The 70,961-nt window shown below is 37.5% G+C and overlaps 6 protein-coding genes across 16 annotated transcripts; 2 read left to right on the forward strand and 4 right to left on the reverse strand.

Annotated features, from left to right (window-relative positions):
- The first annotated feature begins 6,906 nt into the window (after positions 1-6,906).
- On the forward strand, positions 6,907-8,673 carry LOC132278929 (AAA-ATPase At3g50940-like). Its single transcript, XM_059780838.1, has 2 exons — positions 6,907-8,052; positions 8,189-8,673. Exons 1-2 carry the CDS (start codon positions 7,084-7,086, stop codon positions 8,546-8,548), a joined length of 1,329 nt encoding a protein of 442 aa, XP_059636821.1. The 5' UTR covers positions 6,907-7,083; the 3' UTR covers positions 8,549-8,673.
- Positions 8,674-9,710: 1,037 nt separating this feature from the next.
- On the reverse strand, positions 9,711-24,436 carry LOC132276327 (bifunctional dihydrofolate reductase-thymidylate synthase-like). Of its 8 annotated transcripts, none has more exons than XM_059777703.1 (13): positions 24,200-24,436; positions 19,682-19,753; positions 19,439-19,584; positions 17,057-17,595; positions 16,583-16,982; positions 16,396-16,440; positions 16,048-16,113; positions 11,471-11,532; positions 11,310-11,384; positions 11,062-11,227; positions 10,822-10,945; positions 10,570-10,676; positions 9,711-10,022 (listed from the first exon to the last, which is right to left on the reverse strand). In XM_059777703.1, exons 3-13 carry the CDS (start codon positions 19,508-19,510, stop codon positions 9,912-9,914), a joined length of 1,767 nt encoding a protein of 588 aa, XP_059633686.1. In that variant the 5' UTR covers positions 19,511-19,584; positions 19,682-19,753; positions 24,200-24,436; the 3' UTR covers positions 9,711-9,911. The 8 variants fall into 8 exon arrangements, with proteins under 8 accessions (XP_059633686.1, XP_059633684.1, XP_059633688.1 ...); XM_059777701.1 differs by having other exon boundaries at positions 19,682-19,802; XM_059777705.1 differs by lacking the exon at positions 19,439-19,584 and having other exon boundaries at positions 19,650-19,802.
- A 5,925-nt stretch (positions 24,437-30,361) lies between these two features.
- On the reverse strand, positions 30,362-38,188 carry LOC132278891 (bifunctional nuclease 2-like). 2 transcript variants are annotated; one of them, XM_059780792.1, is made up of 11 exons: positions 37,789-38,188; positions 36,767-37,072; positions 35,545-35,715; positions 35,383-35,432; positions 35,212-35,268; positions 35,019-35,084; positions 34,853-34,927; positions 32,892-33,007; positions 32,395-32,486; positions 30,756-30,820; positions 30,362-30,612 (listed from the first exon to the last, which is right to left on the reverse strand). In XM_059780792.1, exons 2-10 carry the CDS (start codon positions 37,062-37,064, stop codon positions 30,768-30,770), a joined length of 978 nt encoding a protein of 325 aa, XP_059636775.1. In that variant the 5' UTR covers positions 37,065-37,072; positions 37,789-38,188; the 3' UTR covers positions 30,362-30,612; positions 30,756-30,767. The 2 variants fall into 2 exon arrangements, with proteins under 2 accessions (XP_059636775.1, XP_059636776.1); XM_059780793.1 differs by lacking the exon at positions 37,789-38,188 and adding an exon at positions 37,465-37,572.
- A 4,211-nt stretch (positions 38,189-42,399) lies between these two features.
- LOC132277826 (uncharacterized) lies at positions 42,400-44,425 on the forward strand. Its single transcript, XM_059779668.1, has 3 exons — positions 42,400-42,801; positions 42,921-43,692; positions 44,235-44,425. The coding sequence occupies exons 1-3, from the start codon at positions 42,400-42,402 to the stop codon at positions 44,423-44,425; spliced, it is 1,365 nt and encodes a 454-aa protein (XP_059635651.1).
- A 7,302-nt stretch (positions 44,426-51,727) lies between these two features.
- Positions 51,728-53,693, reverse strand: LOC132279636 (transcription factor bHLH110-like). Of its 3 annotated transcripts, XR_009471365.1 has the most exons (4): positions 53,382-53,693; positions 53,228-53,293; positions 52,465-52,519; positions 51,728-52,216 (listed from the first exon to the last, which is right to left on the reverse strand). XR_009471365.1 is itself a non-coding variant. In XM_059781661.1 (3 exons), exons 1-3 carry the CDS (start codon positions 53,318-53,320, stop codon positions 52,070-52,072), a joined length of 279 nt encoding a protein of 92 aa, XP_059637644.1. In that variant the 5' UTR covers positions 53,321-53,693; the 3' UTR covers positions 51,728-52,069. The 3 variants fall into 3 exon arrangements, 2 of the variants coding, with proteins under 2 accessions (XP_059637644.1, XP_059637646.1); XM_059781661.1 differs by having other exon boundaries at positions 51,728-52,200; positions 53,228-53,693; XM_059781663.1 differs by having other exon boundaries at positions 53,228-53,693.
- A 191-nt stretch (positions 53,694-53,884) lies between these two features.
- On the reverse strand, positions 53,885-55,425 carry LOC132277827 (uncharacterized). The gene is made up of 3 exons (XM_059779669.1): positions 54,943-55,425; positions 54,151-54,277; positions 53,885-54,000 (listed from the first exon to the last, which is right to left on the reverse strand). Exons 1-3 carry the CDS (start codon positions 55,423-55,425, stop codon positions 53,885-53,887), a joined length of 726 nt encoding a protein of 241 aa, XP_059635652.1.
- Between the last annotated feature and the right edge of the window lie 15,536 nt (positions 55,426-70,961).

The raw sequence follows: 70,961 nt of genomic DNA on the forward strand, positions 1-70,961 counted from the left end.
CCCCCCTTAGATCCGCCAGTGAGATTAGTAGCATATTACCCCCTTGGGGGGTTGATTGCACAAAGTCCTTTTCAGTCATTTTACAAAATGATTTTTTTATATATATATTTTAAAAAATGTCATTGTAAGGGCATTTTAGTTTAACTCTACTTTAAATATGTCGATAGGACATATTTGCACATATTTGATATATTAGGGGCGTTTTTTGCACGCGAGAGGTGTGATATGCACTGTAAGAATAGTACATGGGTAATTTTTGCACTTGACCCATAAAATATCTTTCAAAGGCTGTCTTAAAATGGTTGAAAAATTATGTTCCCAGAAGTCACACAAATTTTAGAGTAAAAGAGAGATTATATACATTTTTAGAAAACCTAAAAATGCTTGGAAACCAAGTTAATTTCGTGCATGTATAATCTTGCAAAAATCTAACCAAAAAGAGGAAACCAAAACAAACTAGGATTGAAAATTTCCTTTTGGTTTGCAGAGTGCAACAAGCTCCGTGGGGTGGAACTGGTTCCGCTTGGCCAGAGAAATTTATTCTAAAAAACATATTTTTGTAAAACACGTGCAAACCTAGTTTTGTGGGCAGGAACCGGTTCCGCAGTGGCAATGAGTTTTTCACAAACAAAGTATTTTGTATCCCAACAGTGCAATCAGTTTCATGGAGCGGAACCGGTTCCATCGTGGCAGTACAATTTTTATATGTAAGACGTTGAAATTTTGGTAAGTACATGTATGAGGATCTTTCTTAATATAAGTAAATAATAAACAAAATGGTGATATCTATAAACACAACTATGAAAAGGATGGAGAAGGAGGAGAAAATAGACTGGTTAGCGAGTACGTTGGTGGAGATAGCGAATGCGCTATCATGATCACCTTAATACTCTTTTTCTTGATGCTCTGCCTTTAATGCTTGTATTGAAGCTTCTATTTATAGCCTTAATACATCTTAGATATTTTACTCTATTGTCCTAGTCATGAATCATGGCTACTGAGGTAGTATGATGACCCTAGGACTCTAAAAGGTCATTTCCTCTTATCGAGCCCTGGAACCTGCTGGTTAGTCCTATCTATTGCATTAAATGCAATTTGTCATTTTTTATACCTGGCAATAACCAAGTTGATTGTGGCTATGTCAGAGCATTAAATGTGATGCGAAGCCTCTGCTTTATAGCGTGCATCCACCGTCTCACTAAACAGACTCGTTTAAAGAGTATGTTCTAGCTAGTTTTTCATCCACCAAACCAAATCCTTCTATAGATCCCTATGGGGAGAAGCTCCTAGAATCGAGAAGATCCCTATCAATATCTCGAGTTGCTTGTTTATGATTTGCTTTTCATAGTACCGCATGATGTGGTACTTTGGTTAGCGAGGAGTCTTGAAGTTCCTGGTAGTATAGAATAGTGTCGATGTTTGTTTAACTTTGATGATGGCGTCATTTAAAACTTCTTAAATGACCTAATACAACACTAAGGTTTGATTGGTCGTTGGTAAAAACCACTCGAGGCTTTTAAAAAACACAGCGCAACACTAGGGTTTGCTCGTTGGTGAGAACCATTCAAGGCTTTTTTAGGATTTTGATTGCTCATTGGTAAAAACCATTCAAGGCTTTTAAATGACCAAGCGCAATGCTAGGGTTTGATTGCTCATTGGTGAGAACCATTCAAAGTTTTTTTAGGATTTTGATTGCTCATTGGTGAGAACCATTCGAGACTTTTAAATGACCCAGCGCAACGCTAGGGTTTGCTTGCTCACTTGTGAGAACCATTCGAGGCTTTTAAATGACCCAGCGCAACGCTAGGGTTTGCTTGCTCACTGGTGAGAACCATTCGAGGCTTTTAAATGACCCAGCGCAACGCTAGGGTTTGTTTATGTAATGCCGAGGCCTTTTAAGTCTTTTTGTGAATATAAAATAGTTTCAAGGAATGCTTTAAAGTATAATGCCTAGTATTCTACACGTGGCATAGTTTAGTTGTGAGCCACTCATGCAGTGCCTAAACACCAAACTCAGTGGTGATAAAAATAACGTGATCTTACTAACATATCTTCTCTAATGTGATATTCTCAATTGAATCAAAATTGAACGCATGTTGATTGCACGTTTTCTTCTGTTTTCGTCATTGAAACTCAAAAATAAAATAAAAATTACAACTCGAACATCAAAATTTACCACTACGTGCTCATGTGAATGATGATGTGGTTCCGGCCCTAACAAAAAGTAGTCCATATTTTTAGTGTATAATTGTGTTTGAATTCTATTACATGTCTATAAGCCCCTGGATGGGATAAGAGGTCCCATAAAACTACTACTGATGTTTTCTATATTTGTAATGTATTAATTATGATTGAATTCTCTTACTTTTTATATTGGTTTAACTTTAAATTTCTTTTTCACTTTGTAATCTATTGACTCACTCACGCATTACTTGTCTGTACAATTAAAGCAATATCTTTTTCTGGCCAATCCCAATTGCCCTCCCCTCCTCCTGTCAAGGAATAATTCTCCTCTTTAAACATTGGTACACACCTACACAGTAATTATGATCAGATGATGGCTAATATCTTTTTCTGAAAAATGGAAACATATATGTGCATATATTAATGCAGCATGAGTATATTAATGCGGATAAGATACTTGTTTTACAAATTATTTCTCTATTTGGTTATGCTCGTTGGGCTTTCACGAAATTAGTAGTGCTGGTGTTGGGTCTTGCGAAATTAATCTTCAGAAAGTTAAAATAATAATAATAAATATTGAGAAGCGATATGATTAATTTGAGTTCCCTTCTTTCTTTTTATTATAAGAATTAATTGTTGACTTATGATTATGATTGATATTTTTAAGAAGACTCGGGACTTAATATCGCTATTATAACTTCAAATTAATCAATAAGTTAGTGGTATTACGTCTTACTTTTTAAAGGAAGGTCAGGAACATAGTTCACAATCGCGGTATCGGTTGTGGTATCAGTCGCGGTCACGATGTAATGGATTAGAACGAATATCGGTGTAAACCAGCGGATTTATAGAAGTGTGTAACGGCATCGGACCTTTTAAAAAAAAATTACGAATCCGGGTCTATCAGCGAACACAACGAACCATGGTCAGGGGTTGGAACCTCCATGAAAGCATATGTGTGAGTGAGTACCAATTAAGAAAAATAAAAAAACTTCATATTAGATTTTTTTATTTTATTTTTTATGTTCAGGTATCAGTGTCATAGACTTAATTACCATCACACATCTAGACAACATTTTACCTCCTCATTTACATTACATCTGGCTTTGGTACACTTTTAGGGTGATTACTTAATCTAAATGACGTTGGTAATGGATTGATGAGAGATTTATAGGTTTGTCTTAGTTAATTACTTACTTAAAAAATAAAATGATGCAAGGCTACTATATTTCTTGGAGGAGTGGCAACCAGTCCACGTTGTTAGAAAGATTCCTCTAAAAATAACTTGCTCAAATGTAAATTGATGTCTAAGGCTCGTAGGGAAGTTATGGTGAAATTGCAGTTACCGTGAAATCGGTGTTGCGAAATCGAATAAAGTTAAATGGATCAGTTGGGCTAACCTTTGTAAGTCCAAGGAAGATGGGTGACATTGGTTTTAAGAATGTCGAAGCTTTTAATTTAGACCTCCTAACTAAGATTGCATGGAGAATGGAAATAGGTGATCAGTCCCTGTTATTTAGGTCTTCTTTCAACAAGAAGATTTCAAAACTTCCAGTTTCGTGGATGCCCCGGATAGACCCAGTGCTTCGTGGGTATGGAAGAGCATCCTTTTAAGAGGAATAAAATAGCGTATTGGTGATTCTTCCTCAATTAATTGTTGGAAAGATAATTAGCTGCCTCTCAACAATTTGGGGCTTCGGTTTTCTTGGACAATGTAAGCAGCCCTTCACTTGCTAAAAGTCTCATTCTGAGGGAGTCCGTTCCTTCTCAAAAGTTGGGTTACCAATGGTGGAAGGTGATTGTAAGCCTGTCATGCAGCTGCAAGCTTCGTTGGAAGCTCAGGGTGGTGTTCTCGGATGTATCCTCTCTTCTCAAGGAATGTGTAGGTTTTTCCCTTGCTTGGATTATTGGAGTAGGAAATGCTGCGACTTATTTGACTAGTAAAAAGGCTCTTGAAACCGAATGCGGTGATTTAAAAATGGAACATTTGAGCCCAATGGTTGTTAATGCCTCTTCTTCCCATTTGTATCTTTTCTCGGTTTGAATGTTATGGTTTGTTCATTGGTGGCAAAAAAAAAAAAAAAAAAATCTAAATGTATTTAATTTTATATACTATACAGTTGGAAGTAAATCAGATTTAGCATACGCTTGAGAAATTATTGAATTGTCCAACTAGTGAGTGTAGGCACATGATTAGTTTTGAACATCCTAGTAATTGTTCAACTCCTTAATCTACTGGTTCCACGTCCATACATGTGTCAACCGGTGCAGTAGTAAATAAGCTATGCAATACATAATATGTTACATCACAATATGTGTATTGCATATGTAGAATATTACATTACAATGCAACACGCAACATCACGATATGCAACACCAATGCGACAACAATTTAATATTTATACAACATATTTACATTAAAGATATATAACTTATTACAACACCATTAAACTGAAAATTCTATACATATACTTAATTATTATATACTTCACACACACATATATATTGAAATTTTTTTTGAAAAAACTATACATAGGTAAAGTTAAGAGTCATAAATAACAAATTTATCAGTTTTAAAAGTTAATTTTCTATTTTGATTAGATTAAGCAAAATAATTACAAATACATCAATATTTATTGCTCAGGTCCAAAATATCCTCACACTCTTATTTCAAAATACTAAAATATCCTCCTTAAAATGATATAATTTCAATATAATAACATAGATAATTAAAAATTAGTTTGACTAGCAAATAATAATTCTCTATCACTTACCTTCGTTGTCAATCAGCCACTAAGGACCTAGATCACCCACCTCGCAGGTCTTCTAGGTCCTCCTCCCTCCCTCTCTCTCCACACACACATATAAATATAAATATGTAATATTTTTGTTCAGGAGTTTCAGATCTAGGACCCTGTAAGCTTTAGAAGTATGTTATAACTTATGAATTTAGGATTCTCGCAGAGGGTTATCAATTTGGCATCTCAAAATTTATTGTGATTTTTTATAATTGATTGAAGAAGGAACAACAACTAGATACCCCTTGACAACAAAAAAGAAAGGCAGGTGGATATTTCAATACATCATTACCTACTGCCGGGATATGAAATCCTTAATAAATTCCATTATAGTTTTGACATCTTCTAATATATTAACAATAATAATAACTTCTTTTAGGTAACAATTGAAAAATCTTCTATGTGATATATCATCACTGCCATAGTAAACTTGTGGAGCTTTCCTTTTACAATTCTTACCTTTTAGATCAATAAATATTGATGTATAATAAATATTGATGTACTGAAAATTCTATAAATATACTTAATTATTATATACTTGACACACATATATATAGAATTTTTTTTTGAGAAAACTATACAGAGGTAGAGTTTATGAGCCATAAATAACAAATTTATCAGTTTTAAAAGTTAATTTTCTATTTTGATTGGATTAAGCAAAATAATTACAAATACATCAATATTTATTGCTCAGGTCCAAAATATGCTCACACCCTTATTTCAAAATACTAAAATATCCTCCTTAAAATGATATAATTTTTATATAATAACATAGATAATTAAAAATTAGTTTGACTAGCAAATAATAATTCTCTATCACTTACCTTCGTTGTCAATCAGCCACTAACGTCTAGGGCATCACCCACCTCGTAGGTCTTCTAGGTCCTCCTCCCTCCCTCTCTCTCCACACACATATAAATATAAATATGTAATATTTTTGTTCAGGAGTTGCAGATCTAGGACCCTGTAGGCTTTAGATGTAGGCTTTAGAAGTATGTTATAGCTTATGAATTTAGGATTCTCGCAGAGGGTTATCAATTTGGCATCTCAAAATTTATTGTGATTTTTTATAATTGATTGAAGAAGGAACAGCAACTAGAGACCCCTTGACAATAAAAAAGGTAAGAATGAATTTAGGATTCTCGCAGAGGGTTATCAATTTAGCATCTCAAAATTTATTGTGATATTTTATAATTGATTGAAGAAGGAACAGCAACTAAAGACCCCTTGACAACAAAAAAAGAAAGGCAAGTGGATATTTCAATACTTCATTACCTACTGCCAATATATGAAATCCTTAATAAATCCATTATAGTTTTGACATCTTCTAATATATTAACAATAATAATAGTTTCTTTTAGGTAACAATTGAAAAGTCTTCTATGCGATATATCATCATTGTCATAGTAAGCTTGTAGAGCTTTCCTTTTGCAATTCTTACCTTTTAGATCAATTGACATCAATTCCAAAGGGCAATCCAATGCCGATGGACGACGAAGAAAAGAGATGGAGAATTTTTATTTGCTAGTTAAACTAATTTTTAATTATTTATTTAATATTTGAAATTAAATAATTTTAAGAAATATATTTTTGTATTTTGTAATAAGAGTGTGAGGACATCGGACCTTAGCAATAATTCCTGATGCATTTGCAATTATTTTGTTTAATTCAATCAATGTGAAAATTTAACTTTTAAAATTAATCAATTTGTTATTTAAAGCTCTTAATCCTCCTTATACGAAGTTTTTCCTATTTTATTTAAGTATATATATATATTATTTCATAGTTTCTCTTTATACTACGTTTTTTTCCTGTTTTTTTAAAGGTTTAGGTTTTTTGGTTACTTTTTGGGCTTGGGTTGGCTTCTCTCTAGAGGCCTACAACTAAACCTTATTTCATCGCAACTTTAAATCCCTCATGTAAGGCGGTCCGGAGGACGATCTGGTACGAGAAAGTTCCATCTCTCTCCAGAACCACCGTTTCTCGATAGTATCACAAAAGATCACCACCATTACCTATAATTTTCTTTCCACTTTCGCAGTAAAACACCACCAATTCTCACTTCCAACAACAACAACGTACCAGAAAGCAAAACCAAAACATGGGTTTCTCATGCGAATCCTTACCCTCCTCCCAAACAGTCCTCTCCGCCGCCGCTTCCCTCACCGCCACGGCGGTTCTCTTCCGAACCGTCACCAACGACTTCATCCCCGACAAAGTCCACACCTACTTCCTCTCCTCCCTAAAAAAACTCACCAACCGCTTGTCGTCCCAACTCACCGTCGTCATAGAAGAATTCGACGGCCTCACTGCAAACCACATGTTCCAAGCTGTCAATGTGTATTTAGGCACCAAGATTTCACCATTAACCCAAAGAATCAAAGTGAACAAGATCGAAAAATACGATGAACTCTCATTCTCTGTTGACAAAGATCAAGAGATAATCGATTGCTTCAAAGGCGTGACGTTCAAGTGGGTCCTACAATCCACAGCCGTCAAACACCCATCAAAAGATAGTCGCAGCTCAAATCCCAGATCGGAAATCAGACATTTTGAATTCAGTTTTCCCAGGAAACAAAAGGACTTGGTTCTAGAACCATACTTGAGGTATATACTACAGAAAGCCAAGGCAATAAAAGAAGAGAGAAAAGCTTTGAAGCTTCACACAGTGGACTACAATGGTACAGACTATTGGGGTTCTGTACTTCTCAATCATCCGGCAACATTCGATACAATGGCGATGGATACGGAGACGAAGAAGGAGCTGATTGAAGATCTTGAGAGGTTCATAAATGGGAAGGAGTATTATAGAAGAGTTGGGAGGGCTTGGAAGCGCGGGTATTTGTTGTATGGTCCGCCCGGTACAGGGAAGTCGAGTTTGGTTGCAGCCATGGCTAATTATTTGAAGTTTGATGTGTATGACTTGGACTTGAGGGAGGTTCAGTGCAATTCTGATCTGAGGAGGTTGTTGATCGGCACAACAAACCGGTCCATCCTGGTGATCGAAGACATTGACTGCAATGTTGGGTTGCAGAATCGAGAGTCTGGGGACGAAACTCAGGATGATAAGGTTCGTTTCTAACTAAATTTACTCAGCAACATAATGACTGTGTTTAAACAAAGGGCTGATTTAATACTTCTAATGCAACATAAGAACTGTTTAAAACTTTGAACTTACATGTGATTGTTGGTGACTGCTACGACAGATTACATTGTCCGGGTTACTCAACTTCATTGATGGATTGTGGTCGAGTTGTGGAGATGAGCGGATCATAGTGTTCACGACGAATCACAAAGACCGTCTTGATCCGGCATTGTTGCGACCGGGTCGGATGGATGTGCACCTCCACATGTCGTATTGCACCCCTAGTGGCTTCAGGATACTTGCACGTAATTATCTGGGTTTAGAGGAGCACCCGCTGTTTGGGGAGGTGGAGGAGCTGTTGGGGAAAGTTCAGGTAACACCCGCTGAAGTTGCAGGAGAGCTAATGAAGAAGAGTGACAATGCTGAAATTGCACTTCGAGGCGTTATCGAATACCTTCAAAGCAAGGAAAACGAAGCGTAACCAAGGCCACCACCGGGTAACATTTTAGAGGGGCACTAACTTGTAGGTTTCAGTTTTATTAGATTATGAAGGATTTTGAATTGATCGTATTGTTGTAAACTCTGGATAATTTTTTGGACTATATAGAGGACTTCGGTAATGAATAGTCTTTGCTCTCATCTCATCTCCAGTTCCTTTTGTAAATCTTTTGGATTTTCCAACTGTTAATAACCTCACCCGCGCCCACGGGTAGCAATACCCCAATATTGTATAGTCCCGACCAATTAGAACATCCCATTTCCTTTATTGGCTTCACTAACGGAAGACAATCCTATCTTGTCTACAAAAAGGTTGGGATGTGCAACATTGTGAACAAAACACCAGAGAGAATCCGGGTCCATTCAATAACGGTTACCCCGAGATACTCAATAACATCTGGATTGATTCACAGCTAGATACTTGATATAGCAAAAAATTCACACCCACACTACTCGACTTTAACCTCGACTTTCTACATCTGAGCTACTTACTTGAGCCCTAGAATGTAAGGCGAGTATAACAAGGTTTTGCATTCCATTTGTTTATCAAGATAGAGGCAGAGGAAATGAGAAAAACAAGTTACATGGATCTTTTTCAATGATGATCCAAACCTGATATAAACTAACAAGCTTTTGCTACCATTGTCCACTAATGGCCTAATGTAAAACAGATCCTTCAGAGAATAAATTGGATTATTTCACTTGATAAGGCCATTCTGTCACAACACGTCTTGATTTGACTGAAATTTTCTACAAGTAACCAAGAATGCCAGTGCAAGACATATAATTGAAGAGACTGTCGAACTAGGACTGTCCCAAACCAACCTCTAATTTGACATTCTAGACAGGAGACAAAGATTGCACCACGAAAGGGAGGTCTATCATATAATGCATATGAGGTAACCCCTTATAAAGCATTCACAAAGGCACACATACTAGATAAAGCAAAAGCAAACAGGTGCATGCACACGCATCTACCTAATATAACGCGGCGGCTAAAATTAATTTGGCCAATGGGGTCTTCATGCTCGTCAAATAGAGAAGGTTACTGCATCATACAAATGAGACTCAAGAAAACCAACTACAGGTTCCAGTTCATATCCTGATGTCACAACCTGCATAGACAAGCAGCAAGAACTACCTAGTTCTTTAAGCAAACAAAGCAATTTAATATTATAGCATTGGAACAGTTTATACAGAATTGACAGGACCAAATAAGACAAGAAACCCGAGAAAAAAAAATGATTATACACTGGATGGTCAATATTACCTCAAAAAACAGACAGTATCCATCATTAAAAGGAAGAAAAGCAGTCCAAGTTTTTCTTTATTATCATCCTAAAGCTCTATACCGCCATTTTCATTTCTATCTTCTGGTGAGGATCATAACCTATGAGTTTGAAATCAGAAGCCGCGAATGAATCGATGTCCTTCTTCTCTGAATTGATTCTCAAAATCTGTTTTGCAACAAGGGAAAAACAATTATGGAAGTTCAAGAAATGGGAAGGAAAGAAATAGCTGCTCCCGACAAATTATGGCAGGAAATTAGCTTGGACCCACACCCTAGCTTAGAATAAAAATTTCATGTACCATCATCATATTCGTTGAATCACATGGAGTCAATCTATTTAATAGTGATGTATTATTGAATTTGTTCAAGTACTAAATATTGTACAATCACGACCTTACTTGAACAGGAAATATATATATATATATATTGTACAATTACAAAGAAAAGTACAGAACATTGGTGATTTAATCTATATTAAGAAGCAAAACAGAACCACGTACTCTTGTCTGAAGACTTGAAAAAAGAAAAAATATATATATATTTAAACATTTCAACTTTAGGTCAATAACTCACATCCTTCTTTCTTTTTTCCAAAGGGCCTATGTGGTATGACTTCCACCTCCCTAGAAGGGGAGATCTAGGGTTCAAGCCCAAAGAGGGTAAAACGAATGTGTGCAATGCTTGCTTATCCTTCTTTATTTTATTATACTTACAGGAAAAGGTTTAGGTAGTTTCTGAAGCTGCTCTTGTAGAGGCCTGATATGGGTTCTATAAACATGAGCATCCCCAGTAACATGGATGAAATCCCCAGGAATAAGATCTGTGCAGGCAAAGTAGGTTAAATGACATTCTTCTCAAAGTTGCACAAATTAGATAACTACTATCAGATCAAGCTAGTGATTAGACCTAAGGAAACATTGAGGGTTTTTACAATTTCAAATTTTGCCTGTAAAATAAATGCTTACCGCAAACATGAGCTATCATGCATGTCAATAAAGCATAAGATGCAATGTTAAATGGCACGCCAAGACCCATGTCAGCTGAACGCTGATACATTTGACAAGATAACTCGCCATTGGCAACGTAGAACTGCAATATATTAATAAGTTAAAAAGTAGTAAATAAAAAAATAAAAATAATAATAACAATAATAAACAAAATGCAACAATAAAAAAGAGCTTCAAAAAAAATACACATGTTGCAACCTGTGCAAACATGTGGCAAGGCGGCAGAGCCATCAACTTCAGATCAGATGGATTCCAAGCTGAAAGAATAATCCGCCGGTCATCTGGCTTATTCTTGACCTTGTATATAACATCTAACAACTGGTCAAATCCTTGGCCCGTGTAGTCAGCATGCATGTTGATGTATCTGTTAAAAACAGCCCTTAGATGGGATCTCCAAAGGTGAAATATATATTTTGCTTCCATTAAGTCAACTTCTAACCACTAACCGGGCACCAAAGTGTCTCCACTGGAACCCATATATGGGTCCTAAGTCACCTTCTTCCCTGTCCGTCAAACCAATACTGAAAAAAAGATTACAGAGATGCATCAGATGGATGATGGATCCATGGGGTCAAAATAGACTTGATTCTGATAGCTAAGTAGTTGCCTGTCAAGGTAGTCCCTAGATGCATTGCCATCCCATATATGGACATCTTTGTCCTGTAGAACCTATTAGTAGCAAAAAAAATTACGATCAACTTTTACATTAATTAAAAATCAGCAATTTGTAAAAGACTTAAATATAGATATATATATATATATATATATATATATATAATATCCACTGTTAGATATTTAAAAGAATACATAAAAAGCAACTCCTGAAAACACAATATAATAAAAGCCTTCACTAAATGAGCAATTTTATAAAGCTTCAACCAAGAACTGAAACCTCCATCTGGAATAAATTAACACTATGTAAAAGGATGACCTTCCAAATCGCATAATTCTCAGAAGTGAGACTGCTTCAATAAGTAACTTCACCTTTTGTTCAACTTAAAACAGTAGGAACTTTTAATATACGCTTACTAAATAAAAATCTGCTCAGAGTTTTGGGTTTAATACAGATATTTTACCAACAATTTAATAAATTATAAGTGCAGTGCTTGGTGTATTGATCGTTTTTGGAAAGGGATTCTATGATTATACGAAAATCACCAAGACTCACAAGCCCCTAGTATCTTCTAGAATCTCACTTTGGTAAAATCTATCCCCCTTACATTGTAATATCTTATTAAAAATATTATTAATGAAAGTTCAATTAAAATTTTGAATTTGATCAAACTACAATAGCAAATGCATTATGCAAGTCAATATATGAACTTTGAACTCAGTTCAGCCAACTGAGATTCACATAGAAACCGGCTTCTAAAGCAAATTGAGTGAGTCATCCATTTTCACATTTTTTTAAATACAGATTGAGACACTTAAAATGAAAGTATATAGGAACAAATCAGTGGTACTTGCTCATTATCAAATATTGCATTGAAGAAAGTATCCAACAAATTCATACTCTAACCATTTCCTTTAACTTGGGGGGGTTCTAGAAAACTTAAGATTGCTAAAAGCCATTTTATTTTGGGAATCCTATTTTGTTGCTATGAACCTTGAAAGAGCAGTAGGGTAAAATATTATTTCTGTAACCCAACCCAAATAGTTAAATAGTTCCGAAGATGCTTAATAGAATTTATCAAGAAGGGTAAAATACTATAACTGAAACCCAACCCAAATAGTTAAATAGTTCAGAAGATGCATAATAGAATTGATCAAGCATTCATTTTGTATCTCATACACTTGCTCTTTCGGAATCAGATAAAGATGATGGTTAGTAGAGCTGATCAAGCACTCATTTTGTGTCTCATACACACAAATCATTGCCATAACCAACACAGAGAATCTCAAGTGGGGACAATATTTTCTAACCGACACAGAGAATCTCCACGGGACAATATTTTCTATTCTTGTTATAAATCAAAAGATAAGGGAAAAAAATAAAAATTACCCAATGTGGTGCCATGGCAGGTGTCACAGGGGTTGATTTTGAATACGAATCTCCTGGCCTGTGATGGCACTAAGCCAAAAATATAAACTTTTTTTCTCTGATTTCTGACTTAGCTCAGCCAACTCACACTTGCTGCCTAGGACACATAGCAAGTAAAACACTCTCACACACAATTATAGTTGCAAGAATATAAGGACAAGAACACCCACGAATTTACAGAAGTCCAAGGCGTCCAACTTTTTACTATTATTCACAAAACAGTACAAGGAAAGGCCTCAACTGCAGAAGCATACAAGAGTCTTTCACAACACTCTTCTCTATATCTCACAGCCTTTCTCTCTGTGTATCTCCCTCTCAGTATGTCCCTCACTCTTCTACAGAACCTGCATATTTATAGGCAAACTCACAAAACTGCCCACAACAGCCCACTAAAGTGGTGGATGACACCCCCCTCCACCTAAGGTCGTGCTAACACAATCTTAGAGTGTCAACACTACATTTGCAGTTGATAAGCTCAACAGCTAGCTTGCTGGCATACCCAACACGTCATCTGTGCACAAGAGGTTGCTCATCATCTGCCACATATCTATATAAGTTGTATAACTTTATATATCAACATAATGGAGTAAAGATGACCCCAACCACCTGCGTGTTGTCACCTCAGACTTGTGCCACGTGCATAGGAGGTTACTCAGCACATCCCCACTCCCCATAATATATGCACATGAGTGGAAAGTGCTAGTAACCGCCCCCAACCGACTGAGCCCACCTAGCCATTTTCTATAACCATGAGCCATGTTTGAGTCCCCTGAGCCACCCTTGCATGTTGAGCCTCGTCTACGCCCACTCCCTTGTGCCCGTGTCCCTGACTTGACTATGCCGCACGTCCATGACTTTTGATCCATGCTTTTAAGCAACATCTGAGTCAATCTTGTGAACCTTGCTCGTGCCAAGCCCACTGATATAAACCAAGCCAACCCATGCTCATGAGTTATCCCGCGCCTTGGTCTATTGGGGCATAGCGTTAAGCCATGCCCACACTTCGGTCCATCCGAGCCACAACCTTGCTCAAGGCAAGTTAGCACAATCCAAGGACCCACACATGCTGGTTTTCCAAACCATGCACAAGACTTAGGACTTACTGGTGCATGTGCGCGCACCCGTGGGCATGGCGCGCACACCATGTGTGCGCCCACAACATGCTCACGCGTGCGCGACCATGGGCATGGCGCGCACACCACGTGTGCACCACAACATGCCCACGCGCACGCGCACGCGCCCGCGCCCGTGAGCATGGCCCGTCCTTGGTGTCGCCGACGCGCCACCAAGTGTCTCCTTCTCGAGCCACCACCTTCAGGTGGTGCGTGCTATGCCTAAGCATGTTGGCTAAGCTCCCAATGCGCGTTACATGCAAGGCGTGCCATGGCCTTACTGAGGGGCATGGGTGCTGAGGAGTGCTTCCCTACATTTGAATAAGGGAAAACCGCCGCTCTGACAGGAGTAAACATTACATATGTTTGAGTAATAATGGGCAAAATTAACTCTGGACCTCTAAAGCCAAATCTGTCTTCACCAATAAACTTCTTAGGCTTCAAGGAAGCTCCCCTAACTTTTCCAATCCCAAACTTCAAACTTCATTTTTCAGCATATTTACGAAAATGCCCCTGTGCACGATGACAACACCCCATGGCTGTCAGGGGGCTTATCAAAGTCCGAACCCTGTAACAGCAGGCTCCTAGGGACGTAGGACTTGAAATAGACACTACCTTTGATATTTCACAAAGTGCCTGCTCTGAGACTCGAACTTGCACCAGTGGCACCGATACTCAAGCACAACTGTTGAGCCAAGCAATGCCTCTCAAAAGATAAAATAAATAAATAAATAACCCTCTACAGTAGGTGAGAATCCCATCATCAACAGCAATATGGTGGCACGATTTAAATAACTATTGATAAGTATAAATTAAACAAAAACACAAGGAAAGCCCAATTTGTTACAGTTCTTTTGAAAAATACCCTTTTCTCTCCTTTTTCTATAAATATTCAAACATCAATTTCATAGCATCTAGATTACCATCTTATAATTTTATTAAATTAAATTTATGGTAAAGAATATAATTAAAGTGCATTACCTTGAAGGCATGCCATACATCGAAAATGAAAAGTGTAAATAGTCCAGGTAAATTCTATAAGAGGCTAAGAGCAAGCAATAGCCAGAGTAAAAAAAAAAAAGCAGCAGCATCTCAGTAAAAGTTGAGCTTTAGCCAACACTAAACACCAATTAATGAGGAATTTCAAGAGGAAATCTATGTGGGGAGCCCCACTAGCTCCAATAACTCCAGAACATGGTACATTTAAAGAAGATATGCATGTCAATGCTTTGCTCAATTGAGAAATACAAGGCCTTCCGAGATGGATGAATTAGGAGGATGAAGAAGAGAACATATCATGACTTGATTAAACCAAAAGGCGATAAATATCCTATATCTAAATCATAATCACTCCACCTGCTGAAAAGTATTTAAAACCACACCTAGAGTGTAACATGTCCAGATTCCAGACTGAATACAATCATGACTTGAACATGCCTGGACGCATGTAATAGCTACGGCTTTAACTAAACTTTACAATTTTAAGTTATTGGGCATCACAAATGGTCATGAAAAAATCTTATTTCTATTTTATATATATAAATATGTTGTGTGTGTGTGTGGCGAGGAGGGGGGGGTTGCCTAATTAGGTATCATATTAGGAAACTACTTTAGTTTTCATGACATAGGCAATGATGATTGATGAAGACCAAAGGAAAAAAGAAAAGGCTTCAATCAATGACCTAGATCAATTCCCTATAATGATCCTACAAAACATCTTTCAGAACTCCATAATGATCTTGAATTTTGCTACTCCTATTTTGCATGACCCTATATGGGTCCTCTACATTCTGGAATACTCCACATAACCCTAAACAGTTATAGAAGGATCTCTAAACAAATAGACTCGAACATCCATGCAGACACCATGAAGTGTCCCGTAAGCCCATGTGTGGCGCCTGCGTGGCCTAGCATTCACTTAATTTGGGCGCATCGTGACAATACATTGGATTTCATCATTTCAACCTTTTTTGTCATTACATTAAGAAGGAAAATAATGAATATGGAAACTATGGCAGTCATGAAGTATACCTTTGCATTTGTTGAGCCACTAATGAACCACAGAAGTTCTTCAACAACACCTCGCCAAAAAACTCTCTGTATAATAGAAATGTCATCAATGACACCTTAGACACTATAGATGAAAGGACATTACCATTCCATACACAGCTGCAAGAAGCATTTAATGACAAGCAAATACATAAAAGGCATACTAATCTAGAAGACCAATATGACATAATATTGTGATAATAATAGATAAATCATTGTAACTCCATATCAAGTATTAACATAAGAACAACAAGAATTATGTTTGCTCCAGGACATATGATGTGAAACAACATATTAAAATTGCAAAGAAGTTTAATAAAGAATAGATACCTTAGTTGTAAGAAGCGGAAAAGATTTGCGCAGATTAAACCGCATCTGTTAATTATACAATATTTATAAGTGACATATAAAAATGCTCATAATATTGCACTGCATGAACACAGGGAAACATGTGAAACAATGGTGATTAAAAAAAAAAATTCACAAGGTGAACATAATAAACCTATGTTTTCGATACCTGGCAACCAAATCTTGAAAGGGTACCAGTCCCTGTCCTGTCATCTTTCTGGGCACCACTTGAGATGATATCTTGAATCAGCCTCAGATACATATACTCATCATGCCTCTGAAAAATCATCTCGGGCAGGAAGTTAAAACTCTCAACCTCGAGCTTATTTGAATCTGAACTACCATTACACTTTACCCCACCGTTAGAAATTACAGATTCAGTTGCAGAACTCCTCACACGAACATAGGTCACAAAACAATAACGAATATTGGTTTCCACCAATGGGAAAGATGAGTACCATGGCTGAAACACAGAGATGTCAACAGGAGGAATAAATGTATCACATTCAATACTGGTCTCAATCTCAGTCATGTGGATTGCATCACATCCTGGAGCATTCAGTGCTTCCCTGTGCCAAAAATCATCAGTGCCTTTCAATATTCAACAGTTTGTAGATAATTAATGCAGCAACAGGATCGTTACCTTAATATCTGGCCACCTCCTATAACAAACACCTTCTCTATTGAAAAACAATAAGGAGATTCTGCTAATAATTCCAAAGCAGATGGCATGCTCCCACATATGACAACATTCTCGGCAGTAGCAATGTCAAAACTCCCAGAACGAGTCAACACAACATTGAGGCGACCAGGTAGAGGTCGATGCTCAAGCGGAATACTTTCCCATGTTTTCCTCCCCATTACAACTGCATTCTTCTTCCCAGGGTCGGATGTAGTCTTTGTTATCTCCTTGAAAAATTTAAGATCAGAAGGCAACCTCCATGGTAGCTTCCCATCTTTTCCGATGCCCATATCACGAGTTGCAGCCACCACAACTTGGTAGGTCCTCCGGACATCAGGCTGCTTGCTCGCATCACCATTTGAAAGGCTCACAAGGGAGTCCCCTCCCATAGTTGAGTATATTCGGTGCTTTGCAATAACGTAAAAAACTCCAAATAAATGCGAGTATACTGACACTGAACAGGTTCTGAGAAGGCTACTTCTGCAAGAGCTCAATAGAACCTAAAAGTGATAATGTTATAAGATTATTATCCTCTAATTCAGGCAATTAGAAAACAACATCTATAAAGGCCTATAAGTATCATCAAACCTGGGGTATGTAATTTGCTATAAGTTATTAGAAGGCAGTCCGTTATTGTATTTTCTATCAAGTCATTAGGATAACTTTATGAATTTAATTAAAGAGGTTCAACTAAGAAAACTTTTGGCAAAAGTACCCAAAAAAAATAATAAAATAATAAAATAATAAAAAATAAAAAAGGCCCTGAACCACTTTATAGTTTCGGGATGTCCCCCTGTACTATTTTTTGGAGCAAATCAGTACCTAAACTATTAATAGGTTGCATATTGTCCCCCTGAAGGTCACCGGAGACTACTTTCCGACTGTCAGAGGGGCACGTGACTTGATTTTTGCATTTAATGGCCAAAATGCCCTTGCATATGACCATTTTACCCCCTTCCTTACAAGAACCCATTTGCTACCTGTTTACTTGCAACATTCATATTCCCTCTCTCTCCAACCAAAGCTCTCCTCTCCAACAGGCAACTGGTGAGCTTTGATTTATTATACATGTATATTCATATGTGTGTGTGTTTGTGTGTATATATATATATATAAATTAAACAGAGTAAACACAAAATGATACTAATGAAACAGACTAAAGTGTGTTAAAAAAGGCAATGTTGGATTGAATAGAGAAGAAAGAAAGAGGACCTCTTTTTCATTGTACATTGGGATTTGAACGAGAACCATCCGGTAAGCTCTAAATTACCCAATTCAATATCATCTTTTATGGGCTCCCATTTGTAACGAGTCTCTGGTTTTCGACCAAACAGCTTCACAACAACAATCACAATGCCCATATAGACCCTCTCAATGATTAAAATCACAGATGTTATTAAGCACAACACAATGGCCAGTCGAAGAAGAGGGACTATCAATGGTGCTTTGACCTGACCCCAAATCAACATAATCTGATTTGTTATGTCATCTTGAGAACCCATAAAAGAATCCGGAAGAAGCTTTACAAAGGAAAGTTTCTCCATTTATGTGCACTTTGCAGTTGAAAAACAGTGTGAGCAATAAAACAAGAGTTTCTATATATATATATATATATATGTATGTATGTATAAACTATAGATCTGTATGTATATAAAACTATAGATCTGTATGTATACATAGGTCACATTTGGCTAAACAGTAAGAATATCTTTTTCTTTTGGTTTTGCTCTTGTGTTACGCAAAACAATGGTGGTAGAGCTGGAATGGCTCAAAACCTCCACTGAATTGCAGAGACACACAAGATGGTTTAGCACACCCTTTTCAGATGTTAATCTGTTAAACCAACAAAATTGAAAAACAGAGCATTGTACATATAACCCTAATAATGTTAATAACATTTCACACAAAGCTCTTAAAATGCTCTGTTTTTCTTCTTTCTACCCAAAAATGCTTTGTATCTTCACACAGATGCACACACAAGTGCTTGAATAAATGTCGGAACAGAGGAAGAGAGAGAAACAGATACTCTTACTTATTCAAAAAAATAAATAATGGAAGAGAGAGCAACAGAGGAGAAACCAATAAGATTGAAAAACAGAGAAACCAACAATTGAAGAGAAAACAAACCCAAGAAACGAAGTGTCTCACCCACAATCAAAGTGTCTCTCTCTCTAAACCAACTGTTGTACACTTCTGATAGTGGTTTTGGGTTAAAAAAAAAAATGTTTAAGTTAACTTCGTTGAGGGCATTATTGGTATTTTGCACCTATGATATTTTATACATTTTACAATAAATTAATAAGCGGGGTTAGATTAGTAATTTGGAAAGTAGTTTCCAGTGACCTTCAGGGGGTAGTATGCAACTTTTTCATAGTTTAGGTACTGACTTGCTCCAAAAAATAGTACGGGGGGCATCTTGCAACTATATAATAGTTCAGGGGTTTTTCCAGAACTGATTCCTTCTCTTTGTTTTTACAACAATGCTTTACCTGCAACAACGGACTGTTATGTTAGAATCATTCCCTAGATAAAAGCATGTGGAAAGACATTATACTTGATGCATGGCGTATATAATTCTTTAGAAACCTTGCAAAAAGGTATGTTCCTTGACCACGATCACGCGTTAATGTCTGCCAAGAGCTACTCAGACTCCCTCATCTATGCCAAAAGCAATAAGACCATTCACGATGAAACACAAACAATGAATCTGAAAGAAATAAATAAACAAACAAATAGAAGTGTCAAATGCAATGCTCAACCATAAGGCAATTAAGACGATAGCCTAAGGCCACCAATAGGAGAAGAGACCCATCTCTCATTATATTAGTTATATACAGTATTCCTGTTAAGCCTCCAATTAAGGCGGTCGCCTAAGGCCCCCAATAAGAGAAAAGTTGCATATCTCATTATATTAGTTATATATTTCTTTGAATGAATTAATTTTGCTTCCTATTGTATTAATTACCAAATAAACACAATTGCTCTCGTATGGGTAAATGCAAGTTTCTTTTATATATAAATATAATATATACTAGTATAATATTACTTAATGAATTATTTATGTTTCATGCATTATTTTAATTACCATATGAGTAATTCTTTGAAGAGAGCTTCCTTACCATGAGCTCTCCATTTTAACCAATGAATTGAAAGATATGCTCTTCTCGTGAGGGAGCTCTCTTGAGAGCATTAGTCTTACCAAAGAAATACAACTGCTCTCCTATTGGTCAATACGAGTTTTTTTAAGTGCTTGTTATATATAAATATATATATATATTAATGAATTAATTATGGTTCGTGTACTGTATTAATTACCAAAGAAATACAATTGCTCTCCTATTGGTCAATCCAAGTTTATTTTATATTAGTTATATATAAATATTAATGAATTATTTATGCTTCGCATATTGTATTAATTACCGAATAAATACAATTATTGTCAATACAAGTTTCTTTTATAGTAGTGTTATATAATATGTGTGTGTGTGTGTGTTAATGGATTATTTATGCTTTGTGTATTGTATTAATTACTAAATAAATACAACTGCTCTTCTATTGGTCGTTTCTTTTATTTTTATCTTATAATTATCTCTTTTTGTTTCCTCGACAATTTCACACCTTTTGCATATCGGTACTCGTTCAAAATTTTGTATTTTGTAATCAATTAACTCTCTTCCACGTAAATTTTAGCACAATTAAATCACTATCTATTAAGTTGAAAAACAAAAATCAAATTTTTATATTTCTTTGAGCTTACTACAAGTTAAGTAGAAAGAATAATTCTAAATATATATTAGTACTATATTAATATAACCAATGTTAAAAAACCTTATTTAAAGTTTGCTTTAGGCCTCAAACTGCATCAAGCCAGCCCCAAGTAAAGTGATAAAGCATGACATTTACTACTCATAATAAAGCTAAATTTTATTTATTTTTTTAATAAGTAAGATTGTATTGAAAAGGCATCAAAAGGGAAACACATCCCTCACAAGCTACATAAGGCCAAATAGGGCCTTTAAACTCTCAGGCTTCATTTGGATTGAGTGAATTGGAGGGATTTGGAAAGAAAAGAAAAGAAAGGATAATCTCAATTGTGTTTGGATAGTCTTTAGTGGAGAGAAAAGAAAGGATTGGGAGAGATTTGGATGGATAGGTATCCCTCTAAATCCCTCGTATGTTATCCTCCCAAAAATGAGAAGATTTGGAGTGAGAGGATAGTGGATTAAGTAGTATATTCATAATCTTGAAACTACCTCAATAATTAGAAGAACAATTTTGTTATGTCATTCATGTCGCATACTCTACCTCTATTAGTTCCAACTTTTGACCTCTTCACCTCATTTCAGTTTGGCCCGAAAAACTTTGAGATCTCCTGAGTTGTACCCGGAACAACAACTGAGTTTGTCAACTAGTATTTCCTGAGTTACATGTTCCTATTAAGAAGAAAAGAAAACAAAAAAGTATATTTATTTTATAACTTACAACCACCATTAGATTATAGTATGGTATGGTTGTTACCATATTATATCAGTCTGTGAGAGAATGCCTAAAATCCACCTTATGAGAGATTATTGTTATCTAGATGTTTTATCTCTCTTGTCGGTGGGTCAAGGTTGCTATATCGAACCTTGTTGTTTATCTTTAGTTTTTGGGCAGTAAAACATTTCCTTACCTATTAAAAAAAATAATAATAATTAAAAATGTTGAAACAAATCATTAATAAAGGTTTATAATTCTTTGAAACAAGAACCATGTATTTATAAGAACATCTAATTTTGCACAACATTAGTGCTGCAAGGTTCATGTTAATTAGTAGTAATTTATATATGAATCAAACTAATTTATTTATTTAAAAAATTGTTGATGCAAAAATTTTAAATTTTTGAAAATTTTGGATTTACATATATATTCTATGTTGTAGCAAGCTAGAAGTAAACCGCTAATAGTAGTAGTACTTATGGTAAAGCAATTCTGTGGGAATGAAAATCCCTTGAAGTTATGTATACGTTTTCTGTCCGAAGATTAAAGCACAAGCTTGAGTGTGACTGATTAGGATACCCATTCACTCCCACCTCCTTTACATTCTCAAAAGTGAGATCTTCACATTTTCCTGTGTATATACTTAGTAAATTGACTCAATCTAGTCACTTGATTAATGGTCGACTCTTTTATACAAAAATAATAATAATAATAATAAATAAATAAATAGAATGGGACCTCAATGATCCACCTCCTGTTGAGGTGGGAGGTGGGCTAACCATTGTGTTTTGATCCTAACGTTTTCGGCAAGCTAGAGAGCATGGTTAGTCTTAGGATAAATAATTAAATATAAAAGGGTATAATAGTACTTTTGTTGTTATCCTTTATTTTCAATCCAACTTTTCTCCAAACAAGAATATTATCATTTCCTCTCTTCCGTCATAATTTATCCAAACATGAATAGATGTTATTACTATCCTTTCTTTTCTTTTCTTTTCTTCTCTCTCATAATGAATGATATCCTTTCTTTTCTTTTCTTTTCTCTCCTGTTTATCCAAACGAACCCTCAAAGAATCTAAAAAATCAACTATCTCCTCCATGGATTTACAATTTCCATAGAACCAAACAAAAAAGAGTGCTAACAAAAAAGAAGTTCAAACACCAATAGGGTTTTCCTTTCCATCAAAGGATCCCCCCTTTCTTAGTGCTTTAGAAGCAATAAATGACAAAACACAGAGATCATTAAGTAATTCTCACAGAGGTCTACCTAACTGAACTCTTATCACAAAGCAACCTGTTTAAGAACCATGAAACAAAAAGTAAAGAAAAAATACCAAATAATATTATGCTGATGAAACATAAGGAACTAAAATTTTGTTAGACTTGATAATGTGCCATAGAATATATTCAAGTGCCAAAACAATCATAATGAAAGGATTTTTCTCTCTTTTTGTTTTGTACTGTAGAGGATGAGAAGTCATAAGTTTTTAAAATACAATTGGAATTGAATGAAGGGGTATAGTAATGGAAAGTCTAAAATTCCAATTCAGTTCTATAAAGGTCAACTTATAATAGATTGTCTAGAACAGGAGTGGAACTATCCGGGCGACTTGTATAAAGTATGCTCTCAATTATTAGAATACGAAATTAGGAGTGTTTTAGACCATTAGCCATTACACTTTAGAGCCTGTATTCCTAGGAATTTGACAGTACCACTTATTAACAAGTTCACTACAGGAACTAAATTCTAGGGCATGGGGCACCATTTTGGAAGATTGTATGTGGGCCTTGAAAAGCTACTCTTAGAACAATCTCTGCGAAAATTGATATATTTACCCTCCATCTCAGTGGACATCTCCAAGTCAACATTAAAATCCACATGTCATAATCTATTCTATGCTCTTGCTTGTTTTATCTAGTTCATTTTCTATGTTCCCACTCAAAAGTGTAGATCTGTATAACAAATAAGATGGAACAATCATAATTGGAGAGTCCTACAGAAATCAACAAAGGACAAAGAATTTACTTGTGGTGATATCTCTAATAATCCTCATTATGTTTAAAAGAAATAATAGTAATCTTTCAAGAACCCCAAAAGATAACTAACCCAACCCCAACCCAGACCCTAAAATTTTAAAAAAAGAAGAAAATTTGAAAATTAAAAGAAACAGAACTTACATTTGGAAAATCCATTAATGGGATCAAAAGAGATCATCGAACATAAACAACCAAACATGCATGTTAAAAGAGTAGGAAGCATATATCAGAAGAAAGAGGCATTTAGAAAAAGTAATCAGAACTTCAAGTGAAATCCAAAATTACTTAAATTAACAGATAAATTACTTAAATTAACAGATAAATCGGTAAACAACACAAAATATTCCACGAATTAAGTTAGAATCAAGAGTGCAAGAGTTCCTGCAACGAGGTGAAGCAGAGCTAAACTGAAATTACGACATGAAATCAGAGTAGTAGGCAAATGCAGACTCAAAAACTCTTCAAAACAAAGAAATAATAAAATGCTTTCTAAAACATTGAGCATTTTCTAGGATTTTACTTAATTTTCTCTCGTTCACCCAAGAACCAAACAGGAAGTCACAAAGATAGAATTTATTATATACAGACCTTAAAAATAACGCAGTCTCTTTAATTTCTGCTTCGCGAACTTGGCCACTTTCCACACAAGAAGAGAGTGAGAGTTAGGATAGTTTTATAGGGACTGAAATTGCTCTCTCTCTCTTACTCTTCCTCTTTCCTCTCCTGTTTTTGGATGGAAAAGACAGCGAAGGGAAATGGAGAGAGGAGGGGTTTTAAAAAGGAGAGAAAACTCGTAGAATATCCAAGAGCGCATTTGACGGGGAGTGCCGTCAATTGTTTATAAATGGGGAACAATAGTTGTTACTTTACCGCAATGCCCAAACCCCTTCCTAAATTTACAAATAAGCCCATGTCGTCGGCTGTTCCCCCTATCTCTTGTGTGGTGCCGAATCAAGCCGACTTTTACCCTGTTTAGGCTTCCAACATTTTTTTTTTATTTTTTTTATTTTTAGAATACGTGTATTCAAGTCAAAAGTATAATTCGAAAGCGAGATCTCAAGGACTTACTTCCTGAATCCCTACCAACAAATTGTTTAGGCTTCAACTTGATAATCAAACTTATAATTCATGAATTGAGGGATTCACCACAAATACATTAAGAAAAATATATATATATATATATATATATATATATATATATAATTGTATGAGCAATATAATGTAATTTTTATATTAGTAAAATTGTTACATAAGTAACGTGAATTGTTACATAAACAATGTAATGGCGGGTTAAGTGCAAAAAATCCCTCTCGATGTAGTGCAAAATAGTCCTTGTGTAATGTAAAATTACTAAAATACCCATAGACTATTAATTTGGTACAAATGGCTCCTAGAAAATTAAAATGACGATAATACCCTCGTTTCAGTATAATAAATTAATAAGTATAAATACAAGCCATATAAAGTGACCTTTTTGTTCAATTTGTGTAGAATTTTGTTTGTTTGGGATAAGAAAAAAATAAATCTCGTTTTGTGCAACAATAGGATAAGCTAAACCAAATAACCCCAAAATCGGATGTAATAAAACCAAAACCAATCACTCCCACACTATATAATACACCTTTGACTTTTCTTTCCTTTCCATTAAAAAATAATAATAATAATAAAATAATAAATAATAATAATAATAATAATAAATCATTAAAACATTTTTCTAGTAATACCATCGCCTCTACCCACCTCTTCCCCACCCTGGCCGCCTCCACCTAGGACTGCAACTCGGATGGGTTTGAGGTATAACTTGAGCCTAACACATCATATGAAATGTTAAACCCAAGCCCAACCCTAACCCTATTCTCAACGTTAACTACTCAATCTGAGCTCAACCCATTCTTCTACTTTTAAATTCGGGCTTAAATTTCATGTTAAAATTTCGAGGGTTAATTTGGGTTACTTATATGGCTAATCTTCACACCGAAAATTTAATATGATCTTGAATTAGTTTTAGATTAAATTACTCTTAAATAAGAAAAAATTCAAAAACTTTTTGTAGATTTTTAATAAATTACAAACAAATTTTAAAAAAATTAAGTCTCCTAAATACTAATATATAATAAGTTAAGATTTAACAAAGGAAGTTGAAAAGAAAAAAAAGTAGTCATAGTTTAAATATTATATATAATGTATTTTAAATTTAAAATATATATGAAAATAATATTATAATTTGGGTTCAGGTTGGCTTGGGTTGCTAGCACTCCAACCTAAGTCCAGACCTAATTCAATTTGGGTTGAGAGTTTTCAATCCAAGCCCAACCCTAATTATAAAAATGATTGCCCAAGCCCGAGAAAAATCAGGCTGGGCTCAGATTGGGTTCGGGTTTCCCAACCCAAGTTGCACCCTTACCTCTACCCACATTCTCCCACCATAGCCATCGCCATTGCCACCACCTCCTACCATAGTTACTATCACAACCATCTCTCTCATCTTTCATACACATCAAATCCCATCAACAATATATCCAAATCAACTTGAAAAAGTCATAGAAAGAAGAATCGAAGAAGACGAAGTCGATTCTCCATTATCGGCAAATCGGACATTGATTGAACGGTGGTAAGTTATGCTTCCATGTCCTTTCCCGATGAATTCGAAATGTCATCTTTGAGACCCATAACTAAGCTTTCAGAGTTGAGCTTTGTTAAGTCATCGGACTGAGCATTGAGCTTACGGGGAGGAAGTGTCGCAATTCCTGTGATTATTAGATAAGGAGAAATTAAACTTTGTAACTAAATCAGCGATGGGCAAGGAGTCTGGTGGCGATCCAACACACTTCAGGCTCTGATGACCATGATTATATCAGACGAAGGATTCACAATTCCGGTAACAAAAATCAACGATTTTGACAATAGTGAGGTTGTGACTATGTAATTCCGGTGGTGGGTTTTGTTGACCATAAGGGTTCATCCAAAGACAATCTAAACGTTTTGATGATAACAAAGCATTAATGGTGTTTAAGAACTAATGTTTACATTGAGTGTTATAGATATTTCACATTCAAAGAATGACCTCAATGAAGCTATAAAGATCATTCCAAGTATTCCATTATTCAATATCACATCAAGTAAAGTAATGGATACAAAGAAGACATGAAGTTGCAAAGAACCAAAATGCAAAGTCCATCCAAAGACAGCTTGTACTACAATGAGCAAGCAAACAACTCAAAGAAAGGAAGAAAGCAAGAGTACCTCAAAGCTTAAATGATCATGGACAAAGCATGAAAAAAGGGTAGATAGGATGGTGAGTGTTTAGGATTTAATTTCAAAGTATTTATGAATCCATTTAATATTCATCTCTATAGGATCATGCATATCACCATTATCATTCTTACGTTCTTATATCCATTAGCAATATAATATACACTTCATTCATATATATAATTGACGTATGAAGTCATTGCTAAAGAATGAGTTAGTTCGAGCTTACTTAAGCTTTGAAAGGACTCAACACTTGTGCTAGAATGCTAGGTCCATACACATCAATTACATGATTCATTTTGGTCTCTAGAAAGTAAAGGTTAAGGCTTAGAATTTAATTATTTATCTATAAAGCCTTTGTTACCATGCCTTTGTAAAGGTCATTAGGACCCTAGTATGTACCTCGTGAAACTGTGTTTTTGGTCAAGTATGAAAAATGGCTAACTGTGAAAAATGAATTTTTGAAATACTGATTATTTCAAAATAATTTTTCCCGGTAAGTACTCCTTATACTTCAAATAGCCTAAACTGATTTTATCAGAATTTATGACCAAGTCTACATAAGGATTTTTTTTTACCAAAACTATCAGAAATTCAAATTTGTACTAAAACTGAATTTTTAAATTTTGATTTAGTTGGATTTCAATTTTCTTATATTTTTTATTGAATCCAAATGGAATGTACTTCCTTATTTACATTGTAAATTTAAAGTAAATACTGTAAAAACATTTACTTAAATATTTTCAATGAAAATAAGGTATGCAAACAGTCTGGCAGAAGTCTAAACTGAAAACAAAACTGTCAAGACAAATTTTTTGTTTGTCAGCCGACTGGTGATAATGCCCAGTTTGTGGCAACCGGCCGATAGCAAAATAGAGAGTTCGGATTCTGAGAGTCATTGTTTCGACCAACCGAAGTGGACTGTCAGCCGACCAACAAGGCACTTTAAGCTGACCGAAAGTGTACCATCAGCCGACCGATACTGAGACAAATTTGAAATAATGGCTAGTTTGACCATGGAACCTTATGGGACTTTACTATATTGCCCCCAAACGAATTTATTCTTCACTAGGGCTATAAATACACAATGCTTGGACATTGTGGGCATACAAGAGAGCCAACACTTGAGAGACCTCATTAGGCATCAAAAGTGAGCTTTTGTTCTCACGTTTTTCTCTTCATCTCTCTCATTCATTTATATACTATACTTGAGAGATTCAACCAATGATTCAAAGAGCTTTTGTTCTATTCTATACTTGAGAGATCCTATTGAGTTCATAAGAGCTTTTATTCTTCACTTATATCATTCTCTCTCATTCATATCATTCATACAGTTTAAGCTTCACTTATATTCATCAATACTCTAGTTGTGAGCTAAAATTTGTACATCCATCTTTGAGAGATTTCTTGTACTTCATTGTTCTTATTACTATCTATTGTAAGGGTTGGTTTAACCCACCGGATTGGTGTGATCCAAAAGAAGACTAAGGGAAGGTTGTTCTCTTAGCAAGATAAAATAAGGAGTTGCTTTATGTAAATGTTTGCTCTCCACCCGTAAGGAGAAGCCATAGTGAATTGGGAAGTCTCAAGAGGGGTCTTGAGCCGAGGAGTAGGAGCTTCCAAACCTCGCAAAAATCGCCGTGTTATAGTTTGCAATTTCTCTTCATTTATTTCTCTTAAAACTGTGCTATTTAATTGCTTATTTCATATCTTTATAATTGCACAATTGTGTTAAGTACTTTGCTTGAAATTATTTTTCTATATTATGAAAATTGTCCATTGTTTATTATTGACTCTATTCACCCCCCTCTAGAGTCAATTCTTGGGTAACAGGTTTGGTTTTTGTTCTTCGGATTGAGACTTAGGTTCTCTATGATTATGTTGCAATAGCAGTTAGGGTGTTGATGGTGTGATATGTAATCCGGTGACTGTTACAATTTTTGGTTTAGATTTAGTGAGATGGGTTAGGAATTTTTGCTTGTTACAGATGCTGAAAGGATGGTTTTGTTTTTTACGGCAATGGTGGTGGTTATGGTGTCGAGGTTTCAGTGGTGAGTAGAGAGAGAAAGAAAGAAATGGTGGGCGGTGTTGGTGGCAGTGGCAACGACGATGGGTGATGGTGGGTTTGGGTTGTCATGGATTAGGGCAGGTATAACTATGGTGATGGTGGTTGTGGTGGTGTGCAGCCATAGTGGAGTTGGCAACCACCCACTTCTTCTTCTTCCCCTCTTCCCCATTCTCTCTCTCTCCCTCTCTCTCTCTCTCTCTCTCTCTATATATATATATATATATATATATATATATATATATATTATGTGTATATATTTTGTGTAAAGACTTCTTTAGGGGCAAAATAGTAACAAAAAGGGTAAAATCGGATTTTCATATTTATTTTTTTGTCAAAAAGTGGTTAGAGGGACTCATTTGCACATTTTTTTAATTTTATGGACTAAAATGCACATTTTATAAAATGAGGGACTATTTGTGCACAAAAGTGGTCAGAGATATCTGAATTCATTAGTTTATATACTCTCTCTATCCCACAAAGAGTGTCATGTTTTGTGGGTCACAGATCCCAATACATGACACTCTTTCTGTGAGTCACAATTCTTAATACATGACACTCTTTCTGGGACAGAGAGAGTACTAATATTCAAGTGCAGTTTAAACAGTATTCCTCAAACCTGAGGGATTAGTTTTGCTCGTGTAACCAATTCGGATTTGATCTCGAACTCATTCCCAAACTCAAACTTAATATTAAGATTGATAATTGAAGTAACATTTTAGAAGGGTTAGAAGCAATTTTTAGTGAAATTGATTTCGTTTTTTTTTGGGGTAGAAGCAATTTTTAGTGAAATTGATATCGTTTTTTGATCGTGTAAACAGAATATGAGGGTCGAATCTTTTACAGTGCTCCAATGCATTCAAGTGGAGTATCAGATGTGCAGCAGATAATCTTCCAACTTTTTAAGTGGGTGTAAAAATTCCACAAACAACTCATCTTTTTGAATGTAAAATCACACTCAGCTTGAAAGTACTTGAGAAAACTGTCAAATTCCATGTGAATGGGGATCTAAATTTCCTTGAATTTCATCAAAAGAACAATTCAGATAAGTTTGATTATGACCACATATACCATCCTGTTCCTCAATTTTGATTGAAAAGATGCTCTTTGACCGCCATTCGAACGATGAATATAAAATTCGGTTACTCTTGTCCTATTATTATTAGTATTATTATTACCACCACACGTGGCTATTGTGTACCAATTGAATTTTCAAATGAAGGGTTATAACAATATAATTCATTTCAAAAGTAGCATTTCCCCACTTTTAATATATCCATGGGTAAAATTAATACAGCTTTGGAGAAAATATAATACGCCGCCATATGAAGGACAATGTAGCTGTGCATCTAACAGTTTATAACAAGGTTAAACAATATAAGTAGTGTTTAGGAATTAGCAATGAAATCAAAGTGCAAATAACTCAGGAAACGAATACAAAGAAATTGCTCTTGAACCGAACCGAATAGGATGAGAATAATCCACGGAACATATATGCAGAAATGAGCAAGTTTCACATGTTCAACATCACATTAACAATGTTTGTACATCTATACAGATATTCACGACTAAATACATACAAGCTGATAGACACCATTTGATTACTGTAAGTCCAGGCAGATATCATCATCTTCATGGCCTTGTCCAATTGTCTCTATATACAAATTTTATCCTCTAGGAACATCTGAAAATGAATATGGAATTGTCAATTTGATTGGAAAAGGAGCGTGCATGCGTGAGCCCGAGAGAGCGAGAGAATGTAGCCATGATGCAACTCCAAGTTAATCAAGAGTAACAATGACAACCGGAGAGATGACACGGGTATACCTGCTATGTCTGCTATGTCCAGTTCCTCTGCGACCGAAATTGAGTTAGTTTGTCCCTCCACTGAGCTGTACACCATAGAACTCGAATGTTAACGAGGACTAATCAAATTGGGCTGCAAAAGGTGCACAACTACCAGGGGAAAAAAAGAGGAATGAAAGAAAAAGAAGGGAAAAAAATCAGAATATCATAAACCAGCTTCCTAGATTTTCCCCCGTAATCCAACAATACCAGGTCATTCTCAAGCCAGAAAGATTTATTTTTGAACTGCCCAAATGTTAATATATCATTTTGAATGCACAAGAGAGTTGTGGAATATAAAGAAATGACTGAAATCCCAAACTGCCATTAAGTTGAATAAAGGTAAAGGTTGGGAAAACAAAAAGACTGTTCAAATATTATGAAGACAATTACCATAATTTTGCTTAATAGGAGAGGTGGCGTAAAACCTCTAAAAAACCATCTCTCACAATTTTTTCTACTCTCTTCTTCCTCTCTTCTCATCTAACCCTAGAAATACACTCTCACAAACTTCAACTTTGTAAAAGAACCACAAAACAAATCCTAAAACACATACAGCAATTGTGCATCAAACTAGTAATGTTTAATCTATATGCTCCAGCTTGAGAAGTGTTAGAGGTGGTGTAGGAACCCTAAAACCATCAAAAACTCTCATAGGTTTTTGCCCTCTCTTCTTCTTCTTCGCTTCTCATCAAACCCTAGTAGAATGCTCAATTTCCAAGGATTGTCATGTCCCAAAGATGAATGGAGAAAATTTGAAGAATCAATAGCTTGGAGCAACTTCAAAATCAATTGAAGACTAAAAACTTCACGAGGTGCACCACAGAGGTTGAGTACCCTGATGTGACAATATATTGGTTTTATTAAGTTAACGGAAGAAGAAAAAGGTGGTCAAAAACGTGGAAATGAAATGTTTCAGGTTGAATAATTTGGAATGAACCGCAAAATGTATGTTCCATAGAGTTCACCAACTTAGCAGGACAACTAGAAGAGGAAATCTAACATAATTTAATTCGATATCACGATGTCTAAGGACACTATATTCTTCATTGGCCCTATATTTATTGAAAACAATCATGTAAAGAAGCAAGATCCTTATCTACACCATTAATAGTACAGATCTTTCTTGTTTCATTGATTTTGTCCAGATCATCCTCCTTCCAAATGAGTACGTTAATTGCAAGAATAAAATACGTGATAGATTTATGAGATCCAATGTTGGTGGAGCTCATCCTCCTTTTCTTCCAAATGAGTACTTTAATTGCAAGAACAAAATATGTTATAGGAAATTATGAAAAAAATATGTATATGTTATAGGATTTATAGATCCAATGTTGGAGCTCATTCTCCTGATCATGAAACCAGTGTTAAGGATGATTTTTGTAAGTTGAAATGTCTCCAATCCCAACAGTTGATGCAATATGCACATCTCCCTAAAATCACATGACATCAATTGTTGGTTTGCAAGTTTCTTAATTTCACGGCCAGACCACAATTTCTACCTTCTTATTCAAATAACACATAAAAGCAAAAAAAGGAATAAGTGGTTTCCATCATTTATAGTACTTTGTTCTAAATGTGGACAAAACAAACAGATGTCAACCTCAAGGGAAAAAAATACCTGCATCTTTGTAGCGTTCCTCAAGAGCAGCAATCAGCATATTGTGCACAAGATCAAATTCCTTTGTCAAAAGGCATGGCTGGCCACTAGGGCTGAAACCATAACAGCTTACATTAGAACCACCTCTTACCAGTACAAAGGCATATTTTAAACACAAAGATACTAAATCTTCTTGCATTGTTAATATGGTTGTAACACGAAATTCCCTAGATTTACATCGTAAGATCTTTTAACCATTATCTAAATCTATCACAAAATATAACAATAGTGCGAATGACACTAATTGTCAAATCCTATCATTTATGGGTCAGCATAGACAAGTCACAATACCATTCCTATAAATCCCATCCAACAGTATGAGCACAGTCTGTCTGAAAGTACAAAGCATCATCCAAACTACAGCTCCCTAACACAATAAAATTCCTGCATGTATCTAATACATAGACTGGCCCCCAATCAAAGGAAATATGGCAATTAGTAAGGAATTTAATATCTACCGGTCAAGTTCCGTGAATAGTAAGCCATCTGAAGAAGAAGACTGCATGAACTTTGTAGATTCAATGACTCGCATCCCATCGCTATATGCCAAGTACCTGTTCACTTGTATTGGCACCTGCAGAAAAGATTTTTTGGGGGTTGAGGAAGCTTCTGTCAGTTAATGAAAATCATGCGTAAGCATGCAAGACCTAATTTTAACCCATGCAAAATTCCTACTTTTAAGCTTGCAAATTTTGAGTACGAAAATCATGAGTAAGCGTGCAAGACCTAATTTTAACCCATGCAAAATTCCTACTTTTAAGCTTGCAAATTTTGAGTGCATTTTCTCTTTGTTTCAATTTTTTTTTTTTTTTCCTAGTTGGTATTCACACACACATGCCTCCACCGAGACTTAAACCCCTAACCTCCCTTTGAAAAGTAGAAGTCTGATATCGCTAGGCGACTGGCCTATTGGTAGCATTAAAATTCTATAAAGCACTTTAACTCCAGTGTGGATACCCGCATAAGGAGATACACACACATTATGTTCACAATCAGTGTCTTTGGACAATAGGCAGCACAAAAGAAAATTATAAAAATAATTAGGAACATTGTGTTGATTTACTACCTCTGCCCAATTTGAATTAATGGCTGAACCAAGTTCAAATTTTGAGCAGTAGGAGGCTGTTTTTGCCGACATTTCCTGTTTATCCACTATTTTACTTGCCTACTTTTATTATCCATTTTCAAGATGAAACTTATAATCAATTGTTTCCTTCTTTCCCACTTCTTTCCACTCAAACCCAAATGCCAGTATAGAGTTTAGAGATTTACCCATAATCAGTCCCTTATTGCCACAATAGGAAGAGACGTCCTACTCCCAATTGTGTATACCAATGTAAATTTGAATTTGTGAAATCAACTCACAATCACAAGCAACTTAGTTATTGTTATTCAAATAAGCATACACTTACCAGGATTTCCTAAAACTTCAATTCCAATGGTAAAGCCAAAATATCATACAAAAACATTATGCCAAGGTATATGCAAAAGGTAAGGCAATAACATCCCTGTTCGCCTCTGTTTTCTATTTTTGTTGCTGTATGTGCGCATGTAGGGGCTATAAGACATTATGCCAAGGTAAATGCAAAAGGAAAGGCACTAACAAGCTTGGCCTCCGCTTTCTATTTTTGTTTGTGTATGTGTGCATATAGAGGTTATCTTTTAGGGGCTGGGTGGCAACATTCTATCTTCCTACCACCAATCAAGAACAGTTGGGTCCATCCAGTGGGTTCAAATTTACTTTCCTTATTCTGTGTTAATATAATAATCTCCTCAGAACGTTCAGTAATAAAACACAATACCATTTCTATTTTCCTGTGCCGTTTTGGGCCTTCTGGCTCAGGAAATTTAAAATCAGCCATTCAGGACAAGCTAGTCACCATTGTGATCTATACAGTTGACATGCATCAGATAATTTTCATTTTCTTTTATTTATCCTCCTCTCCCTCTTCCAACTGGTTCATTTTGCAACAAGCTGACATACTGCTGATTTCCCTCCGAGTTCTGGAATTATCCCGCCAAAGGACCATGTTTAACAGCCCTTACTTTTAGCAGACATTATTACTTAATCAATAGTTTTGCATTTTATTTTTAATGATTTGATTGCCAGAAACATTTTTATCTCATAAGATTTGGAGAAGTAGCTGCAATATCTAAAATTACGCACAATCCAACCTTTGCAATGGCAAAATTATTGCAAGAATTATTTTATTTTATTTTTTTCCTAGTTGGTAACTCACACACTTGTCTCTTCTGAGACTTGAACCCCTAACCTCCCTTTGGGTGGTAAGAGGTTGACACCGCTAGGCCACTGCCCGTTGGTATTATTGAAGTGGCTAAAGTAGCTGATTCCTTTGAGAAAAATAGAACTACAGAAGATAAGAGCAAACAATTTACACTAACAACATAGCAATAGTACCTTGCATCTTACTGCAATGTTAATGGCATCTGAAGGTCGAAGATCAAAGCTGACACACTCTTTTTCATTTCCCAACTGCGATCACGATCACCACAATTTCAGTAAAGTTTGTAAAATTTAATCTTAAGTCGGTAAAATGAAATACGAGGATATAATAGGTATATACCTTTGTGAGGTACAACTGAGCAAAATATGCCTCGTGCACTCTCTTGGTGACTCGAACAACTTTCACCTGTAAAAGAGGAAAACAAGTATATCAGAGTGGAAGTTGAAAGGGAAGGACTGTTAAGGTATTGAACACCATGTGGCATTCACTAGTTGTGACCCATGAGAGCTGAAAGAATCAAAAAAGAACTTACCGTATAGCCCATCTTGTCAATCATCTCCTTCACCACTTGATACATAGTGGGCCTAGCCTGAAAAATAGTCACCGATATATCTTTAAGCACAAGAATTTGAGATAAAAATCAAGACGTTGCCTAAGTTAAATTTGACAGCTTAATCAGCCAAAATAGGGGTGAAGGACATACTATTTGAACATTGCGCACGGCTGCCATAAGCAACATGCTTGGCATTTCCACTGCAATTAAATGCAAACCATACTTGAATATAGAAAAAGTTAAAGAGTATAATTTTTTTTCTGAAAGAACATCGCTCAAATTTTAGAAAGATAATATTCCTTATGCACATACAAACAATTATTGGGAGGAGAAGACCGGTTCCATCTTCCATCTTTAGAACAATTGCGGGATGCGGAGTGTAATCTGGAAGATGCGCACCCTGAGGGTTGTTATGGACACATCTTAAATGCCTACCATCCCTCATTTTTATCATGAAACCATCTGGGCCACTCTTCACCTCAACTATATGGAACAACCAGATAACACAAACATCAGTCAGAGTCACACTCATTGCTACTCAGAATAAAGTTAAGCATTGTGATGTATGCAGCCCAACTGTACACTTCTTAGAACTATAGAACTTGGGAGTAAAACAAATCCCACTATGAAATATATCAATGATAATATTATAATAGGATTAAAGAGTCCATAAATATGAAAATATAATGCAAGTACAAGGACCAAGACCCAAAATATAATAAAGTTTCTTTTTGTTCCTAATTTCCCATTTTAACGACAGTTTTTTTGTTTTCTGAAATGGATTAAAGTACAAATAGTGCAGAAATTTGGTTGCAAAATTTGCCTCTGGAACCAATATTCAAAGAATATACTAGTGTTACTTGTGTTCAGAGGACATCAAACAGATGATTTCTATATTTACTATTTTGGCAAAATGCACAATGACTAACATACCATATTCCCAACAGTTTCATTAATAGAAACAATGTTACCAATTTGTCGTTTAGTTGTACGAAAGCAACACAAGTGCGCCCCTGGCCTGGGCAGTGAGGGCTCTCAGCGACCAATATACAAAGAATATACTAGTGAACGTCAAAAGATGATTTCCATATTTACTATTCTGGCAAAATGCACAATGACTAACATACCATATTCCCAACAGTTTTCATTCATAGAAACAATGTTTCCAGTTTGTCATTTAGTTGTATGAAAGCAATGCAAGTGCGCCCCTGATAATTGTGTCGTCGTGCCTGAGCGGTGAGGTCTCTCAGCGATGTTTTCAGTTTGTTGTTTAGTTGCACGAAAGCAAAGCAAGTGCGCCCCTGATAATTGCGTCGTTATGCCTGGGCTGCGAGGGCTCTCAGCGATCTTTTCAGTTTGTCATTTAGTTGTACGAAAGCATACCGCCAATACTCCGGATATATTTGAATATTTTGAATGTTTTCTTTAACATAAATATCATAAAGTGCATTTCACAGCCAAATATGCCAAAAGATGAAGTACAATTTTATGAAATTTAACAAAATAAGTAAGTGTTCAATCAAAATTAGCATACCAGCTTCAACAACACTGGAATTCACATAATCTTCATCACTTTCATTAAAATTCTCTGCCATGCTACCATTACCATCAGATGATGAACTGAAGCTGCACTGCACTGTCTTGCACTTCCGCATTCGCAGTTGATGGCACACATTATTGATCCTATTACTGTTGATCCCTTTGAATCCCCAGAATCCACTTCTAAGAATGCTAACCTTCGTCAAGGGCCAATTGACAGGAAGGGTATAAAATCCATTTTGTTTTCCACGCACAGTGGGGCAAATAACTGCTGGTCCTTGTAGAGAACACATCTCACCTCCTTTATGATTCATGAGAAAAGAAAATAATTATGATCACAGAAAAATTCTATCCCAATCATATGCAAACTTAAATAAATTTAAACTATCTATCAACAAAATTTTAATCAAGCTCATTCAATACATATAATTACGATAACAGTAAGTAAATACATATGCATATACACACACACACACATATATATAAGATGGGTCAATCTATCTATAAGAAAGAATCTAATAATTAACCAAACTACCAATACACTACTGAGTGCCAAGGAAGTAACATGCAAGTATGCGATTAATGAAGTTCTATATATATCTGTAAATTTTCATGATCACAAGAAACAGATCATTATTGAGGAAATATAACCAAATTATATATGTATCTACAGCTTAAGACAATCACACAGACCCTCTCTTTTGTGCTCTAACCTCCCGATCTTCTTATGCCATCTCTTTCAAAATACCTGATTAATAAATAAAAATTGACCCACCAACTCCACCAGGGTTGTTTTTTTTTTTTCAGGTGATATCGAAGACAAAAGACCCGCAATCAGCAAGAGTAGTTCGATAAATAAGAATTATTTTTGTTAAACATTTAGGAAATATATATTTCATTTATCACTCAATTAAGTCATACTCCAACTGAAACCATGCTAATGACTGTTCAATCCAGAGATTCAGAATATATATATATATATATATATATATATATAGAAACGAGATTTAATCACACCTGAAAGGCCCTCTGAACCCCAACAAACTCCGAAAAATCACCGATCGTAGCTAAAGACAGAAAAAAAACAATAGATTTTCCGACTTTTTTCTAGTAATTTTCTCGAGAATCGAAAATTCCGGCAAATTAAGCTCAGATTTACGGCGAGGAAGATATTGATTGAAATTGAAGCTGAGATAGAAGAAACTCAAATGAAATTATCAGATCAAGTTAAGAAAAGATTGATCGGCGTCGAATTTGCCCTAAAGTTGAACCGATCAAAGGAAAAAATAAAAAAATAAAAAAAAGTGATTTCGAACAGAGAGAGAGACTTAAATTGTTGTTAACAGACAAGGAATATGATAGAGGAGGAGAAAGAAGTGAGAAGATAAGAGATTTTTTTTGCTTAGAGGGGGAGAGATATATTGAAGACTGAACCAATTGTTCAGATTATACAGGGAAATGATTTTTTTTTACTGAAATGGCACGTATAACCCTACTAAAACACATAATGGCACAGAAAACATCATTTCATTTTATTATTATAATTTTTTTAGGGTGCCCATATTCCCACTCCAAATTTTTACAATTGCACTACACTTTTATTTTATCTTTAAATAAATAACAAAAAAGTTCCTAAACTAATTAATAGATCATCTCTTATTTTATTATATCCAAACTACCTTTTGCATTATAAACTTTTTTTTTTTTCTTTTGAAAATTTATACTTAATTATTTGAAATTATTTTAACGACTTAAAATACCCAAATAAATCATTAAAAGGAAAGGACCATTACTGTTCCATTTTTTTCTTAAATCCTAGTATTAAATTTGGTATTATTTATAGTTTTTACTTTTCATGTATGGATAATAATCAAACATGGACTTATGAATCATAATAATCCAGAAATTGCACTCCCAGCTTTTAAAATAGAAATATGTGAATTTATATATGTTTTCATGAATAAGAAAATATTTGTTGCATAAAATTATTAAGAAAATGTTATATTAAGAAAACTTTTAAAATAGAAATTTGGTTGGCATTATTTTCTTAAGAAAAAGTAATGATAGGTTTTTCGACCTCAATTTTCAACTCCTCCTCCTCATACAATGTGGTTGGAAATGAGTCGAAAAGATAGAAAAGCTTACGAGATTTTTTTTAAAAGTTTCAACATGATCCAATCACGTTGTATTCGGAGAAAGAGTTGGCAATTGAGGTCGAAAGACCTATCATTTCTTTTTAAGAAATATTATTTTCTCACTAAAAAAATAGTTTTTATTTTTTGAGAATTAAAAATTAAAAAATTGTACAATAATTATGCTTGGTTTAGTTTTCTAAAAATTCAATTATAATAAAAAAATTATTTTTAAATGATTATCTTTTGCCATTCTCAAAAAACTGGTTTATGTGTACGCTGAGTTCTTCAGAATTATTTTGTATTATAAATTACTTACGCAGATGCACGATTTTAGATGATTGTTCTTGCATCTTTTTCTCTATTTTATTGAAAATTATTTTCTTAAGAAATAAAATGAAAAGGTATAGGTTTCTCATCACAATTAATTGAAAAAAAATCCATGAGTAAGAAATTTTAAGATTTTTCTAATTTAATTATCAATAAAAAAGGATAATATTAATTTTTCTCTTTTATATAATAAACGTCCTCAACAATCAACATATTTACTATTTTCATTTTGTTTCTCTTACCTTTATATATAATAAGAAATGTTTGTTTTTCAATTAATCTTGACCAACTTAAAAAAAGAAAAAAGAAGTGAAATTCACTTTAGGTGAGAGAATTCAGTTTTTTATTTAGCTACAATGTTGAAGGGCATTTGTGACTTTGGACGGGAATGGATATAGAGGAGAGGGCGTTAAGTTTGGATGACATCAGTATTAAGTACGCGACAGACTGCATTGCCGGCGTCCGACGAAATCAAAATGCCCAGACAAATGCCACGTGTATTTTGATTCACGAGGAGTTGTAGATAAGGCTTTGATATCAATTCTAATTTCTAGCCCACCAACAATAAATAGCAATAAAATAAGTAAAGTATTCAAACACAGTTTACAAGGAAATTTCTTTAATTCGTCTCCGAGTGATACTGGAACCCACCATGTTAAAAATCAAAATACAATTAAATAATTCGTTTGACATGTATTATAATATTATTTTTTTATATTAATATTTAATTTTAAAATCATATTATACATAATAATATGATCTGTTTTGATATTGTAATGAATAAACTAAAATAATTTTTTGAATTTCTAAAATAAAAAAAAAAATTCCTTACCAAACATGATTTTGAATTCTACCCCATCACATGCCACCCATTTATTTTTTTACTCTTACACTAAGCAAACCCTTTATTCTTCTTAGATTAAAATTTAAAAGTTTCAATTATTACAAATTTTTTTTAAAAAAATTATTTTTCCATTTAAATTAACTTTTTTAATCATTAAAAAACTTATAGTGTTTTCATAGCAACTCTAAATTTTATTTTAACTATTAAATAATTAATCTATTTAAAAATATATTTAAATTAATTTGAAAAAAATGAAAAAAAAAAAAAAAGAAAGAAGAAGATTAGTATTACCAACCGGATATTGGTACAGGTGGTGCAACCTCTCTGTCCTACAATGAAAAGATTTAAGTAAGGACAAAATTGTGTGGATTTACGTGTGCTGTTTACCAAAATGATATTGTAATAAAAAAAAACTCTTATATAAAAATAAAATTGGCTATAACTATTTAATATAAAATAAAAAATGGTAAAGTTGAATTTAGAATTAATACGGAAAGAGTAGTGCTATTCCTTCTAAGAAATAAAAGTCACACAAGCGCGCAAAGAGTGCACTGGCGTATTCGAATCCTACATACAGAATGTGTATATGTGTGTAAATAACAAGTACGAATATAAAATTTAATGTGTTTGAAATTTGAATTAAAGTGAGAGAGTGAATGACCTGTTCAATTGAAATGAATAATTAGCAATGTCATATTTACGTTTAATTCTATCATTTTTCATTCTATGAAAACTTAATGATTTTATTTTAATTGATAGAACTTCTCCATCAATAAAGCAAAAGGCAGGACTTATTGCTAACTTTCTAAAATATTTATTTAAAATAGTTAAGTTAGATTACGATTGATACAAACCTTACATCTAGTTATTCATAAAACACAACAATCACATAAAAGAAAAAATAATAATAAACAATTGAGAATGCTTACATTTTATTATTGAGAAAAATTAAAATTGGCCTCCCAAATTTTTAAAAAATACTTATTTTTGTCACTTATTTATAATTATTAAAGATATTTTGCAAAAGAAATTACTTGTTTTTCTCAAAGTCTAACGAATCTTTTTTTTGTTTTGTTTTTTGGGAAGATTATTATTGCAATCTTGCTATAACATATGAGTACTCTTCATATCTTTCATACAATATTCAGTTTTATTATTATATAGTACTCTATATATATATACATGTGCGTACACTGCACACACATACACACATATATATTTTTTTATGAATTAAAAATAAAAAATATATATATATTTTAATTTGACAACTTCATTTATCAACTGTTATATGTTCTTTTCTTCAATTTTTTTTTTTTTTTTTTTTTTTTTTACATATCATTTATAGACACGTTAACGAATAAAAAAAGTCTAAAAAACAGTAAAAAAAATTTTGTTTCAATTTTTCTTTTTTAAAAAAATTCAATTTTATACTAGAAGTTTGGTCTCTCCCAACTTTATATTTTTGGCTCCACCCTTGTTATCAATCCGTTCTTTGAGGTTGAAAAAATTGTGTATTTTTAATAAGGGTGCACAAAAGAACCGTGGAACCGTAAGAACCGAATCGAACCGTGAGCTTCGATTTCGGTTCTCATAGTTTCGGTTCCGATTCCGGTTTTGATTCCAAAAATATGGAACTATGGCTTACGGTTCCAGTTTCGGTTCCAGATCCATGAGAACAGTTGAGAACCGAAACTGTTATATATATAGTTATATATTTAATTGTATATATTACTACTAATTACTGACATACATAACTTGGTTACTCCACTTCCAACAATCAGTCACTTATCACGTGGTCATCTGACTCATCTTGTCCTTTTGTTTTGTAAAGTTGCATATGTAAGAGCAAGTGGTGTGGGCAACACAAGTTATATATCTATTTTTTAAAAAGTAAAATGCCACGTAAGCTAAAAAGTAATAGTATGGTACTTTACTTTTTTTTATGCATATGTTCCATGGTGTGGAACCCAATTATCTCATCCTCTATTTATTATTTTATTAATTTAATTTTAAAATAAAATAAAAAATTCAAATTTGAATTTAATAATTTTTTGTCTTCTTCTTAACGGCTATATTCCCAATGGCTATATTCCCCATGGCTATATTTCAATTTTTATATAAACCACTCTTCTATCTTCTTTCAATTATGAAATCCACTTCTTTGCATTCTCAAGTACATTATTTGTTCTTTCAATTTCTATATAAACCACTCATTCTATTTTTTTTCAATTCTATCTTCTTTCAATTATCAAGTCCACTTCTTTGCATTCTCAAGCCCATTCTCTATTCTTTGAGTCTTCATATTTCTTATACAAAAAAACAATGGCTTCATCGTCACGAGATGTACCCGTCTCTGAGTCTATTTCTCCATTGAATTCGTCAGATTCAGATGGGGAAGATATTTTTGAAATCCATCGAAAAAGGATGAACGATGTGAGCAGATTATTATCGCCTGATAAGGTGCGGGCATTCTTTCAACCTCGTAAGAGAAAGTATATTAAACGTGATCGAGAGGAGGCAGCACAACGGCTACTCCGAGATTACTTTGTTGAAAATCCGATTTATCCACCAAACATATTTCGTAGAAGGTTTCGGATGCGACGAGAGTTGTTTCTTCGCATTTTGAATGGTGTTACAACATATGACGAATGGTTCATCCAGAAACCCGATGCCCTCGGTCGTATGGGGTTCACTCCTATACAGAAGATGACTGCTGCAATCCGTGTACTCGTATATATAATTTCGGCTGATCTTTGTGACGAGTATATAAAGATTTCTGAGCGCATTGCGATCGAAAGCTTGAAGAGGTTTGTGATGCTATAATTGCTGTGTATGCGAAGCAGTACCAACGCTCACCAAATGCAGATGACATTGCACGTCTGCTTCGAGAAGGGGAAGAGAGAGGTTTTCCAGGTATGCTTGGCTTTATAGATTGTATGCATTGGGAATGGAAGAACTACTCCACAGCATGGCATGGCATGCACACGGGAAGAAGTCATAAGCCTACCCTCATATTGGAGGCTGTTGCATCGAAAAATCTGTGGATCTGGCATGCTTTCTTTGGTATGGCTGGTTCACATAATGACTTGAATGTTCTCGATCATTCCCCAGTATTCAAAAGCATGATCAATGGTTCAATGCCTCCAGTTAATTACGTGGTAAATGGGCATCGGCATACAATGAGGTATTACCTATTTGATGGTATATATCCTAAGTGGGCAACTTTGATGCAGACCATCCCGCACCCAACAACAGTCAAAGAGAAATTATTTGCTAACAAACAAGAAACTGTTAGGAAGGATGTAGAACGGGCGTTCGGCGTGTTGCAGATGAGGTGGGCTATAACGCATCAACCGGTACTTTATTGGAATACAGAAGATCTAAACAAGATAATGAGAACGTGTATCATGTTACACAATATGATCATTGAAGACGAGGGCGAACACATTTTGCAATGGATAACTTCGACAGATGACTCAATCTCCCTTCCACATTACGTTCGAAACCCATCAATGTTGGCGGCACACATTTCCTCTCGCTTTAGTAGGATTCGCAATAGATCAGACAATGCTGATCTTAGGAGAGATCTCATGGAACATTTGTGGAATCAATTTGGTAATGAAGATGTTTAAATTTGTTGTAATTGAATAAAATGTAATTTTCATATTGCTGTTGAATAAAAAATATTTTTAAAAATATTTGTTTCGATTAGATTTGTTAAAAAATTTAAATAAACTATTATTTAAAGAAATATCTATTACATATATAAATAAAAATTACATTACACAGAGATAGAAAAAGAAAGAAAAAAAAATGTAATTTGTTTTTTTCCGTTGAAGCTGCCTTTTGTTTTATTTTCGTTGAAGCTGCCTTTTGCTTTAAACAAAGAAAAAAAAAAGTGGAGTATTGTCTAAATGGTTCTCTGTCTGTGGAGCATGATGTAGAGTGTGGTTGTAGGGCCCACAATAAAGTTGGTTAAATTCTTTCAGCATACCGTTCCATTCTCTTTCTATACTGACACCTCTCTCTCTATTTTGGATAGCGCCCCAGATGCTCTAAAGTTGTAAACATGACAAAGGAAAGGAAGTTAACCTAAACCTAACATATGAAAAAGGAAAATAAGGCGTTGGCGGCTACGTTTTGGGTTTTTGCTTTAGTTATAGACGGAGACGTCGGTGAGAAAGGCACGGCAGGGGCTTTGAAGCATGTTATTGGCGACGACGAAGATGGTGGTGGCGCGGGTTTTTGGGGATTTATTGTAGGAGTCGCCGAAGAGGCGGCCGAAGTCAGCGACGTAGCCGATGAGGACGACGGCGATGGCAGATTAACCACAGACGATGACGATTAGGGCACGGCAATGACAGACGACGACGACGGCGATGAGAGATTTATTATAGGAGTCTCTCAAGTTGCAGAGTCGAAGCCTTATTAAATATTAATGGCTTGCTTCCCAGTTTTTCTTGTTTTTCAAATGGTGCACTGGATATCCATGGAATTGGATTATCAATTGACTTATTCCAGACCATTATTGAATGACTACGGGCTGCTTGTTACTACTCCCGACTACAGATTAACAACTTTCTCTCTCTCTCTCTCTCTCTCTCTCTACACACACACACACACACACACACACATACACACACAACAGGAGAAAAGTATATAGTTAGGAACCGGAACCGATACTAATACGATTTTGGTTTAGGTTTCGGTTTCATTTTTAAGGAATCAGTGTAAACGGTTCTGATTCCGATTTAGATCAAAACAGTAAGGAATCGAAACCAAAACCGAACCAATTCCAACCAAAACAGCAAGGAATCGAAACCAAAACCGTGATCACTCCTAATTTTTAACATAGAAATGACATAAAGATATACGAAAACTATGCAAGTCTAATGTTGTTCAAGTTGAAAACTAACCGACTAAAAAAACAAAAAAGTGATATATAAAAAATATAAGGAGAAAATTTTAATATCATGACGTGTACTTTTTTTAAGTATGATATACTGCGCTGTAAAATGTAAACTAAATGTAATGAGTTGAAAAGTAAATGTTAGACAAGAAGATCTAGACTCGAATATATATATATATATATATATATATATATATATATATATAAAGATATACAAAAACAACAATCGTGATAGGAGAAAATATTTATATGTAAGTCTAATATTTATGTAAGTCTAATCGTGATAGGAGAAAATATATATATATATATATAGAAATCGTATTTCTTACGTTGCACACCCAGATCATTGAAATGGAGGGAAGTAATTGGTCTGTTGTTTAGAAACTATGCTGATTGGTAGTATTTTATTTTATTTTATTTTTAAGATAATTTCACTGACACTTCCTGAGGTTTAGCCAAATACCAGTCTAAAACATCTTTCGAAAATAATTGTTACTCATATTACAAACATTTGTTCCGTTCTTCACTCACACCCTAAAAGTTAGTTGACAAGTGTGTCAGATCACTTTTTACATGTAAAAAGACATTCTTACCCTTTGACTTTGGTTTGACCCATTTAATTATTTCTTTAATGATTGAAATGACATATTTACCCTCATTCAGATACTTAAATTACCTTCCATTATTTTAATGACATTTTTGCCCTTCTCTAACCTTCAAAGATCATCATTGTTCTTAGTTCCGGCGACCATCCCTAATCCAGTCCCAGCAAGAGCTTGTTAGATTCTATAGCTCAACCTTCACCATGGAAATTGCTGACTAAAACCTGTTACGGCGAGGAAGGAAGACGGTCCAGAGACCCATTGTTCCGAGCTTGACCACATGCCTCTCGCAGCGCCGCAGGACGGAAGCCACATTGTCTGAGCATGTTATTTGAGCATTATCGGTTGAGTTTTTACCGTTCACTGCTGTTGCCGAGAATGGGTCTTGTTTTCCCTGTGCTATTTTCCGGTTATATTTCTCTCACTATGTTTTGGTATCAATAACCAATGGTGGTAATAATTAATTGGAAGCAAAATGCCTAATTATTACAGTTGAGAGAGAGAGAGTATGGTAATGAACATGATAAATTAATCACTGAATCAATTTACTATTACTATGAACATGATAAATTAATTCCTGGATATTGATAATTGAGAATGACTATGTTGAGACTGAATTTTACTATTAATATGGGTATTGTTGAGATAGACTCTTGGATTCCAATGACATGCAGTGTAACACCAAATCATGTCCAAAATAATCAGTATTGGATCTCCATCCCCTTGAGATATTGAAATTAATATATATATATATATATATATATATAAGAAAACAAATCATTAATTAGCTAGATGTTATGAAGGTTCATGATATATGGATATAAAGAGAAATAGAGAGAGAGAGACAGCGTGTGCATTCGAGATGGTTTGATCGCGTTGGCCAAAATTCGAGATGGGAAGGGGCAGTTCTCAAATTTCAATTACATACTGAAACAAAAGGATTTCAATTACATACATTTATATATCAATAATATATAGATAAACATACATACATGTAACGATCTATTTCAAATGGAGATGACTGAAACAAAGGGATTTCAACAAATTAAACAAACAAATGCAAAAAAAAAAAAAAAAAAAAAAAAAAAATACACCCTAATTTTGGATGAGAAAGTGGAAGGAAATAATGTTGGGCATCAAAGTGGGGCAGGCGGTGATGTTGCAAACCTCGCCGGCGAGGAAGGTGTCAAGCCAGCGGCAGAGGTTCAAGCACTTTGCATTGTTCATCAAACCCATAACCCATAACCTGCTGTTGATTAAATCGAAGCTCTCTGTATTCGCCGGAAATGGTGGATCTAAATGAAGCTCGCTAGTGGAGAAGATAGTTAGTTTGGATGGAAGATGGTTTTGAGTTTGTGATAGTATGAAGTTTGGACTCTAGAATTACGACTCTGAAACTAGCTAGGGTTTCATGGTTTTGTTAATCCGTGGGTCGCATCTGTAGAGAAGAAAAAGAGTGGTTTTGATAGACAGAAAAAAGAGAGACAGACAGAAGCGTCCTTAAGGAGAGAGAACGTCCGATACAAATAAAGATAGTGGAGAGAGAAATAATGTGTTTGTGTATTGGCGGGAGAGTAGGTAGGTGAGAGTTTAATGAGGGGTGTAAGAGTCATTTATATTATCTGATATTTTGTATTAAATGTGATTAAAAAATTAGGGACAAACATGTCTTTTCTCACGTTTTTAATGGAGACAGCAACAGAAAAGTGAAATTGGATATAACTGATAATTATTTTCGAAAGATGTTTTACACTAATATTTGCCTAAACCTTAGGGAGTGTCAGTGAAATTAAACCCCCCCCCCCCCCCCCCCCTCTTTTTTTTAAACAACACAAGAACTGAAACAGAAAAACTATACCATAAAAGAAGCATCAGAAAATAGCGCCCTTGAGACATTCGAAAGGACAGAAGGCCAGTGCAGCAAAAGCCCCAAGACCTTTGGAGCAGACTTGCAAGCTTCATGAGCAGAAGAATTCCCCTCTTGAGGGATACATTGCAACATGATATTCTCACTTTGGCGAAGCAACCTCCGGCAATATTCCACAATGACACCCATGGACATCTCCAGCGGATAGAGATGCATGGCAGATTTGCAGTCGCCCTCAATAATAACATTGAACAAATTCTAATCCAAACATGCCTTAAGAGCCATACACAACGTAAACCTTCAGCCACTATAGCAAAAGGAACATGGGAGAAATAAATTGAATCAATTCTGTGCAACACACCCTTGTGATCACGTATAACCAGAGCCCATAGCTTTCCTTAGTCTTTGGGTTAAAAGATGCATCAATATTTATCTTAGTGACACCTTCAGGAGGAGGGAGCCAAGAAAAACAAGAGGCGATACCAGAAGTGGGTTGGGGAGATAAAAGGTGCACATAACTTTTAGCTGCCCTATGTTCAGAAAAATCTCGTAAGGCATAATCTAGAATTACTTTGGGATCAATCTTAGTTGAATGAAACCCCCAAGTATTTCTACTTTTCCATATATGCCAACAAATAAAAGCGACAAGACCCCCGCATTCAGGAAGAACACCACTCTCCTTCCAAATTTCCACCGGTGAGCACCATCGTCTGGGCCAAGGAATAGAACCAGAATTGCTAAAATCCAACAGAAGAGGACTCAATTTCCATACAATTTAAGAATAAGGACAAAGCCACAACAAATGATCCACTGATTTAGCATCAAGGTAACATCTCGTACATACCGAATTTTCCACCATCCTTCTAGCTTTCAAGTTGGTATTCACAGAAATCTTCTCATATAAACACTGCCACAAGAAGAATTGAACTTTCCTAACAGCCAAAATCTTCCAAACATCCTTCTACATGTTCATGAAATGAGAGGAATAACTACATTCAGTTTCTGGGGGAACACGTGTTTGCTTAGCGGCATTACATCCCTTTATGTACCGTAAAGCCACAAAATACGCACTCTTGACAGAGAAAACCCCTGACTTCGTCCAACCCCAAAACTTCCTATCTTTCGCCTGTCCAAACTGACGGGGACTTGCAAAATTTTCCCTCTATCACGGAGATTGAAAATAGTGTTGATAACATCCATCTTCCAACAATGAGTCGGCGCATCAATCAACTCAGACACCTTTTAGATTAATAACCCATTTCTCTTAGAAGAGATTTTAGAAGGAGCATTACCCGGTAACCAAGGGTCAGACCAAATATTAACAGACTGTCCGTCACCAATTCTACACTTTTAAACCCAAATTGATTATGGGTTTGGTGGCATTAAGATTCTCCTTTTACAATCAGATTACAGAAAAGTACCGTGTCTGAAATACATTTGTTTGAGAGTATTAACCAACAAAGAATTGTCCCCAATCTCTAAACGCCATGCCATTTTCGAAAGTAAGGCCAGATTAAAGGCTTTTAGGTTTCGGAAACCCAAACCACCATCGACCTTTTTCTCACATAGAGTATCCCATTTGATCCACTTCATTTTCGTGGAACTCAATTTCCTTCCCCACCAAAAATTAATCAAATTACTTTTAAACTTTGAAATCACTGACAGGGGGAGTTTAAAGCATCGCATGGAGTGATTTGGAAGCGCAGAAATTACTGACTTCACCAAGACTTCTCTACCTGCTTTGGACATTAAATTGCTCTTTAGGGTCTTCACTTTGGATGAGACTTGATCCATCAGAAAATTGAAGAAGGAAAATTTGGACTGCCAAAAATAGATGGGAGTCCCAAATATTTATTAATCCACCTTCCATTTCGGATTTCAAGAGTTCTACGAATTTGATCCTTCACATTACAATTTGTTTGGGAACTGAAAAATAAACTCCACTTTACAAAATTGACAAGTTGACCGGTCAGAGACCTATACCTCGAGAGAATGGCCTTCAGGTGCATGGCTTAAATGATATTAGCTTTACAGAACAATACAACATCATCAGTGAAAAATAAATGGCTAATGGGTCTGCAACCCCACCCAAGCGACACACCATGAATATGTTTCTTTTTTTTTTTTTTTTGCCGCTTCCTTAATCAGAAGAGATAATCCTTTCGTACAAAAAAGAAACAAATAAGGCGATAACGGATCTCCTTGGCGAAGCCCTCTAGACTAAAAGAACAGTGCCCCACTTTCACCATTAATAGAAATTGAATACGAAATTGTGATGACACATTCCATAATTACCTTAACCCAGCAACTTTAGAATCCCAATTTTCGGAGCATGTGGTCCAAAAAATCCCATTCCACACGATCATATGCTTTTGACATTGCCAGCTTCATGGCGAAAGATTTGTAAATTCGTCTCTTAGTTTTCAAGACGTGTAAGACTTCATGAGCTAAAACAACATTATCATGGATAAGACGATTGGGGACGAACACCGACTGATTTTCTGTAATTAAACCTGGCAACAAAATTTTCAATCTATTGGCTAAAACTTTCGAGAACAACTTGTAGATGACATTGCATAAAACAATAGGCCTATAATGAGAAATCTTGGTTGGAGTTCGAATTTTTGGAATGAGGCTCAGTTTGGTTTGATTAAGTGCCTTCAAAATGTGACCTCCTGCAAGGAAAGAATTAAAACCTTCAACTAACTCCTCTTTGACTAAATGCCAATTGGATTGGTAGAACAATGGGGTGATCCCATCCGGACCAGGGGCTTTGTACGGACCCATGGCTAAAGGGGTCTGAAAAAGTTATGTTTCAGAAGCTGGAGCGAGGATACTCTAATTCATCTCTAACGTGACCTTAAGCGGAACAAGGTCCCAAAACACGTTATCAACCGTAGAACCTGAGGCTGTAAATAAGTCCATATAATACGACTCCACTACCCTTCGAACCTCCGACCTAGAATCTCGCCATTGACCATTTGCGTCTTCCAAGCCCATAATCAAGTTCTTCCTGAATCGGAGTTCAGCTTTACAATGGAAAAATCGGGTGTTTCTATCACCGTGGTGAAGCCATTCAATCTGAGACTTTTGTTTCCAAAATAATTCCTCTACTCGCCAAGCTTCCCCGAGTTCTGTTTCCAATATGAAAATCTCAGCATTCTGATGCCCATCAACACAATCCTTCAGCTCTCTAATCTTGCTTTGGAGCTCCTTATTTTTCACATCCGAATTAAAGCCTTGAGTCCGACTCCACCGTTTAAGGGTGGATTTACAGTGAGCTAATTTTTGTTGGAGGGTGAATTGTTTGGAACCACGCACCGGATTGGTAGAATTTAATAATCATGATATGGACAAATTAATGAAACAAGAAAATATGGCGTTTTGATTCCATTTCAACTTGTCAACAATGAATAAAAACCTAATGCAATTGGCAGAAAAGCTGACTAATATATATATATTTATATATATAATGCTTTGTATATGAAACATCGATTTGACTACCAATTCAATACGATTGGCGTTTCTTTAAAACAATTCAACAACTCATTTGGCAATTGATTAATTAAGAGAGAGCTAACAAGGGAGAAGGTGACAGGATAAATAATTATAAAAGTAATTTATTGCTATGACACGATTGTCTTAGGAATCAATCAAAAAAAAAAAAAAAGAAATCCACCAAACTCTCAATTGACATTTTCTTCAGCTTGGATCTCTTTGTATGCATGGGACCTACACACGATTGTATAATTTTATACTTGTATATGTTTTACTATTATATATACTTGAGTAGTGTTATTTTATTTTGGCAATGTTTTTGGTAAATTGATTAATTTAGGACAGCCAACCTCACTTGAGAAAAAGTAATTTTTTTTTATTAAATCAATTAAGGAAGTGTCATCATGTTTCTTAGAATATTGCATAATTTACTATGGAGTACATACAGGCCCATCGTTTCAAATGCACTGAATAATTAAGAGAAAAAATAGCCCAAAGGGAGTTGATTCTCTCCAAGATGTAGGCCAGGTACGGCCAGGAGAATGCAAGCCCAGCCTATATTAGATGGGTTTTAGGCCTTTAGGGCTTACATGGAATAGCCCGTGGATTATTTTATTTTATTTATTTATTTATTTTTTTCTTTTCTCAAACTTTATTTTTTACCGTATTTGTTTTTAGGGCAAGAATGTAAGGGGTTAGAGGAAAAGATGAGGCTACAAAACTCAAACACGAACTGTCAAACATACATGTAGCAATCCAATCACTCAAACAATATTCAAAGAGAATTTAAAATTAAATTATTAGAAAAAATGTAAACCAAAACCCGACCGTGGGCTAAAACCCACGACCATAATGTTAAGAGCCTTGCACACTGTACAATATCAATATGCAAAATAGTCCTTGATCTTAAAAGTCTACATAAAAATCACTAATGGATCAAACTTGGTCCATCCTGAATCCTATTCATTCTTATAGAATGACCAACTTTGCTCCATCAAAGCAAGGCGCAGGGATATTTTTAACCCTTGATCTAAACAACTATGGACTTGCAAGCTTCAAATCACTTGATCTAGCCCTACTTTCACGAATATGTATCAATTCAGAGTACACATTTAATTAGGTGCTGGCACTGAACCTTTGGGGGCGGTCAAACACCTCCTCCCTCACAAGCAAGACAATGGCACCAGGCAAAGCCGTCGGCATATGAGATCTCGCTTTCGCTCCCCAATTCCATCCTCCCTCGAGCGCTGCCATTAGCATATGCTAAATGAGCCAACAGTTCCTCAAAAATTAGTGTAACATAAGGGTAAAATTGTATTTTATTCAAATTAGATGTACTTTTCAAAAGAAAGTCAGAAACGGATAAGTGAAAAGGATATAGGTTTAACATTTGGTATTGTTACTATTGTACTAGTTCAAGTTTTGATCATTTGAATTAGCAAATTGAGGACCCTAGCTAATAGATCAATCTTTGTGCCACCAATTAATTTCTTTTATAAATACTTTCTTACCTCTTGCATTGTTCTGTTCGTCTTGTTGCATGATGACTTTATATATGGGAAGAGTCTGAAATTATTTTTAAAGCATAAATTAGTGTACATAATATATCAACAGAGTCTAATGAATTAAAATAATCTAATTACCAAAAAAAAAAGAAGAAAGGCTATTTAGTTGTTGTTTTATTTATTTATTTTTATGTATCTTATTATTGTGTCTCTTATACAACTATTGCAGCATGAGACCTTCAATCTGGTACATAATTTCTCAGGTGATTAAGGTTAGGACTTAAGACTATATTACTTTACACGGATTTTTATATTTACATATAAGGCTTGCGGACACACACACAGACACACAATGGCTTTCAAGAATATTTGAAAAACACACCATTACGGTTTATAAAAATAGTTGGTACATATATCACAGTGTATTCTCCAAATTTTCAAAATTATGTCATACTCATAAAAGTGATTCATGTGACATCTAAAATAGAGGAATCATGAGGTCCAAAGTCCAATCCTTAAAAAAAAAGAAAAAAAAGAAAAAAAAACCACTAACATACTCTGCATGATGGTTCAAGTACCAAAAGCATATAAAAGCTTCATGCTTCAAAAAACCACTAACATACTCTGCATGATGGTTCAAGTACCAAAAGCATATAAAAGCTTCATGCTTCAAAATGTTCTCCAAACACACACACCATATATATATATATGGATAGATAATAGAAAACACACGCAGACACACACACACATGGGGGTTTGAGATTAGTACCTCGACCTGGTTTTGAAGGAATTTTATATATCCAATAGCCTCCATTAGTACGGATCCTGTGTCTGTCTGCAATATTCTCCCACCCGACCACATGCAAACATATTCAGTTTTTTTATATTAGAAAAAAGAACATATAATGTATTTTTATTTTTACCTAAAACAATCATGCTCTCTTGGGTTCATATCCTTGGCAATTTCTGACTGCACATTCCTGAAATTTGAGCTTTTCCTTTGGTATCAGGACTTTTAGATGAGAAAAGGACATATATGGCCAGTTTTCGAGTTGTTGGATGGTTGTGATTATTATTTGGTCAGGTCGGCTGACAAAAAAAAAAAAATATACCAGTGTAGATAGTGTCCATCACGGGACGCATACTGTGTCCTCTTATCCCAAATACACCCACACCGTCAAATACCTTCCTGACGGTTCCATTGAGCCTTTAATTCGACTTGTTGCTAATTAGGGGTATACTCAGATTTACGGTATTGATTATGCTGAGACGTTCTCTCCTGTTGCCAAGATTTCGTCTATTCGAGTTCTTATTTGTCTTGCTGCTAATCTTCACGTAAAAATTTCATAATAGGACCCAATGAAATAGATGAATCTTCATGTGTTTAGGGATTGCAACTGATGTGTTGGATACAAGACTATATGACTTAGCTAGCTAGGAGCCTAGGATTGTGATAAGGAGGTGCAAAAACACTACCTTGCCAAAAGGTGCTACCAACTGTTGAAGAGCTGCAATTCTGTCTCTTAATTTGTCTTTTCTGACCTGGTTATATACAGCATTTTCACATGAGCAAATGCAGATAAGTCACAAAGCATACACATGCACACTCATGTCAATGGTTCTACAATTATCCATTTAATTTGATAATTAAGAATACGATATCTTTATGGAGTATGATTGATCCTTAATCACCTTGAAGGGTGCACATGATGAGCATTTCCTCCAATCGCGATTTCTTTACGCCTGCTTGAGATGCCTTTGGCTCCAAAAAATTGCCCGGTCTTTTTGCTTCTGCAACTCCATTAGCAAAGGGAGATATCTACCAAAAAAAAAAAAAGGAGTAAAACTTGGCTCAATGATCATGAAAAATTCATCATATGAAAAGTCATATTAAAAAGGATGTTTTTCCTTGAAATGTATAGAGCTTAAGAACTTTTGCATATTAAAAGAGGAAGGCTTTTCTTTGATAATATTTTCTCCCAAAAGTATATATATCAAAAAATAAATTAAAGTATTGTAGCTTTTCGGTACTGATACAAAAATTAAAAATACAATAGAAAAAAACACAAGACAGTTAAAATCATTATAAATGCTACTATAGTGATAATCTTCTTATCCAATCAAGACTTGTGACTTAGTGGTCTCTTCTGAAAGGAAGAGAGTTCGCGAGTCTCACAAGAGCAATGCACGTGTGCGTGTAAGCATTAATGTTGCAACTTGCAAATAGCATTTCCTTTTCCTTTTTGTTCCAGGCAAATGATATTACTAGAGAATTTCAGATTATACATACATAGGGAAGAGGTATATAAGGAATAAATATTCGCTAAGAAAATTGATGTTATTCTTTCTCAGAGATTACAAAGATAATGACTATGATGTAGTTTGGAGTCGTTTATGTGATTATCAGTAAAATACCAAACTAGTTTCAAAATAGACTGGTACATGATAGTGTTGTTGATAGACACTGAAATTAAAGAAACACACCTTACATGGGAAATTTGATGGCCTATGACTTGATTGCTGCATATGATCAGCATCATCATCATAAGAAATACTCTCTTCAAAAAGGCCAAAATCATCATAAGAAGGTTCTCTTAAATTCCCATAAATTCTTGCAGAGGAGAAGAGATCCAAAGCCTGCAAGTTCGAATCCAAGGGGCTTGAAATTGACGAAGCCAATTGATTTGAGTTTGAAATATTCACCGTGGGAAAAATCTGGCTTTTCACTTTGATAGGTGTAGACACACTTCCTAAATTACTAGCACAGTTTTGGTCGTGGACCTTCGTGTAACTTGTTGGATCCAACTTGAAATCTTCTACATCTGATGAGCTGTTTATCATTTCAGTGAATTTTGGGTAAGAATCTGAGAGGTCATTTTTAATCCTTTCAATGGGTAATTCACGGGAAGACTGAGTGGTGAAGCTCTCTCCATTGCTAGCCCAGTGGAAGCCTAAGTTTTGGATCATGGGACTGTTGGAACAAGGGACTTGTCATTTTGCTGCCTTGAATCTCTAGAGTTTATGATGACCATTAATCCTGCACAATCAGTTAGAGTATAATTATATATATGTTTCTCCAACTAGAATGTGGCCATTCTCATTACAATGAATTGATAAATCAGAGAGTAACTACAAGCCCTAGAACTGCAAGGAGTAAAAAATATATATATAAAAAGGGATTAAATTGAACATCCAAGGTTCCTAGTTTGTTAGTTCATGGTATTTTAATTCAAAATCCATCTTTCTTGTAAAATCAATGAATCCAATCTTACTTTCCAAAAAAAAAAAAAAAAAAAGTATGTATTCTCTGGTTATTTAATTACTTCCTTTCCCTGGTGTGGAGGGAAAAAAACTCCCTCCAATAAGAAGCGCACACGTCACCACTACCCATATCTACATTCCAAGGACATATAAGGCCCATCATGCTCAAGCCCAAATTGAGGGTATTTACAGCCCAATACCATTGTTAGTTATCCTCCAACTTCCATCAAGGCCGAATCAAGAAGTCATCAGCCCAGCTTGTCGTCAGCCCAGCGTATGAGTATTTAACATCCGGCCTGTTACCCAAGCCCAGCCGGATCAAAATATATTCAGCCCAAGAATGCGCAAATCCTACCATTTGAAGGATTTACTGTAGAAGGAAAATTCGGATAGGAAGTTCTGTACAAGGCAATTTCTATGTATGGAAGATTCGACAATGGAAAGAACTCTATTAGAAAAGAATGGTTATATAGAAAGAATTGGAGGGCAAGCAACGCGAGTCCTACCATAATTTTGCAATCTTTTGTATATAAATAGAGGCTAAGACCTCCAATAAAGGATCAAGCAATTCCACACTTCTCTATACATTGTTCTTATTTATTTTTATTGTTTTTGAGTGAGTTGTTTTATTTTTCTCAGTCATTATTGGTTGAGCGAAATTTTGCACCTACACTTTGGCGCCGTCTGTGGGAAGCGTATACAAATATACTCCCACTTGTTCTTCAAATTAAATCTTTTAGTCGTGTCTGGAATGTCAAACGGAGATTCAGCAATGAATCAACAGATAGAACTGATGCAAAAGATGCGAGAAGAGTTCTTGCACCAATTTGAGACACTCCGGCAAGCAAACGATACGAGTGTCGCCCAGATAGCTGCGCTTCAGCAGCAGACTCATACGCTGCACACGGCCATGGCCAGGCTAACGCCACAACCACCACCAGGCGATGCTGCGGCACCACCTCCCACCCGGAATTTACCTCCGGTTCACGAGCCTCCAGCCAACGAGACACCACCCAACGGGGCTCGACCTAGTGAGGCGCAGCAAAAGCAAGGGACGAGGTCCGAGGCGGTTGCTTCGGATAATCTCCCGCATCGCACACAGGACGAACAGGCCGAGTCCAGCTATAGGCTTACGGTATGGTCCAATGGCGTTCCAGATGGCGCACGTGTACAAGATGCATTCGATGAAAAAAAGCTCTTGAGAGTCCAGACACCAGCCGAGATGGCTAGAGAGCACAAGAACTCCTTGGTCAAGACCCCCTTTACTGACGAGGCGTACCTTGTGGAGAGGTCGAAGAAGTTCACTATGCCATCCTTCACCCAGTTCGATGGGGCAGGCGACCCTTCTCGGCATCTTGATCATTATGCGCAAAAGATGGCATTGGACGATCATAACGATCCGTGGATGTGTAAGGTTTTTCCTACCAGTTTAACCGGAGCAGCGTTAGAATGGTTCAGGAATAGGCCACACAAGTCTATCCCTGACTATGAGACCTTGTGCACTATGTTCTTAGCCCAGTATTGCGGAAATAAGAAGCAGAAGAAAAGTATAGCCAGCCTTTTTACCATAAGGCAAAGGAAGGGAGAAACTCTGCAAGATTTTTTATCCAGATTTAACATGGAGGCCTCGGAGATAGCAGATTGCCATCCTGCCACGGCAATCGAAACATTTAAGTTGGCAATGATCCAGGGAACCAAGTTTCACACATCCTTGGTCAAATATTCCCCCCCGGATATGCAGACTTTGAATGCTGGGGCATAAATCTACATTCGGTTGGAGGAAAACGTAGCTCACCGTGCGCAGCAGCTTCGGACCCTAAGTGTCCTATTCAGCAATATTCCTCCACACTCAGTGCCCAGGAGTAATTCGCTTTAGACCTCTGATACTCAGATCAGAACTCTTTCCTCCGGACTCCAAGTGTTTAATACCTTGTGTATGCGGATATGTCATAAGTTCATCATATTCCACCCCACATCAGGAACACATGAGAAGGAAAGAGTATGTATACGTCTACTGATGGCAAGTAGAAGGCGAGGAGGGTTCATTTAACAGTTAAATCATTGTCCATACGACTCATCCTGCGATATCAACTAAACTGTTAAAAGGATCTCCTTCTTCCCACAATCCTTGCGTTTTCACGGATAGCATAAATCCGAAGCATAAGACAATGTTTAGTGTTTAAACACATTACCAGTCAGAGAAATATGAACAGTATCAAGAGCATACAGCAAAAACAAGTCAGGCAAGCCTAAAACGAAAAGTTATATTCATTATCCCAAAACAGGCTGTTCATATTTACAAAATACATAGTTCTACTTCCTCTTCGGATCGAAGGGAGTAGATTCAAAAGCATCCACTACATTAGGACTTGAGGTAGCCGCAGGCGTAGGGGAGCTAGGAGTACCCTTCAGGTGTGCCTTCACCATCTCGGCAAAGCGAATTTCAGCTTCCAAAGCCTCTGGCCCTTCATCGTATGGGAAGTGCACCCCCACCTGCTTGTCAAAGGCGTCCGGATCCATCGTCTTAGGGCCTGAGCCCTGATTATAGCCAGACCGGAACGCTTTAGCACTAGCCAGGTGCGCCAGACAGGAGTAGCGCCCCTGCATTTGCTTCCCCGCCTTGAAGCAAGTAGTAAGAGCCTCGGTCAGGCGTTGAACCTCGGCCTGAAGAGAATCCACCTTAGCCTCAGAGGCTGATAACTGCCTCTTATACGCATCCTTGGCTTCAGAAGCTATCTTCAGATTGGTAGAGGCAGTAGTGGCTCTCTTCTCTGCATTGTCAAGATCCTTTTCCAACTTCTTGATGGAGAGGGATTGAGCTTCAGCAGTGGCGCAGAGGGCCATGGTGTGGTATAGACTCTGTTTAACAGGGAAGCAAATATAAGCATAAATAGAAACACAAGCAAGCAAGAGTAACATAATTCTGAAGGTGCAATGCGAACCTCTATGGCCCGGACTGGGGCAGAGGGGAGTAGTTGCTCCAACCCCATTTGGCTGATGGCTTCCTCGTCCTTTGGGAGCCACATTCCTCGAGCCACCGCCAGTGCAGCTGAAGGGTCTGTAACCACAGAATCCCCTGAGTGTAGGACTGACTTGTTAGCCCTAGTGAAGGAAGGAGTCCAAGGAGCCCCAGTCTCTGCAAGAACAAAGGCCTTGACTTCATCTTCAGGTTCGGCCTCTCCAGCTTTTTTCCCTCTGCTTTTAGAGGGGACTTTGCCCTTGCCAGAGGAAGAGGGGTTGAGGCGAGATTTCTTCAATGGTGGTTCCTCAACCTCCACCTCATCCTCAGTTGATCCAATGACGACCAAGGGTTGGGCATCTCCGGCTTTCTTTTTTAAAGCCTCAGCCCGCCGTATCTCCTCCTCGGTCATAGGGAAACTGTCAAAGGATGGTAAAGCCAGATCCATGAGGTCTGCAGCAACGGCACTGGAAGCAATGTCCTTGAGGTTGGAGGAAGTTAGCAGGTCCTCGATAGGAGAGGGGTCACTCCAGACTCGTTCCTCAAGAAAAGAAAGTCTGTTCCTTGCTGCGGAGGCTGGGAATGTAGCTGAAAAAACACCAAGAAATTCATAAAATAGGCGAAATATTAAGACTTGGCAAGGAAAACAGCCAGAACACTTGGTATGAAGGGAGGTTAAATATTCTATACCTAATTTCCCGAATTTGCGCGGAATGGGAAGCGCAATTGATTGGGACACGAACCATTTTCCTTTAACTACAACCATCCTTTCTTTCCATTTCTTTTCGGATGAAGGAAGGTTCGTGCATATCCTTTGATGAAGGGGAGAGGTAAAAAAGAAGCGACCAGGCTCGGTCCCATGCTTAGATATATTGTAAGTAAGCAGAAGGTCGGCAAGGGTCAAATCCAGAGCCTCTAATCTCCGGCGCACCAACAACGCCGAAAGGATGCGAAAGAAATTAGGATTTACTTGAAGGGGGGCAAGACCTAGCTTATTGAAAACTAAATGATAGAAGGGATGAAGAGGGAATCGGAGGGCGTTAAGGTGCCCTACCGAAAGAAGCAACTCATCCTCCTCAATTCCCTCGCCGGAGGTGAAATCGGCACTCTCGGGATATTCTGCAATGTCTACTCCTTCAGGAACATCAAATTCTTCCATTACCGAAGCAATAGAGAATTTGATGCGGCGAATAGAGATGATTGCTTTCTTCTCTTCATGAGTAAGAACGTAATCAGAGCCTGAGGTGGATGTTTCGGTTGGAAGAGGGGAAGTACCTGATGGATTCAACGAAGGGCGATCTGTAGAAACCCTAGGAGGGGGAGCCCTAATGCGAATGGGGGAAGATGAAGGTGTGGATTCAGAATCCCCAAGGTCTACACGATCGGGAGTAGACGAAGTACTCATAATGAAAGATTGAAGAGAAAGATGCGAAACTAACCTGACAAAGCGATGGAAGCGATGGAATGAAGGACGCAGAAGTGCAGCGAGGGCAAATGTAACTCTTGCAAAGTCTTGTGTGACGGATTAATAATGAAAGACCACGAACCGTTTCTGAAGCAAAGTAAAAACCGGTTTCAATTCCCTCTTTAATAGGAGCCGTCACTCAATTAAAAATGGAATTTGGGGCAAAGTGTGGAGGGAAAAAAACTCCTTCCAATAAGAAGCGCACACGTCACCACTACCCATATCTACATTCCAAGGACATATAAGGCCCATCATGCTCAAGCCCAAATTGAGGGTGTTTACAGCCCAAGACCATTGTTAGTTATCCTCCAACTTCCATGAAGGATGGCATAGTGAACTTCTTCGGCCTCTCCACAAGGTACACCTCGTCAGAATATCCCGAGGGTGCCGATTTCACCTCCGGCGAGGGAATTGAGGAGGATGAGTTGCTTCTTTCGGTAGGGCACCTTAACGCCCTCCGATTCCCTCTTCATCCCTTCTATCATTTAGTTTTCAATAAGCTAGGTCTTGCCCCCCTTCAAGTAAATCCCAATTTCTTTCGTATCCTTTCGGCGTTGTTGGTGCGCCGGAGATTAGAGGCTCTGGATTTGACCCTTGCCGACCTTCTGCTTACATACAATATATCTAAGCATGGGACCGAGCCTGGTCGCTTCTTTTTTACCTCTCCCCTTCATCAAAGGATATGCACGAACCTTCCTTCATCCGAAAAGAAATGGAAAGAAAGGATGGTTGTAGTTAAAGGAAAATGGTTCGTGTCCCAATCAATTGCGCTTCCCATTCCGCGCAAATTCGGGAAATTAGGTATAGAATATTTAACCTCCCTTCATACCAAGTGTTCTGGCTGTTTTCCTTGCCAAGTCTTAATATTTCGCCTATTTTATGAATTTCTTGGTGTTTTTTCAGCTACATTCCCAGCCTCCGCAGCAAGGAACAGACTTTCTTTTCTTGAGGAACGAGTCTGGAGTGACCCCTCTCCTATCGAGGACCTGCTAACTTCCTCCAACCTCAAGGACATTGCTTCCAGTGCCGTTGCTGCAGACCTCATGGATCTGGCTTTACCATCCTTTGACAGTTTCCCTATGACCGAGGAGGAGATACGGCGGGCTGAGGCTTTAAAAAAGAAAGCCGGAGATGCCCAACCCTTGGTCGTCATTGGATCAACTGAGGATGAGGTGGAGGTTGAGGAACCACCATTGAAGAAATCTCGCCTCAACCCCTCTTCCTCTGGCAAGGGCAAAGTCCCCTCTAAAAGCAGAGGGAAAAAAGCTGGAGAGGCCGAACCTGAAGATGAAGTCAAGGCCTTTGTTCTTGCAGAGACTGGGGCTCCTTGGACTCCTTCCTTCACTAGGGCTAACAAGTCAGTCCTACACTCAGGGGATTCTGTGGTTACAGACCCTTCAGCTGCACTGGCGGTGGCTCGAGGAATGTGGCTCCCAAAGGACGAGGAAGCCATCAGCCAAATGGGGTTGGAGCAACTACTCCCCTCTGCCCCAGTCCGGGCCATAGAGGTTCGCATTGCACCTTCAGAATTATGTTACTCTTGCTTGCTTGTGTTTCTATTTATGCTTATATTTGCTTCCCTGTTAAACAGAGTCTATACCACACCATGGCCCTCTGCGCCACTGCTGAAGCTCAATCCCTCTCCATCAAGAAGTTGGAAAAGGATCTTGACAATGCAGAGAAGAGAGCCACTACTGCCTCTACCAATCTGAAGATAGCTTCTGAAGCCAAGGATGCGTATAAGAGGCAGTTATCAGCCTCTGAGGCTAAGGTGGATTCTCTTCAGGCCGAGGTTCAACGCCTGACCGAGGCTCTTACTACTTGCTTCAAGGCGGGGAAGCAAATGCAGGGGCGCTACTCCTGTCTGGCGCACCTGGCTAGTGCTAAAGCGTTCCGGTCTGGCTATAATCAGGGCTCAGGCCCTAAGACGATGGATCCGGACGCCTTTGACAAGCAGGTGGGGGTGCACTTCCCATACGATGAAGGGCCAGAGGCTTTGGAAGCTGAAATTCGCTTTGCCGAGATGGTGAAGGCACACCTGAAGGGTACTCCTAGCTCCCCTACGCCTGCGGCTACCTCAAGTCCTAATGTAGTGGATGCTTTTGAATCTACTCCCTTCGATCCGAAGAGGAAGTAGAACTATGTATTTTGTAAATATGAACAGCCTGTTTTGGGATAATGAATATAACTTTTCGTTTTAGGCTTGCCTGACTTGTTTTTGCTGTATGCTCTTGATACTGTTCATATTTCTCTGACTGGTAATGTGTTTAAACACTAAACATTGTCTTATGCTTCGGATTTATGCTATCCGTGAAAACGCAAGGATTGTGGGAAGAAGGAGATCCTTTTAACAATTTAGTTGATATCGCAGGACGAGTCGTATGGACAATGATTTAACTGTTAAATGAACCCTCCTCGCCTTCTACTTGCCGTCAGTAGACGTATACATACTCTTTCCTTCTCATGTGTTCCTGATGTGGGGTGGAATATGATGAACTTATGACATATCCGCATACACAAGGTATTAAACACTTGGAGTCCGGAGGAAAGAGTTCTGATCTGAGTATCAGAGGTCTAAAGCGAATTACTCCTGGGCACTGAGTGTGGAGGAATATTGCTGAATAGGACACTTAGGGTCCGAAGCTGTCTCGGATACTCAGGATCCGAGGCGAATTATTCCTCGACACTGAGTGTGGAGGACTAGTGCTGAATAGGACACTTAGGGTCCGAAGCTGTCTCGGATACTCAGGATCCGAGGCGAGGAGTATTACTGAATAGGACACTTAGGGTCCGAAGCTGTCTCGGATACTCAGGATCCGAGGCGAATTATACATTCCTTGGCGTGGAGCCGGAGGGGGGTTTTGCCGAGCCGAACACTTAGGGTCCGAGGCGAGAGAACTACTCCCCGGCGCTGAGCCTGAGGGGAGGTTTTGCCGAGCCAGACACTTGGGGTCCGAGGCGAGAGAACTACTCCCCGGCGCTGAGCCTGAGGGGAGGTTTTGCCGAGCCGGACACTTGGGGTCCGAGGCGAGTGAATTACTCCCTGGCACTGAGCCTGAGGGGAGATTTATCTCATATTTTTCCTCAAATCACTTATTATGAGGCCGAAGACTCAAAGGGTCCGAGGCGAGAGAACTACTCCCCGGCGCTGAGCCTGAGGGGAGGTTGTGCCGAACCAGACACTTAAGGTCCGAGGCGAATGAATTACTCCCCGGCACTGAGCCTGAGGGGAGGTTTATCTCATATTTTTCCTCAAATCACTTATTATGAGGCCGAAGACTCAAAAATGATAGGAGGCCAAGAAAGCGAGTAACAGTGGCTGTGAAGTTCTCCATTTGTTGACTTTAGAGACCTGCCTCCACTGATACTCCATTCTTGGCAGCCAAATGTTGTGGACCACGCATATATGAACCGCATTTCTTTTCTATTTCTATCCGATGTGGGACATAGACTAAATGTTGTCAAAAAGTCGGTGTAAGGAATGCCTCTGGTATTGAGCCTGACAGCCTTAAATACCAGTGGGCCCTCCTTACACCGTAATTAACTATTTGAATATTCCCATATATAACAAAATGTGGCACATACTGTTTTGTCGATGTGGGATAGCTTGTGTAAGCATGCTGGGCCATAATTCATGTGTTTTGTGTCTTGTGTGCATGTTGGTTTTTGTGTTTGTGTTTGTGTTTTTGTTCTTTTTGTGTAAAAATCATTGTAAATGCTTTGTTTCTAACGCATAGTGTGACTTGGCATGCGCATAAAAGTTGCGTAATCATAGAGTTCGTATGCCCCCATTTTTATAAAAAGAAACAAAAATAGAGGAGAGTTGTATTGAATATAGAAGCAAAATAAAGAAAAGTTTGGCTGACTGTGGACATATTCAGCCTTATTTGTGAAGAACTTGTAGCAAAATTGACAAACTTAACTAATGGAAATACCTTTTCAGGTGTATTGCGTTCCAAGGACGCGCAATGGGACGTCCGCCAGCTTCGGCCAAACGATATGCTCCTTTCCCCACTACTCCGGTAACTCTGTAGGGTCCGGTCCAATTAGGTTCCAATTTCTTTACATGAGCTGTCTCTTGCTTCAAAATCCAATCGCCTACCACAAAACTCCTGAACCTGACGCGTTTGTTATAATTGTTACACACCTGTTGTTGGTATGCCGCGAGTCGAATTGCTGTTGCATCTCTCCTTTCGTCCACCAAATCAAGGCTATGTTCGAGTTGTTGCTCATTGTTCCCCTCCAGTACCAAGGATGTCCGAAGGGTTAGGATTATGGACTCAGTGGGAATGACAGCTTCGGATCCATATGCCATAGCAAATGGGCTTTCTCCCGTGGGTCGTCTTGGAGTGGTTCGATAGGCCCAAAGCACTTGAGGGAGATTCTCGTACCACTTTGTCTTCAATTTCTCTAATTTTTTCTTTAAGCACCCGAATATCGTGCGATTAGTTATTTCAGCTTGCCCATTGCCTTGTGGATGACTAACTGCAGCCAACTTTTGCAAGATTCCATGTTCGCTAAAGAATTTCCTTGTACTTCTGTTATCGAGGTTCTTACCATTGTCCATTACGATGACTTTTGGTACCCCAAACCGGCAAATAATGTTGCTCCAAATGAAATGCTTTACTTCTTCGTGGGTGATGCTAGAGAAGGCTTTAGCTTCCACCCACTTGGTGAAGTAATCCGTAGCCAGAAGCACATGCTCCTTTTTGTCCATGGTTTTGGGCAATAGTCCTACTATATCAATCCCCCATTGGGCGAACGGCCATGGATTAGCCATGGCGTGCAAACCCTCGGCAGGTTGGTGCTTTAATGGACCATGGCGCTGACACTTGTCACATCGTCTTGAGTATTCCTCGGCATTCCGAGCCAAGTATGGCCAGAAATAACCTTGGGTTAGAATTTTGTGTGCAAGGGATCTTCCTCCGGAGTGGTTTCCACAATCTCCTTCATGAACTTGTTTTAGAATTGTGAGAGCCTCAGTAGGGGTTACACACTTGAGATAGGGGCCGGAGAATGACCTTCGATACAACTGGTTATTGATGATGGCGTACTTAGCCGCGGTAAGCCTAAGCTTCCTTGCCTCAGCTTTCTGATTCGGGAGAACCCCTTCCTTGAGGTAGGCTTCGATTGGATCAATCCAGCAGGGCTCACGTGGTACTTCCGGGATCACCATCACCTCTTGTTGGGGATAAATGCTAGGTCCTTCGAGAACATCGATTGGAACAAGCCGAATCAATTCTGCATCTGAAGATGATGCGGCTGCGGCCAATCGATCTGCTTCGGCATTTTCATCTCGTGGTACCTGATGGAACTCGATTTGATCGAATTCTCGGATAGCACTCTCTACAGCATCTTTGTACGACTTCATACGTTCCTCCTTGGGAGAATATTGCCCTGTCACTTGATTGATCACAAGCTGTGAGTCACTAAAAACTTTTAAACATCGTACCTGTAGTTGTTTAGCTAGCCGAAGTCCGGCGAGCATTACCTCATACTCGGCCTCGTTATTAGTAGATGGGAAATCTAGCAAAATTGACTGCTGCAGCTTGGTACCCTCGGGTGTTTTGATGTCAATACCGGCCCCTGCCCTTTTCCGGTTGGACGAGCCATCAACTCGCAACTCCCAGTATGGCTCTGGAAGTGTCGGTTCCTCAGGTTGATCTTCGTACTCTAGTAGGAAATCCGCTACCGACTGCCCCTTGTGAGATACCTTCGGTGCATAGGTGATGTCAAAAGAGCTAAGTTCAATAGCCCATTTTGTGATTCGACCAGACAGGTCCGGTTTAGCTAGGATAGCCCGTATAGGGAAACTTGTAAGTACCACTATGCTGTGAGACTCAAAGTAATGTCGAAGTTTCATCTTGGCATAAATTAACGCCAGGATTACCTTTTCTGTCTTGCTGTACCGTGTCTCGGCATCCGTCATCGTTTTGCTTGTGTAAAAGATTGGGTGCTGAACCTTGTCTTCTTCTTTGATCAACACTGCACTTGTTGCTACAGCCGATACTGCCAGGTACAGGATGAGAGTGTCTCCGGGCGTTGGAGCAGAAAGGATTGGGGGTTTTGTCATGTAGCTTTTCAATTGATTGAGAGCTTCCTGCTGCTGAGGTCCCCACATATCTTTGTTTTTGGATCGAATAGCATCAAAGAAAGGTTTATACTTATCAGATAATCGGGATATGAACCGGCTGAGAGTCGTAATTCGGCCTGTTAGAACTTGCATTTCCCTGTGGGTTTTCGGCTCCTGGTTCTGTATGAGTGCCTTTGCCTGAGCTGGGCTTACTTTTATTCCTCTTTTATTTACGACGTGCCCAAGGAACTGTCCTGACGAAACGGCGAAGGAGCACTTGGTGGGGTTCAGCTTCATATTGTATCTCTTGAGAGTATCAAAGACCTCCTGGAGGTGCTTCGGGTGGTCCTCTTTCCGTATACTTTTAACCACCATATCATCGATATAGGCTTCAACTGTATCGCCCAGCAGATTACTGAAGATTTTATTGACAAGTCGCTGGTAGGTGGCTCCGGCATTCTTTAGACCGAAGGGCATCACTCTGTAGCAGTAAGTGCCCGTTTCTGTGATGAAAGTAGTTTTCTCCTCATCTTCAGGATTCATCGGAATCTGATTATAGCCGGAGTATGCGTCGAGGAATGTGAGCCTTTCATAACCCGTCGTGGCATCCACCATTTGATCAATCTTGGGCAGAGGAAAGCTATCTTTTGGGCAAGCTTTGTTAAGGTTGGTATAATCTACGCATACCCTCCATTTCCCATTCTTCTTTTGAACGACTACTACATTTGAGAGCCATTGTGGGTATTGCACCTCTCGAATGAATCCTGCTTGTAACAGTTTATTTACCTCCTCGGCTATTATGCGATTCCGTTCAGGTGCGAATCGTCGGTGCCTTTGCTTGACTGGCCTGAATTCTGGGTTAACCCTCAGACTATGGCATGAGACTGTAGGATTGATCCCCACCATATCCGAGTGATCCCAGGCAAAGACATCCGAATTGCACCGAATAACCCCGATCAATGCTCCTTTCTCTTCGGCTGTGCAAGATGAGCCAATGTAGGTGATCTTCTGAGGGTCTCCGAGGACTACCTCTATAGCTTTGAGGGACTCCTCGGTAGGTGCTTCAGCTTCGGATTTTTCCTCTGCCCTGAGATACTTGGGCAGAGGATACTGTAACTGCTATTTGATTGCATCTTTGGGACTCGCCTCTGACTGAGGTGATTTCGACACTTTCTTTGCTTCGTGTAGCGTTAGCATATAACATTCTTTGGCAGCAACCTGGTCTCCCCAGAGGTCGATGACCTCCCTGCTATCCGGGGATAAACACCTCATTACTTGATGAAGTGTAGAAGGGACTCCGTTCATACGATGGATCCAACCTCTTCCCATAATGAGGTTATAAGATGGATGAATCTCTGTCACGACGAAGTTTTCCTTCAGAGTTCTCTTTGCTGCAGTAACGGAGAGATCGATCACCCCAAGCGGATTCACCTTAGTACCATCAAATCCCATTAGGGGGCCGGAAGTTGGCCTGATGGATGACAGTGAAATCCCCAACTGATCAAAAGCTGTTTTTGTAATGATGTTGGTGCTACTTCCCGGATCTATCAGCACTCTCCTGATCATGTAATTCGCTACCAGGAGGCTGATGACCAAGGGGTCCTCATGTGGGCGCTAGACTCTAGAAAGATCGTTGTTACCGAATCCAATGTTGATACTGCCTGGTGCAACCGTGTTTACCGAAGACAACCTTCGTAACTTATGAGCCTCTCGCAGCCTGGATCTGTACAACTCTTCAGACTCTTCATCATCCTCCGACCTTCCGTGAATAGCATGGATAACCTTTACCTGACTGCCATCTACCCGTCGAGGGTTAACCTCCCGATGTTTTACGTGCTCTTTCGTGGCGAGATACTCCACCAATTCTCCTCTTGCTATCATGCTTTCTACCTGTCGCTGTAGGGACCTGCAGTCATTGGTGGTATGCCCATAATCTCTATGGTAGGCACAATGTTTGTTTTTGTCCCTCTGCTCCAAGGGTTGTTTCATGGGCTGAGGAGTCGCGAACCTCGTCTTATTCTCTTGGAATAGGCGCGCCAAGGTAGTACGAAGAGGGGTAAGCCTGTCCTCTGTCCTTCGCCTTTTCTCAGACGCTTGGGTGGCTTGTGTGGCGGTATGAGGAACCTTTTGCATCCTTGTGCTCGCAGCTTTCTCTCGAGACTTGTTTTCCACTGTGACGAGGGTAGCGTGCTGCGCACGGTGAGCTACGTTTTCCTCCAACCGAATGTAGATTTGTGCCCCAGCATTCAAAGTATGCATATCCGGGGGGGGGGGGGGGGGAATATTTGACCAAGGATGTGTGAAACTTGGTTCCCTGGATCATTGCCAACTTAAATGTTTCGATTGCCGTGGCAGGATGGCAATCTGCTATCTCCGAGGCCTCCATGTTAAATCTGGATAAAAAATCTTGCAGAGTTTCTCCCTTCCTTTGCCTTATGGTAAAAAGGCTGGCTATACTTTTCTTCTGCTTCTTATTTCCGCAATACTGGGCTAAGAACATAGTGCACAAGGTCTCATAGTCAGGGATAGACTTGTGTGGCCTATTCCTGAACCATTCTAACGCTGCTCCGGTTAAACTGGTAAGAAAAACCTTACACATCCACGGATCGTTATGATCGTCCAATGCCATCTTTTGCGCATAATGATCAAGATGCCGAGAAGGGTCGCCTGCCCCATCGAACTGGGTGAAGGATGGCATAGTGAACTTCTTCGGCCTCTCCACAAGGTACGCCTCGTCAGTAAAGGGGGTCTTGACCAAGGAGTTCTTGTGCTCTCTAGCCATCTCGGCTGGTGTCTGGACTCTCAAGAGCTTTTTTTCATCGAATGCATCTTGTACACGTGCGCCATCTGGAACGCCATTGGACCATACCGTAAGCCTATAGCTGGACTCGGCCTGTTCGTCCTGTGTGCGATGCGGGAGATTATCCGAAGCAACCGCCTCGGACCTCGTCCCTTGCTTTTGCTGCGCCTCACTAGGTCGAGCCCCGTTGGGTGGTGTCTCGTTGGCTGGAGGCTCGTGAACCGGAGGTAAATTCCGGGTGGGAGGTGGTGCCGCAGCATCGCCTGGTGGTGGTTGTGGCGTTAGCCTGGCCATGGCCGTGTGCAGCGTATGAGTTTGCTGCTGAAGCGCAGCTATCTGGGCGACACTCGTATCGTTTGCTTGCCGGAGTGTCTCAAATTGGTGCAAGAACTCTTCTCGCATCTTTTGCATCAGTTCTATCTGTTGATTCATTGCTGAATCTCCGTTTGACATTCCAGACACGACTAAAAGATTTAATTTGAAGAACAAGTGGGAGTATATTTGTATACGCTTCCCACAGACGGCGCCAAAGTGTAGGTGCAAAATTTCGCTCAACCAATAATGACTGAGAAAAATAAAACAACTCACTCAAAAACAATAAAAATAAATAAGAACAATGTATAGAGAAGTGTGGAATTGCTTGATCCTTTATTGGAGGTCTTAGCCTCTATTTATATACAAAAGATTGCAAAATTATGGTAGGACTCGCGTTGCTTGCCCTCCAATTCTTTCTATATAACCATTCTTTTCTAATAGAGTTCTTTCCATTGTCGAATCTTCCATACATAGAAATTGCCTTGTACAGAACTTCCTATCCGAATTTTCCTTCTACAGTAAATCCTTCAAATGGTAGGATTTGCGCATTCTTGGGCTGAATATATTTTGATCCGGCTGGGCTTGGGTAACAGGCCGGATGTTAAATACTCATACGCTGGGCTGACGACAAGCTGGGCTGATGACTTCTTGATTCGGCCTTGATGGAAGTTGGAGGATAACTAACAATGGTCTTGGGCTGTAAATACCCTCAATTTGGGCTTGAGTATGATGGGCCTTATATGTCCTTGGAATGTAGATATGGGTAGTGGTGACGTGTGCGCTTCTTATTGGAGGGAGTTTTTTTCCCTCCACAGAGGGCAAGCAACGCGAGTCCTACCATAATTTTGCAATCTTTTGTATATAAATAGAGGCTAAGACCTCCAATAAAGGATCAAGCAATTCCACACTTCTCTATACATTGTTCTTATTTATTTTTATTGTTTTTGAGTGAGTTATTTTATTTTTCTCAGTCATTATTGGTTGAGCGAAATTTTGCACCTACACTTTTGCACCTACACCTGGTTAAGAGATTGGTTGTGTGTATTAAGCCTCTTTATGTATCTCTTGTTCTTTGGGAATAAAATTCATCTTTACCAACCGAAAAATAATTACAAGAACCCACCAAGCATATTTCGAGTTTGAGGCACTTTCTCATTGGTGTACATCAAATCAACAAAAAAAAAAGAAAGAAAAAAGAAAGAGGAAAATAAATTCAGAGCTGTAATGATAATTCATAATGGGTAATGCATGCATATGCAAGTAGCAAGCCTAAATATCATTGTTATATTAATCCAAAGCTAACCAAGTCAATAAGTTGGGTAAAAAGCTTAAGAGAATGCATGCAAGTAGCTATTCAAAAACTAAAGTCAGTTAAATTCTAGGTTAAAAGCATATATATATAAATATATATATATATATAGAGAGAGAGAGAGTGAGCGCTGAACTTACAAAATGGTACTTGGGGTCCAAGGATGGGTGATTCCAGAGCCATAACAAGGAGGAGTAGCTAAAGGAGAAGAATCAATTACAAGCTGATCTTGGAGTTGGTGCTGGTGGTGGAAATTTGCAGACTCCATTACATATCAAATGATACGATATATTGTTACATAATAAGAATCGAGTAGGAGTT

This window comes from Cornus florida, unplaced genomic scaffold, assembly GCF_030987335.1.
Source record: "Cornus florida cultivar Cherokee Brave unplaced genomic scaffold, ASM3098733v1 CherokeeBrave_3.0.0_Hap2_Chr10, whole genome shotgun sequence".
NCBI lineage: Eukaryota > Viridiplantae > Streptophyta > Magnoliopsida > Cornales > Cornaceae > Cornus > Cornus florida.

What these genes read in the sequence shown, in the direction of transcription:
- LOC132278929 (XM_059780838.1), top strand. Translation starts at nt 7,084, where the DNA reads ATGGGTTTCTCATGCGAATCCTTACCCTCCTCCCAAACAGTCCTCTCC. An exon ending in ACGAAACTCAGGATGATAAG is followed by an intron (nt 8,053 to 8,188) that starts GTTCGTTTCTAA and finishes CTGCTACGACAG; the next exon opens with ATTACATTGTCCGGGTTACT.
- LOC132276327 (XM_059777703.1), bottom strand. Translation starts at nt 19,510, where the DNA reads ATGCCCCCCGTACTATTTTTTGGAGCAAGTCAGTACCTAAACTATGAA. An exon ending in TTGCATACTACCCCCTGAAG is followed by an intron (nt 17,596 to 19,438) that starts GTCACTGGAAAC and finishes TATCACTTTTAG; the next exon opens with GTTCTATTGAGCTCTTGCAG. An exon ending in GTGGCTCAACAAATGCAAAG is followed by an intron (nt 11,533 to 16,047) that starts GTATACTTCATG and finishes TGCTACTAATAG; the next exon opens with GTTCTACAGGACAAAGATGT.
- LOC132278891 (XM_059780792.1), bottom strand. Translation starts at nt 37,064, where the DNA reads ATGTGTTCTCTACAAGGACCAGCAGTTATTTGCCCCACTGTGCGTGGA. An exon ending in CTATTCACGGAACTTGACCG is followed by an intron (nt 32,487 to 32,891) that starts GTAGATATTAAA and finishes TTATGGTTTCAG; the next exon opens with CCCTAGTGGCCAGCCATGCC. An exon ending in GGAACGCTACAAAGATGCAG is followed by an intron (nt 30,821 to 32,394) that starts GTATTTTTTTCC and finishes TATGGTGTACAG; the next exon opens with CTCAGTGGAGGGACAAACTA.
- LOC132277826 (XM_059779668.1), top strand. Translation starts at nt 42,400, where the DNA reads ATGGCTTCATCGTCACGAGATGTACCCGTCTCTGAGTCTATTTCTCCA. An exon ending in AGATGACTGCTGCAATCCGT is followed by an intron (nt 42,802 to 42,920) that starts GTACTCGTATAT and finishes TATGCGAAGCAG; the next exon opens with TACCAACGCTCACCAAATGC. An exon ending in ACATTTGTGGAATCAATTTG is followed by an intron (nt 43,693 to 44,234) that starts GTAATGAAGATG and finishes TTTTTGCTTTAG; the next exon opens with TTATAGACGGAGACGTCGGT.
- LOC132279636 (XM_059781661.1), bottom strand. Translation starts at nt 53,320, where the DNA reads ATGTGGTCGGGTGGGAGAATATTGCAGACAGACACAGGATCCGTACTA. An exon ending in TCCTTCAAAACCAGGTCGAG is followed by an intron (nt 52,520 to 53,227) that starts GTACTAATCTCA and finishes AAATAATTTCAG; the next exon opens with ACTCTTCCCATATATAAAGT. An exon ending in CGAACAGAACAATGCAAGAG is followed by an intron (nt 52,201 to 52,464) that starts GTAAGAAAGTAT and finishes TGCTAATGGCAG; the next exon opens with CGCTCGAGGGAGGATGGAAT.
- LOC132277827 (XM_059779669.1), bottom strand. Translation starts at nt 55,425, where the DNA reads ATGATCCAAAACTTAGGCTTCCACTGGGCTAGCAATGGAGAGAGCTTC. An exon ending in CATCAAATTTCCCATGTAAG is followed by an intron (nt 54,278 to 54,942) that starts GTGTGTTTCTTT and finishes TTTTTTTGGTAG; the next exon opens with ATATCTCCCTTTGCTAATGG. An exon ending in CATCATGTGCACCCTTCAAG is followed by an intron (nt 54,001 to 54,150) that starts GTGATTAAGGAT and finishes GTATATAACCAG; the next exon opens with GTCAGAAAAGACAAATTAAG.